This window comes from Rattus rattus, chromosome 5 (genome assembly GCF_011064425.1).
Source record: "Rattus rattus isolate New Zealand chromosome 5, Rrattus_CSIRO_v1, whole genome shotgun sequence".
Lineage (NCBI taxonomy): Eukaryota > Metazoa > Chordata > Mammalia > Rodentia > Muridae > Rattus > Rattus rattus.
Genome location: NC_046158.1, coordinates 157,111,959 through 157,171,118, shown reverse-complemented (window position 1 = coordinate 157,171,118; position 59,160 = coordinate 157,111,959). Strand labels below are relative to the sequence as shown.

The window sequence follows — 59,160 nt, the reverse complement described above, 5'->3', positions numbered from 1 at the left end:
TGAAATTATAAGACATTAGAATAAAGCTTCCCGGAAAAGGACCCCGTGTTCCAGCTGCAGATCAAAACGGAATTGCTTCTGAAAGCTGAGGGCAGGCTTGCTCTTTCTGCAGCCCCACCCAACACAGAGGGACCTGCCTGTGTGCCAGAGCATGGCTAGCCTCACTCTAGGGCAGGGGTCTCCCCAAAAGACGAGCCTCATTTTCATTTTCCTCTCATCGTGCTTCTGAGGATCCCCGGGGCCACACTAAGGCATCAACCTCCCTGGGGAATATTCTGGGACATATGGTCCCTAGCCGTACTACCTGGGGTCACTCTCCATAGGGCAGAGTCTGGAGGAGCAAAGTGGTTCTACCTGGCAAGAGGCTGGTGCTGACTCACAGGCTCAGGTAAGTTGTGAGCTGAGCCTCTGGCCAGGGCAGAGTGGTGGCAGTCTCTGCCTCCAGGGACAGGTCTCTGGCTGTTCTTCCATACATCCTGCTGAGCTGAGCCCACGTATCAGAAACACTGCCAGCATTTAAGGTTCACATTGCCTTTGGTTGACAACCGGCTGGCGCATCCTTGAGGCACAGCCAGAGGCTGCGTGCCTGGTCGGATATTGGGTGCATTCAGTCGTGAAGCTCAAGGCTGCCTTGGTGTTCGGCCCCCACAGAGCTCAGTGTTCTGGGAATAACAGGGAAGGAGCTGGGCCCTCACTGTTCTCAGTCAGCTGGCACTGGAGAACAGAATATGGTCACTGCACCCTGCCTCCCTGACATGCTGGCACAGCAGATAGCTGCACAGAGGCTGCAGCAGATAGCTGCACAGAGGCTGCAGGACTGTGGGCAGACCCAGCCACACAAGGAAACCGAGGGCTACTGGGCCACAAGTCCTGGCCTGTGTGAGAAGCCCAGCCACGGCTCTGCTGCTCAGCTGCATGTGCCCAGGCCGCCTGGCAGCAGTGTTTGCTACTGTCAGCCAGCAGCACTGCCCTCCTCCTAATGAGGTGTTAATTAGCACAAATGAGTCAACTCCAGCAAGCAAACCAGTCGGCAAGGGTGACAGGCACACCAAGCACCAATTCAGGGACAGGTGGCACAGAACACTCTATCAGCCTGGGACAGAGGGCAGGGGGCATTTTGGAGGGTGCCCCAAGTAGGTGGGAAAACAAGACACTGACACACTCATGTATTAGCAAGTACTTAGTCTCTGGAGTTCAAAGCAGCTTGCAGTTTACAAAAAGGTTGCTTTTGCTTCCTGTGACTGCTGGCCCACCCCTGTCCAACACTGGCCCTGGGGCACACAGCCCTGTGCCCACTACCACCTGAGAGGCTGGCGACCCTGCTCCAGCTCGGCCTCTATGTGGGCATCATGCAGCACCTTCAGGTGTAGAAGCAGCTGCTCCAGGTTCTCCCCAGTCAGTGCTGACAGGGCTATGACCTCCTGTCCGAGGCGATCCTGGAGCTGAGGCAGGTGGGCTCTGGCCTGCGGGAGATCAATCTTATTTGCAATGATCACGTGGGATCTCTCTGACAGGCCTTCTTCATACTTCTCTAGTTCATATTTTAAATCGTCAACCTGTGTCCATGGCTCAGGCAAGGAAAGATCTACCACATACAGGAAGAAGCGACAACGCTCGATATGCCTGAGGAAGCTGAGGCCCAGGCCCTTGTTCTGGTGTGCGCCTCGGATGATTCCTGGGATGTCTGCCACTGTAAGAGGTTTAAGAGTTATGTCAGGTCAGAGTCCTGTTCTCGGCCTCCCAGTGCTGGGCTCAACCTTGGCGTCAGGTGACTCCCCTCAGGGAGACCCTTTCTGGCCCAGATCTCATGTTCTACAACTTTCAAGGAACACTGGGAATTGAAGCCACTTATCCGCCCCCAGGTGACTCAGCAGGCCGAGAGACACTGAGGCACCTCAGCTCTCAGGTCTGCAAAGTGCTCTGAAATATTTGGGTGACAGGCATGGTGGATTAATCTAATGAGGAAGATTTAACACATTCCTGTCTCTCAGGCTTCAAAAAAGGGAGATGGCTCCCTGCATTCTATGGCTAATTTGATTATGGATACAAATCACTATCGTGCACTCTGCAGATATAAAGTGCTGTACAAATAACCTTACCAGCAGGCTTGCTATTTTTAATGGGTACATTATCTTCTGGAAAAAAGTTTTCCTCTTAAAATGGTACAGGAAAGGCTTTTTAAACCACATGCTGTCTGCATGACTGATACCGCCCAGTTCCACAGGAGAGAAAGAGGAAGGCAAGAGGCCGTCCTCTCCTCAGGCTCCCAACTCAAGATTACAATTCCCAACTGAAGAGATCAGATTTCTTGGCTGGGAGGGGAGGGGTTGACTTTGACAGAGAACAGACTCATTAAAATTGTTTCAATCAGGGAAAACAATGTCTCATTTTTTAAGTGGGAAGCTAAACGCAGGGGTTACATAATTGCTCTCCTGAATCAAGGGCCATTTAAACCCATCCTCTGGCAGGGTTTTGGAGACTACCTGCTACCTGTTGGTGGCCTTCATAGTGAACAATCCCCACGTGAGGGTTCAAGGTGGTGAACGGGTAGGAAGCTACAGCAGGTTTTGCATTTGAAATGGCTCGAAGGAGAGAGGATTTCCCAGCATTCGGGAAGCCAACCTAGAAACAAAGTAAAAGTGCCCTGTGATCTCATGGAGGACACTGTCAATGCCACCAGCAGCTGGCACAGACGGAGCACAGGGGCAGGGAGAATGAATGAAAGCCACCATTCTCTCCTGGGTGGCAGTGTGCCCGCCCTCAGGGCCCCACTACCTCAAGGTGTGGCACAGACAGGGGCGTACCATCCCAGCGTGAGCCATTGTCTTGAGTTCCAAGTAGAGGACCCGCTCCTGACCCGGTTGTCCAGGGGTGCAAGTTACAGGGGCACGGTTGTCATTGGCCAGAAAGAAACGATTGCCTTTTCCTCCTGCACCTCCGAGAGCTGCCACATACTCGTCTCCCGGGTGGGAGAGGTCAGCCACAATCTCATCTCCTTCTTTCACCAAGGTGCCCACAGGGACCTGAAAAGCACCACCACCACCACCACTGTCATCAAGTTCTGTTCTATAACAGCCAGGAAGAGGAGGGGTGGGGCACTGGTAACTGCTCTCTTCAGCCACCAGAACTAACAAAATGTCTCTGCCCTGAAGAGATTTTATGGCTAGTCAGATGCCCCATACTGTGTTATAGTAAGACTGGCCTTCTAGCACTCAGGCAGCTGAGGCAGGGGGGTTACAAGTTCAAGGACAGCCTGGGTCACACAGTGAGGCCCTGTCACAGTACCAGAGACCCATCTGTGTATGGGGCTTTTCTGAAGTGAAACAACCAAGCAGCAGGGAACCAGCATGGGAGTGTGGAACCCTGGGTGTTGCTGCCCCCACCTAGGCACAGAAGGTGTGTTCTTGGCTCCCTCTTGGGGGCCACTCCTTTAGACTCTCTTGGGTCAGAAGCAACATGGTACCACACCAGTGCAAAGGCATTTGTGTGGGGATGAGACTCCTAAAACACAGCACTGGCTGCTTTTGTTCCCAGCCAGGCGCTTTAGTCACCCATGGACTCTGTGACTAGGACCCAAGGGAACTGAGCCTGCTCCAGCTCCTCAGCTTACCTGGATGTAGAGGGTGGCACCACCGCGTCCAAAGCAGTTTTTACTGCCACCGTCTTCTCCACTGAAACCCTGATACTGGGACAAGACCGAGGACAAGGACTTGACTTGCTGGTCAACTGGAGCGAGAGCAAAATCTCATGTTCCTTTGTGTTAAGACTCAGCCAATGCAGCTGCTGAGCAGAGAACAGTGGCCCTGCATCTGTCACCCTCCCCTTCCCCCTCCCCTGGCTTGGGTGTACGGCTGGCCGCCCACACTCTTCATTATCCTAACTGAAATAGAATATGACCTTTTTTTTCTTCCCGAGACAGAGTTTCTCTGTTTAGCTCTGGCTGTCCTCGAACTCACAGACATCTACTTGCCTCTGCCTGCCTCTCCTGGGTGCTGGGATTAAAGGCATGCTCCACTAACCACCACTATTGCCATGGGCTTTCTTTTTTCTTTCTTTGAGACAAGCTCTCACTATGCAGTCTTGTAGCCCTGGCTGGCTTGATATTTGCTCAAACTTGCAACAGGAAGGCATCAGAATATGAGGTGCATATGACTATTATCAATTAAAAACAAACAAACAGGGCTGGAGAGATGGCTCAGTGGTTAAGAGCACTGACTGCTCTTCCAGAGGTCCTGAGTTCAAATCCCAGCAACCACATGGTGGCTCACAACCATCTGTAATGAGAACTGTTGCTTTCTTTGGTGTATCTGAAAACAGCTACACTGTATACAATAAATAAATCTTTTTTAAAAAAATTAAAAAACAAACAAACAAAAAACCAACCAAACAAACAAAAATCACCTAGGGAGCTAAAGAGATGGGCTACTGGTTAGGAACATGGCTGCTCATGCAGAGGCTGCAGGTTCATTCCCAGCGTCTAATGGCAGCTCACAACTGACTATAATTCTGCTTCCAGGGGATCTGATGGCCTCTGCAGGGCACACATGTGGAACATACAGACACTCAGGCATAGCACTCGTACACATAAAATAAGCAGCTAACTTCATTATGCTGTGAAGATGCTGGCCCCCAGCTCACTGAATGTTCATGTCAAGCATGTGCCCAGTACAGCCGAGGCCCTGCTGCACTTTCTGACCCTGTGACATGGCTGCTGTGAGGTTCCTGATGGGAAACAACCCGTGTCTGCAATCAAGGTCTCTTGCCTTGGTGCACTGGTGCTGAGCATGCACAAAATTCATGAAGATGCTGCGTACACACCATGTCTGAGTGCAAATGCAAAACAACATAAGCCACGGGACCTCCGCCCCTGAAGGTAGGTTGTCCTCCCCAGCTGCTCCCAGGGGACATGCCTCTCAGGATGATGTGTCCACCATTTCCTCCATCCCCACCATCAGGGCCTCCGAACTCCTTGCGGGGCTCACTGTGGAAGCAGCTCATGCCAGAGCCCCCACTTCCTCCACGGAACAGCACTCTCCGGTGATCCACGAAATGCCTTTTCTACAGAGAGTAAAAGGCACCAGAGGATGTTAGCACCCCTGCAACCCTTCCAGGAGACAAACACATGTGCAAGCAAACACTTATACACATTACCACCCACTTGATAGGTACCTCTCTACCGACATTAGAGGCTAACATGCTAATGTGATTGCAGTGCTCTCCAAAAGCCACAGGTAAGACCCACTCTTACAGGTCACCCACACTGAGGGCTGACGCGAACCACTGTACACACAGCGGGCGGCTGGTATGGTGTGCACACTTCAAAAGAGAACTGGGCAATTCTAGAGAGCACAGCTTGTTTAGGAAATGTTCCCTGAACACAGTGTCCTTCTAGCTTCTTTCAGACAGAACTGTCTTGCTAAAACACCAGCTCTGTCTTTACTAGAGGAAAACTGTAGCTGCCAGTGGGAGACGGTGGCCATTGAGGCACGCCGAGCTTAGCTATGCAGAGAGACTACTTTCCATGGCACCACCTGAGGGCTTATGTGTGAAACGCAGGAAGGTAGGCACAGCCCTTCCTTCTCAGGAAGGTTTTCTTTAGGCCATTAATGCAGAACACAGTGAAGAAAAAGAGTTAACCAACTGGGCTAGAAAGATGGTTCAGAGTTAAGAGCCCTTGCTATTGTTGCAGAGGACCTGGGTTCTATTCTGAGCACCCACATGGCTCACAAGCATCTGTAACTCTATCCCAGGACATCTGAATGAAGTCCTCTTCTGACCTCTGTGGACACAGGTACGTGTGTGGCAGAACACTCATACACTGCACGCAGCTCATTCTTCAGCTGGAGCCCCCTCCATCCCTGGCGTTGGACTATAGAATACTTATTTTATGTGTGTGTATACGTACACCTATGTGCCTGAATATGCATATGTTCCACATGTGTGTAAACGTGTGCCAGATCGCCTAGAACTGAATTACAGGTAGTCGTGAGCTACTCTGCAGGCGTTGGGAACCAAACCCAATTCCTCTGCAAGAATAATAAGTCCTCTTAATCACCAAGGCATCACTGCAGTCCCCAGGACTGAATTGTTTTTAAGGGAAAAAAGGTGTCCAGGCTGGGGTAGAGCTCAGCAGTGCAGCATTAAGTCACCACGTGTAAGGTCCTGGATTTGATGCCTCAGACCACAAAAATAAACAAAAAGTCCCCAAAACAAATATCCTAGGGTTTCTTGGCCACACCCTGAGGAAAACCACAAGCTGTTACTTCAAAAAGAATGCAAGTTTGCACTGAACCCACAAAACCAGAATCCACCTTGGAGAAAAAACCAGGTCGGAAACCCTCAGGAAGGATCCCATACAGCATGAACTGCTGGGAGGGGACGCCCACAGGGAGCCTCCATGCTGTGTTCCTCAATCAGGCTCCCAAAGTTCTTTTCTTTAAGAAACATGTTTTTTTTCTCAGCTGCTCAACTGAAGCTCGTCCACCAAGTGAGTCCTAATGTGCAAGTCCTTCAGTCAAGGCTCATCAGGAGACAGCCTGTGGGGTGGCAGTGGCAGCACACACTTTTATTCCCAGCACTCTGGAGGCTGAGGCAGGAGGATTTATTTGAGCTCCAGGATAGTCAAAGCTGTTACACAGAGAAACCCTGTCTTGAAAAGCAAAGCCAAGCCAAACCAAGCCAAGCCAAGCCAAGCCAAGCCAAGCCAAGCCATGAAAGGTTCTTGTAAACAGAAGTAAAACATCCTGTAGCAGCCTCATGGGTTTGGTCCCAGAGCCCATATAAGGAGCCGCTGTGGTGGCCGATGAGAGACTCCATTAAAGGAAGTAGACAGTGCTCCCAAGGATGACAGAGTTTGTCTTCTGGCCTTCACGTACACATTACACAGGCACCTGCATGCACACAGGCGCCTGAATGCATTAAACAAATGAACAAGCTGACATCTTGTTCATTATAGGCCTTAAAGAACTTAAAACTAAAGATATACCCAGTCCCCAGGGTCAAAACAGAACTTGAATATTCAAAACAGCTAAATGCAAATAAGTCAGTAAATGTAGGTAAAAATACTCTTAGGAGAGCTGAACAAGGTGACTAGGTCTGTAATCCTTCCACTAAGGAGGTGGAGACAGGAGGATCAGGAATTAGGATCACCTTCAGCTCCATAGGGAGTTAAAGGCATCTGGATAAGGGCACACGAGTTTCTGCCTCCAAACAGCAGAATGCAGTTTTAAGGCTAGGGTTCAGCTCTTTTTTTTTTTTTTTTTTTGGAGCTGGGGACTGAACCCAGGGCCTTGTGCTTGCTAGGCAAGTGCTCTACCACTGAGCTAAATCCCCAACCCCCTGAAGTACTCTTAAGAGCTGAACCCCAAGGGATTTAGCTCAGTGGTAGAGCGCTTGCCTAGGAAGCGCAAGGCCCTGGGTTCGGTCCCCAGCTCCAGGGGCAAAAAAACAAACAAACAAAACAAACAAACAAACAAAAAACCCCCAAAACAACGACAACAAAAAAAGGAGTACTTCAGCACTCAGGCAAAAGCCCTGGGTTCCATTCCCAATACTCCAAATCAATCAATCAAATCAGGCCTTAGCCTTCCCTGGCCTTGACCCCTCCTGGGCTCTGTAGGCCAGCAAGCCTTTGGCACAGTCACCTCTTCAAGAGCTCCATGCAGCCCTCAGTAGTGCACCATGGCAGGACACAGAATGCAAAAGATGCTACTAGAGACACTGGAGCAGTTAGGAGTTCTTCTGCAATTCTAGGGAACCCAAGTTAGGATCACAGTACCTACTTCAGGTGCCTGTAACTCCAAGGGATCCTACCCTTTACCCTGACTTCCACAAGTAAACACACACACACACACACACACACACACACACACACACACACACACACACACACACACACAGAGGCAATGGCACTTGGGGTGGGGCTGGGGCCTTAAAGGTATCCTCCCTAGGCAGTGACTTACCAGTTTCTTCTCTGACAGTAGCTTCTTCCCAGAAGGCTCCCGGTGCTTAGCGTGGTCTGTGATGCCCACAGAGAGCAATCTGCATGACGCTTGCAGAGGAAGCAGCTGGCTGGGCTTGAGGACAGCACATGTGGATGGAGCCCATTTCAAAACACTGTCAAACACAGTGCAAGTCCTGGCCAAGACAAGTCTGGTAGGTACCATGGCCCTAACAAAACATTCAGAATGATCCAGTAAGGCCCTTGGTTAGACATGAGCTTTAGACTGGAGCGAGAGCGGAGCCTGGCACACGGCAAACTCCAGAACGATGTCAGAGAAAACGAGCTGAACAGAGAAGTGATCTGTTGGACCCCACAGTGCATGGGCTTCTGTATCCGCCTGCCAGTGTGCACTCAGGCCAGGGCCTGGGCACACAGGTCCAGATAATTAAATCTTTGCAATGGTGAGTGAACCTCCCAGGAGAATATGAAGTACCTGCTTGGTGAGATTATTAAAAGGGAATCTAAACCTCAAGTGAGAATTTCTCTAAGTGAAAGCAGCCGTTTGCTAAATTGTTCCTGAAGAGCGAGCTCTTGGGTGGCTGGAAACCATTCAACTGACCAGGGAAACACTGAGTAACGGCACCCACACCAGACACAGCCACCTTTGCAACTGTTGCCTCAGTCTCTTCACCTCAAAGTGGAAAGGCTGGGCAAGGACAGGCCGGCCCACAGGGGTGCACCGTGGCGTCTGTCCTACTGTGAACACAATAAGCAGTGTCTGTGTGGTCTCCGTCCTCTGTTCCTCAGGCAGCTCCCATCCTTCTAATTTCCTGAGAGATGAGAGTGATGGGGGCCTCTGAGCTTCAGTGGCTTGTGCTCTAATGAGGTGACGTGCCCTCCTTCAGCTTCAGGGTGGGGACCTGCCTCACAAAGGCCAGACAGCGTTAAAGCTTGAACATCCACCACACATCCTGCAGCAGGAAAGACAGCTAGGATGTAAGGTATGCGTCCATGACGGTACACACACAAAACCCTGAGGCCAGGGGAGAGCTGAGCTGCTGAGCACACACAGTAGGCTGGGCCACTCTGTACACCACAGGGAGGGACGCTGCTGGGCAAGGCCTCTCTGCCTGCTCTTGCCCTGGATCCTGCTCCTCCACACACCACCAGTTTATTATCCATGTACCCATCTTCCTTGGTCAGTGCACAAGCTCTTGGCAGTGCTGAGTCTGAGCCTCCAATTGTTCTTGCTGTGGCCAGCAGAAGTCCAGCTTGGAGTTTTGAGTCCTCCTGGTTTGTGCCATAGGTCTCAGCACCTTTCCATGCCCCCAGTAGCCCCAGCCCTGCAGACAGCTTTACCTCTAAGAACCATGGGACCCACATCTAGATGCTGTGTGACACCAATGTCCCCAGATGTTCACACACTGTGGTGGTTTGAATGGAAACCGGCCATAGGGAGTTAGCAATATTAGGTGTGGCTGTGTTGGAGGAAGTGTGCCGCTGGGGCTGGGTGGGCTTTGAGGTTTCAGAAGCTTAAGCCAGGCCCAGAGGCCCAGAGGCCCAGAGGCCCTCTTTATGCTGCCTGCTGGTCCAGATGTAGAACTCTCTTCTCCAGCACCATGTCTGTGGGCCGCTATGCTTCCCACCTTGACGATACCGGTTGATGAGCAGCTCCAGTTAAATGCTTCCTTTATAAGTGTTGCCATGGCCATGGTGTCTCTTCACAGCAATAAAACCCTAAGACACACAGACATCCAGTCTGGCAGTCTAGTGCTGCTCACATACGCTGTGTTGGTGGCTTCCTTTCTCCTAAAGGCTTTCTTTATGTGCCCAGTAACCAGCCTAGCCTCATGGCCCCGTGTCACCACTTCATGGTGACACACACTACCCTAAGGCAACGTGATGGCCCTAAGGTTTTTTTGTTTTTTTACATTTTTGAATGCTTTATTACTTTATTTTATGGATATGGGTGTTTTGCCTACGTGTATGTGCAATACATGCACATGTGAACATATCTACCTAGTATCTGTGGATATAGAAGTGGATTATCAGATCCCTTGGAACTGGTGTTACAGACAGTTTGAGCTTCCAGGGGGTCCTGGGAATGGAACCCTAGTGGTTTTTTTTTTTTTTTTTTCCTTTTTTTTTCGGAGCTGGAGACCAAACCCAGGGCCTTGCGCTTGCTAGGCAAGCGCTCTACCACTGAGCTAAATCCCCAACCGAGCAGTCACACTTTTAACCACTGAGCCCTCTCAAAGTTTCTTTGTTGTTGTTGTTTTAATTTCTACCAGTACCTAGAGAGATGGCTCATTGGCTCTGGAGAGATAGCTTGTGGCTAAAAGCACTGGCTGCTCTTCCAGAGGTCCTGAGTTCAAGTCTCAGCAACCACATGGAATCTGATGCACGAAGGTGTACATGCAGATAAAGCGCTCAATACATAAACAATAAAATGCCCTACCACAGAGCTACAACCCCAGCCCTAACTATGAAAGCAATCTTTTTAAAGCAGATTACTTTGGAGTGACTAGACTTACAGAGAAGTGGCAGAGGAATTCCTATACACTCTGCACACATGGGGTACTCTGAGACTCACCCTGCTCTATAGACCAGGCTCCAACTCAATGAAGCCATGCGCTGCTCCTACCTGGCTACCACATGGGCACATCTTCAAAGATTCAAACAAGCACAAGAACAAACAGTCCTACATCTCCTCGAGAAGTCACACTTTCTAGAAAAAACATTCCCAAACTTCAGCCTTGGTAGTTAAGTTCCTGGTAAATGCTATCAAAAAAGAACCTCAAACTTACATGTATTAGATTACTATCCAACCCATTTTATGAGTTCAGTGTCGTGTAGTCCCAAACCAAAGCCTAGCCTTCACACAAAGCAAAGTTAGAGGCTAGTACTCCTCAGAAAAGCGTGCTGCTCTGAGGACCCCAGGCCAGTGCCTAGCAGAGTTTGTTGAGAGAGCACAAGGCCACCTCTGCAGGCAGGTCCTAGCCTGCATGCTAGGGCACATGGCTGGACCTTCTTGACACCCAGTAGGGAAACCAAGGCCTCAGCAAGCAGGATGGGGAAGAAATGTCACCTGGCACAAGGCAAGTGCCAGGCTGAGGCTGATGCCACACTTTATAAGGGAAAGCATGAGTGGCTGCCCCTGAGACCTAGGCAAGGCAGGGATGCCCACGTTCACTCCTGTGAGCCACAGGCTCTCAAATGCTAAGGTGGTTAAAAAGGAAGAAGGAGGCTGTGGGCTAGAGATGGCCCAGTGATTACGATGTGGCCTGTTCTTGCAGATGACCCAAACTCAGTTCCCAGCACCCACATCAGGAAGCTTAACCATTTGTAGGAACTCCAACCCCTGTACTGGGTTCCACAGAACTCTGTTCTTTGTGTATACACCCACAGGCAGACAGACATATCATTTTTAAAAATCTTAGAAAGAGGAGAAGATAAGAAAGACTGAATACATAGAAAACCCCAGGAAAATCATTTATAGTACCATGTATTATTATACTGTCTTAGGGTTTCACTGCTGTGAACAGACACCATGACTAAGGCAACTCTTATAAGGACAGCATTTAATTGGGGCTGGCTTACAGGTTCAGAGGTTCAGTCCCCTTTTTTTAAATATTTATTTTATTATATATGAGTACACTGTAGCTGTCTTCAGACACACCAGAAGAGGGCATCAGATCCATCACAGATGGTTGTGAGCCACCATGTGGTTGCTGGGAATTGAACTCAGGACCTCTGGAAGAGCAGTCGGTGCTCTTAACTGCTGAGCCATCTCTCCAGCCCCCTCAGTCCATTATCAAGGTTCGAGAATGGCAGCTTCCAGGCAGACATGGCATTGGAGGAGCTAAGTTCTACACCTTGATCTGAAGGCCCCCACAGTGACAAACTTCCTCCAACAAGGCCATGCCTATTCCAACAAGGCCAAGCTTATCCAAACCTCCATATATATATATATATATATATCTCAGCAGCAATAAATTAGAAATTAAAGACAGCAACCATTTACCAGGTCTTGTAGTGTACACCTTCAGTCTCAGAACTAAGGAGGCAGAGGCAGATGAGTGTATGTTGGAGGCCAGCCTGGTCTACAGAGTAAGTTCCCTGCCAGCCAGGTTACATAGAGAAAACCTGTCTCAAAAAAACAAAACAAGGGGTTGGGGATTTAGCTCAGTGGTAGAGTGCCTGGGTTCGGTCCCCAGATCCAAAAAAAAAAAAAAAAGAAAGGAAAAAAAAGTTAAAAACAAAACAACAATAAAGAAAGCAATCTTCTCTACCTAATTTTCAAATGTGAAAAGCGCTTGAATGTAAATTAAAAATACACTTTTCTCATTTACTTTATGAGTGTTTTGCCCACACGTATGAATGTACACCACATGAACACCCAGTGCCCGTGGAGCTCAGAAGAGGCATGAGATGCCCTGGAACTGGAGTTATGGATTGCTGTGAACCTCTGCATGTTGGGGAACTGAATCTGGGTCCTCTGTAAGAGTAACATGTGCTTCTAACCACCACGTCACCCCCAGACCATTTTGTAATAAATTAATAACATGAGCCAGATATGGGATCTCTCGTCTGTAACCCTTGCAGTGGAGCTCAGGGGAGCAGGATTCCCTTGACGTTGAGGTCAGTCTAAGCTGTTATGATTTCCAGGCTCTCGGCTACAGAGAGACTTTATATAAACACACAAGGCTGGTATACATATTTTACCTCAGCAAGTTCAGGACCAGCCTCAGCTACACGGTGTGAGGCCAGGCAGAGATAAATGAGACCCTGCCTGAAAAACCGATCAACTGGGGCTCCAGAGATGGTCAAGAGCAGTGACTGCTCTTGTAGAGGTCCTGGGTTCAATTCCAGCAACCACATGGTGGCTCACAACCATCTGTAGTGGGATCTGATGCCCTCTTCTGGTGTTTCTGAAGACAGTGACAGTGTACTCACATACATAAAATAAATAAATCTAAACACAATTAAAAAAGCCCAACCAACAAGCAGCAAATGCTCCAGCCCTGTGTGCTACTTGCAGAATTCTGTCCCTGTTAAAGTGGGTTCCAGTGATTAACCCACTGTGTCCATAAGGGTTCCACAGAGCAAAGTCTTTTACTACTCTCATTTGACAATGGAGACACGGAAGCAAAGAACAGAAACATAACTCACCAAGGACTTGAGCTACTGCATGAAGGGAAGAGTGTCATAGGAGTGTGGTGCGTCAAGGGAAAAGCACTCTTTCTGGCTCTGCTGTGGGCACCTGCCGGCACACCAGCAGCTAGACCTGTAAGGCACAGGCTGACACCATCAGCTGGTTTGGCACTGGTGGAGCCCAACTGAAAGGTTAGGAACAGCTGCAAAGCCACCTGGAGTCTTGACACAGACTCGGGCCTGCTCTGGCATGCTTCCTTCTTTCTGTGCTTCCTGTGGTGCGTTTTCTTTTTTTTTGGGGGGGGGGGCTGGGGCGGTTGGTTTTGGGACAAGGTCTCACCATATAGCCTTGGCAGGCCTGGACTCACAGAGACCTATTTGCCTCTGCCTCTAAGTGCTAAGACCAGAGGTGGACACTGCCGCAGCTCGCTCCTTTCCCCACCTTCAGTTTGTGTGGCCACTCTTTTAGCGGGTGGCACCCTGCCAGGGACTCAATGAAACCTCTTTCCCCTTACTGTTCTATCTCTCACTGCCTTCCTAATGTTGTCTCTGCACTGTCTCATCCAGTGTCTACAGCCAACTGGGATTGGTAAAGTTAAAATTAAATACAATTGGAACGGGGAGATGGCTCGCTGGGCAAGAATGCTTGCTGTGTGAGCACAGGGACTCGAGCTGGGACTCCAGCACTTGAAAAGCTACACATACTACAGGGAGGACGAGACAGGAAGATCCAGACTCAGGGAATGAGAGCGAGAGTCTCCAGGATCAAACCTGGGTCACCAGCTTGAAAGGCAAGCGACTTCACCCAACCCCACCCAACCCCCACAGCCAACCCAATACATTTACTGATATGGGATTGGTTATCATGTAACCCAGGCCACCTGGAAATCCTTTTTCTACCTCGGCTGGCCTTGATCCCCCTGCCTCCACCTCAGGGAGGGCTGAGACTGCAGGTGTGAGCACCACACGCAGTTACAGCTCTGGGAGTTGTTTGTTTTTCTTCTGTTTTATCTGAGGAGCTGGAGAACACAGTCTCTGCTACCACAAATTATGCAGTTAGTTCCACATCTGGGGAGGTTAAGGGGCCGACAATCTGGAGAAACCCCACCCTTAGAAATCCACCTTTTTTGGGGTTGGGGATTTAGCTCAGTGGTAGGCGCTTGCCTAGGAAGCACAAGGCCCTGGGTTGGTCCCCAGCTCCAAAAAAAAAAAAAAAAAAAAAAAAAAATCCACCTTTTCGATCACTAACTCCCCTGCCAGGTTAGTATTTTATCTCATTCTGTAGGACACCTAATATCCTCTTACCCACACATGTGCACGTGTGTGTGTGTGCATCGGCACACTTACAAGAGTAAATGAAGCCTAAGTACCTAGTTCTTCAGTGTGACAGGCCACACAGGACTACACCAGGCAGGACGGATAAGGATAGTGCCGTCACAGAAAGCCCTAGTGGGCAGGGCCCACCGGCATCACACTGCAGAGGGAGCTTAGGAGAGCGTGCTCACTCTCTAATGGTGCTGTTGCTGGGCCAGTGAAGAGTCAGGGCCTGGAGGCTGACATCCCAGACACTTTAGAGCTGTACAGCAAGGCTTTCATGCATAGGGAATTTCAGTGCCACAGCGTGAGGGTCACTGTTGCTATACAGGATGCTGAGCTCCCGGCTACTGTCCACAAGAGGAAATGCCAGGAACCTTTTGCCCTGGTTCCACAGTGTACTGACTGAACTGATTGTGTAGCTGGCGCTAGAAACACGTGCCACCACGCCTTCAATGAGAAAAAAGAAAGCACTGTGGGAGAGGGGTGTAGCTCAGTTGGTAGGATGCTTGCCCTCCCAGCATGCACGAAGCCCTGGGGTGGACCCCCCCGGAAACCACAGGCACTAGGCGTGCCATCACTTACTCACTGTGCTGCACTCAGTGGTTGGAGGTGGGAAGATGGGATTATCAAGGTCATCCTCTACCATACAACAAGTTCAAGGCCAGCCAGGGAGCCAGATGTGTGGAAACTGTCTTAAAAAAGGAGAAGGGGGAAAAACATTCTTGAGGAACGTTTTCATTCCTCCAGTGTTATTCTTTTACAGGCTGGATTCTTTTACACGATGGATTCATAGTATTTACAGTTAGCGAACTGAATTCTAAGCATTTCCTTTTCCTTTTGCTACAGGGTATCAAATCTTGCTGGGGGGGGGCTACTGTTTCTGCTACATACTGTTACATTTCATTACATGTGTTTGTGATCTACTTCCTTCTTCATGTGGAAAATATTTAGAAACCAGAGTATCATTTTGTCACCTGACAATTCACATTACACGGTTTTTACTTAATTACACATCACTCAGAAGAAGAAGAAAAAAAAGTGTTCCTGCTGTGCGTGGTGGGCAGATGCACTCTGGAAGCCAGACAGGCGTCTGACTTCCAGGCGAGCCAGGGAAAGCCTGCTTCAAAAACAAAATAAAGCACGCGTTCAACAACGCTGCGGTCCGGTGTGCCTGCCCTATGGGGCCTTGTGGGACAGACAGACTGGAGGGACAGCTGCTCCCGACCCTGCACTCCAGTTTCCCAGGCTGGTTCACATGCAGGCAGGGAAACCTCCGATAGCTCCAAAATTGTTCTGAGCCTGGTCCTTTAGGCTCCTGAGTAGGAACAAGGCTATTTGCTTTCACCCCAGCCACATCTCTACCGATCCTTAGTGTGCAGAATGTTTCTTTACCTCACCTTTAAAATAATAAAGCCGCGGAGGCAGGGACTCAGGATAAGTCAAATGCCCAGTTGGGCGGCACGCCGAGGAGTGCATCCATAAAGGCTTTCCAAAAGACCTGGGCAAGGGTAACATTCTGCCATCGTTTTCTGTTCATGGTCTCACTATGTGGCCTAGGCGGGCCTCGAACTCCTAGAAATCCACCTGCCTCAGATGAGCTTACAGGCGGGCACCACCAAGCTCAAGCAAGAACGTATCCCTCAGAAACCAACTTTCTGGCGCTCAGGCCGGACGGGCCGTCCCCATCTGAGCCACGACACACAGAAATCCCGCCCAGCCATCCCGCAAGCCACCCGCCACCGCAGAATGCACACCGGGAAACACCGCCCGCACCCACCGGCTCCCTGCAGGCTCCCACCTCCGCTCGCTCGACTGCTTCCGGGGCGGGCTTCTGGCCGCGCATGCGCAGTGCACCAGCAAGCCGGAAGGCGCGGCACCGCCTCTGAGCCCGGGGTCCCTACAGCTCTGAAGCCAAAAGTCTACTATAAGGGCACTGAGGAACCTGAGCAGAAGAATCACCGTGAATTCCAGCCCATCCTGAGACACACAGTGACCCTGTCTCACAAAACCAGGGAAAAGCCAGGTGCGGAGTCTCACGCCTTTAATCTCAGTCTCCGGAAACAGAGGCAGGGGGATCTCTGAGTTCCAGGCGAGACAGCTTTGTACAGGGAGCCTCTGTCTAACCAACCAAACAGAAAAGGGCGAAAACGATAGGGTGTTTTAAAATTGTACTTCGTTCACAAATAACAAGACAGACGTAACCTGTTCAATAAACAGAGATGAGGTAATGGCTAAAAAAGTGTTTTTAATGGAAAGTCGTCCTCTTTTTACAAGTTTGAATGGACACTCATTACTTAAGCCCACGTCTGAAAACTGGTAGGACGGGAGAGGAAGACACCTCCTTCCTGGGCCAGGCCTGTGTCTATCCAGTACCTCTGCGGACATTTCCCATCTCCCACTGTGCTATCTGCTAAGTCTGTTGAGGTGTCCGTACAACCGTGGCCTCTGACGTGCGCAGCTTCTGCTAAGCATTGGGTAGTGGTCAGCACATCTGAAAACCCCAGTCATCAGTGGTCAAGTTCACCAAATGTTGAATGGATGTTGGGAAACAGGAGGAAGGATGAGCAGTGATTTCTAAATCTTTTCTGGCCTTCAGTAGGAGGGGTCACAGAAAACAAAACACAGTCAACCACGCCCGCACAAAGGGTTCATTTCAGCCTAGGACTTTCCAAACATTCATGTAACAGAAGAAAAGCTATAATACAGGCAATGAAAAACACTGGCATCACCTTTCCCCACAAAATTACATAAAAATGAACAAAACATTAAATAAACATTATTATTAATCATTAAATATATTAACACCAAAATCAGGTATAAATTAGGAAATAAATGTATAAACTATTTCACAAAGTGCTTTTAAAAATATATACACAACATTCAAGAAATTCTTAATGTAAGACATTTCAGATTGAACTTTTGGGGTGATAATATTTTTTAAGTGTCCTTTTCTTTCAAAAAATATTAACAAACACTAAATACAGCACTTAACATACACATACACACATACATACACACATACATACACACACTAATACAGCACTTTAACATACACATACACAAACGCGCACACACAGATACACACATACACATATATGCACACGCAGAAGGCATATTCCCAGATTGGCAAGTAATAAAAACCATTTTCACAGTTGCTTAAAATGTTTTGACGTTTTCAATGAGATATTTTAGCCCCCAGCTGAGCTTGCAAGACTGGTTTTATAGAAACTGCCAGAAAGGAAAGGAGCAAAAAAGACTGAGTCCCTAAAATGAAGTTGCTAACACTTCTGACACATATCGATCAGAAACTCATTTCTATGAAGTTAAAACCGTCACATAGCCAGCCTGTGTGTTTTCCTAAACCCTATGCCTAGGAGACATATACACCCATGGCTGTTGATATCAAGTCCCACAGGAGAGGGAGGGCATCCTAGATTAATATGGAAGCTACCACAGACAAGTCTTTTAATGTGGCCCTTGGCTCTTCTGTGAGTAAAACAGAGCTTGCACTGTATTTTCCGGCAAGACCACTAAGATTAGTTCAAGCAAACCCCACAAAAGTGCCTTACCCACTGAGCTACCGATAAGTTTTATATTTTAAAAACAATCAACTGGAAACACTCAGGCGTGGTAGTACACGCCTATGGTCTCAGTACTTGGGAGTGGAGGCAGGAGGATGGTTAAGTTCGGCCTCAGTTATGTAGTGAGTTTGAGGCCAGTCTGGGCTATATATAAGACACAGATAAAGGGAAAGCATCCCGGCTGACAGGCCTGATGGCACCCCGCATCCTCAGGGATGGTTTTGTATGTTCTTGGTTGTTCTTAGCACTTATCTTGAAGGTTTTTTCCTTCTTCTTCTTCTTCTTCTTCTCATAGTCACATCATTATTATCCAAAAGGATGCTGAGAAATACGCATGCTACACTATATGGTGTTTTCCTCTGACAGAACCTTTTCAAAGAGGCTGCCTCTCCTGTTTGCACAGAATTAAAATGAGATTAAACACCCTAGAGACGTAAAAAAAAAAAAAAAAAAAAAGGTCACTCAATTTTCGCTGTATGAAACTTGTCCTTTTCATTTGAGTGGACGTAATCAAGTTATTTGGAGTCATTAAAAATGCAGTGTGGGTTTCAGACCTCCCTAAAGGCAAAGGAACATCTGCTTGGCAATCTGAACACAGAGGTCCGGGAAAAGTAAAATAAACACTTGCCAACTGCTCATAAAATTAAACACGAGTACTTAAAATTGTCTTTAAATTTAGGTTCCGGCAACACTCAAATCCTACAGATGACACCAAATAAACAAGGGCCAAAGCCACACTAGGCACAAGCAGCCGGGAGACAGCGAGACTTGCTCTTCAGACATCGCCCTCCTCAGGGAAGGCTCCCCTCCCGATGCCATCACCCATCACAGTGGCAGTTATCTGGAATACAGTCACTGATCCCTCTTCACTCTCTACCACAAAGACGTACTCAGGGATCAGGGAACCTGGAGAGACACAGGCGACTGCCAAGTCCTGGAAAGGACAGCTCATGGTCTTTGCACACGAAGCACATTTTCCTTGTTACAGTGACATGACCCAAGACACAGAAGGTGTCCCCAGGCCCTACTTAGGCACAGAGGAGATGGCCACCCAGCGTCGTACGTACGTCAAGCTATGAGCCGCCAGTTGAAGAAACATCTTAAAACGGTCCGCTTACAACAATGGTATGAGAGGGGGCAGACTGGGTCTATTCATGGTAGCGTGGGCCACGATGTCTCTCAGATACTGTCTCATCACTGGGCATAGAACACGCGATGACTCTGTGACCCCCCGAAGCTAGCTAAGAACATCAGGGAGGCGGACGGGGGACACAAACAGGACAACCTCCCCATCGTACCCATATACAATACTTTACACAGCACCAAACATGTCACGCCATTTCAGCCAGTGGTGCGCACAGCATCACACCCAGCACGAAACGAGCCTGCCTCTCATGCAGACACGGCACTGGGCAAAGAGGGTGACCAACGTGTCATTACTCATCGGAACTGCCACTGGTTCATCCAGAACATACTACTATGAAGGGTCCAAAGCCAACGCTTGTCCTTTATTGCTGGTAATTTCCATACTGGCCCTAAAAGAGAACAAGACATAGATTACACCTCTCTAGTCCTGAGTGACAGGGTCTGCTTCCTCCCACAGCCAGAAGTCTGGAGAGTCTACCGAAATCCACAAAGTGAGAGGTGACACTCCTCCAATCCAGAGGTAACGTCCTCTAGCCAACCTCACACAACTGTTTTCTTGACTGGTTTAATTTTGATCAACTTTCCTCACAGGCAATGCGCCCTCACTGGGCTCTCTGAAGGTAGGGCCCTGGCCACATGCCTAACCAGATCATGGTGGCCCTCTGGGAAAGGAGTCCCCTGCACCCTGAGCTCCTCCGAATAACTCAAGGGGCAGCAGAGCCGCTGCCAACACTGGTGACCTGCTAACAGGACCAGTCTACACAAAATCTCAAGAAGAAATGGGAGTTTGAATCCAGGCTGAGTGCAGGGTTGGAAACCAACAGAGCCCTGCACAGAGAGGGAGTCTCCTGGAGGATGGCTGTCCTTACGGACACAGGCACTCAACCCCAGCTTCTTCTCCCCCACAGCTAGCTAAGGAGGGCTCCTGGGAGCGTCCCCGTGAAGAGCCTCTGCAGAGCAGTCTGTCAGGTCTCTGGTGTCCATACCCAGGTGGGTGAAGAGAGGACAGAGCAGGCCCTGAGTATAATCCTCAGGGCAGGCAGACTCAGCACAGTTAAGTCTGAGCCAGCGCCTCTCGAGCCAGCTATTCCATCCTGCAGGGGACACAGGACAGAGCCGGGAGTCCACTTCTGACCCTCAGAACTGGGAAGTAGGGTGGGAGAGTGACTTGCGTCTTTGGGTGGAGGCTAGGGACAGTAGAAGACATGTAACAGTGTACATGACACCTTGCCTGCGCTTGACTAGGTCATGGGCCAACTGACTTGGTTGTGGACCTTGAGGTACACAGCTAGAACTCCTACAGGCTGGATGGAGAAGCTTGTCCCTGAGATATCACTCATGTATCTCCTCTAGGGGCAAATGTAGCCATCACCTCCAGTTCAGTCTACCACTAAGTTAGCATGCCTCCCTTGCCGATCCGCAAATTCAAGAGATGCTCTCTCCCAGCCTCTGGGAAAGGAGGTATCCGTGTCATTAAGACCATCAGAGCAACTCGAGCCCCACAGTGGCTGCACACTCCAGCTTTACTGGAGGCCAACCAGTCCCACCTGTCGTTCCTCAGGACAGTAAGAGAAACCCTTGCCAGGCCTCGCTTGACACTCGGCAGAGCACCCACAAAGCTTGCCTGCTCATAGCCGTAAGGCCGCTGCTGCTGGGCAGAAGGTCCTGTCTGCGACGCTCTGTAGCTTCCATACTGCTGACCTTGTCCTTGCTGGTAGCCTGAGTACTGTGAGGGGGCTCCCTGGGCAGGGCCTGTGAAGACAGCAGAGGCCATGAGACCAACCATGACCAGCTCTCCGTGCCCGTGAACATCCGGGCACCAGGTAGCTGTCCTTTGGCAGGTAAAGCCTGTACTACAGTAGTGCCACAACCCAGCCATCCATGATAGTCCCATGAGGACTTGGGACTGTGCCCGCATGGATATGGAGCACCAAGGGCCTCAACCCAGTACAACAGGCCTGCCACCTTGCAAACGTGGGTGAAGGGCTGCTCCAGAACCAGCTGAGGTCAGTTATAGTGGACCCAGTAAAGCAGAACCTGGGGAACAGGGAAATTCTCAGGTAGAGGAGAAATGCCAGGCTTCCTGTGAAGACTAAGTTGAAGGTGCAGGAGAGGATTGCTCAAGTGCCCATAGCTATTTAGTTGTTATTTTATTTGTGTGTGTGCGGGCGTGCATGCATGCGTGTGTGTATGTGTGTACGTGTGTATGTAAAACAGATCTCCATGGATCTGCCACAAAGTCATAGTCCAGCCCCCTGGTGAAACCCAGGCAGAGCAGTCTTTCAATGCCACAGGGCTGTGGCCTGAAATCTACTGCCTGACTTTTTTTTTCTTTCTACACACATATCCGCACGTCACTCACATCAAGCAGGGGCCAGAAGAGGGAGTCAGATCTCTCCTGGGACTGGAGTTACAGTCAGCTGGGATCTACTGCCTGGATGCTGAGAACCGAACCCAGGTCCTCCGCAAGAGAATTAAGTGTTGTTAACAGTGGAGCCATCTCTCCAGGCCCCAATGTTGGGTTTCCGATTGTGACCGCTGTACAGGGAAAACTGATGACCTCAGACGCTGCGAGGCAGGTACCGAGTGCACAGGAGTCCTCCACACAACCTCCAACCTCCTCAAGCCACGAGATCAGCAGCCACGCCAAAGTAAGTCTCCTCAACATCTGCCTGGACGGTACCACCACACTGTATGCAGCCCATGGCAGACACCAGAGGGCATCCCTCTTACCGTAGCCCTGCTGCTGCCCAGGGTAGCTCTGCTGGTTGGGATACTGCTGCTGGGAGTAGGTCTGCTGCTGCGCTGTGCCCTGCTGGTACCCGGCCTGCTGCTGACTGTACTGGGAGTTTCCTGCAGAAAGGAGCACAGTCTCACTTCAGGGCAGTGCAGGAGGTTCCCTGTCACCCACAGGACAAGCGAGTAGCCAAGGAATCCTTTTACCACATCTCCAGAGGCAGTGTGTGGGCGGTGGCTCAAGTGTCATATGGTATTTTTTTGTCTTACTATTTTATAAAATACAAAGGAAAAGCCAGATGATACAGAACAGCTGATGCAGCGGCTCAGACAAAGGCCAATGACCATCCTGGGCACTGAACGGTCAGGTTCCACTCCACACAGCTGATCACCAGTTGTCAAGGTCACTGGATTCACAACCACACAACCCAGTCTGTCGGTGTTTCCTGAAAGGCCTAACCATATGTAGGTGGCACCAAGTCATGGTCTGGGATCCCCGAATGAACAAAGAGGAGAAAGGAGCTGAGGCCAGCATCTGTTCCTCTCTGCCTCCCGCCTGCAGACACAATGGCGTCTGAGGCTCCTGCCACCACGGACTGTACTTGAAGCTGTAAACCAAAGTAAACCCTTCCCTAAGTTTCTTCTGTCGGGTGTTCTGTCCCAGCAACAAGAAAAGTAAAACACAGTCCCCAAAGTTATCTTTACTTCCTAGGACACGAACGGGACCTTAATCAGAAACAAGATCTTCAGTGGATGCCAAGAATGAGGGTCTGTGCGAAGCCAGGGGAATCTGAGCAGGTACACAGAGGCCACAAGACAGTGCAGGTAGAGTCTGGAACATGTCTCTCCAAGCCGAGAGCGAGCCAGACTGATGGCAGCCAGCAGATGCCGGAGAGGCCTGGAGCAGACCTGCCTTGAGCCGGCAGAAGGTAGCTCTGTAGACACCTTGACCTCAGACCTCAGGCCTCAGGGCTAGGAGCGGGTGAAGGCCTGATGTTCCAAGCTGCCCAACTGGTATTCTATCACTGCAGCCCCAACGGGCGGAACATCAAATGAACAGGCTACTGCAGAGGCTTAAGAGAAGTGCTCCACCTACTATGTGTTTGGCTTTGAGGGAATAAAACACAAACGAATGCAGCTGATGAATATCAAGTCTGAAGGGCTCAGTGAGACCATGCAGGCAGAGTAGTCTGTGGGCTGAATCAGTACCGGACAGTGTCACATACACAGACACTCACCTCTCTGTGGAGTTATAGGAGAGACTACAGGTCAGTTATTAAGAAACATTTCACGGGGCAGTGGTGGCACATGCCTTTAATCCCAGGACTCGGGAGGCACAGGCAGGCAGATCTCTGAGTTCAAGGCCATCCTGGTCTACAGAGTGAGTTCTAGGACAGTCAAGGCTACCCAGAGAAACCCTGTCTGGAAAAAAAAACACAAAACAGAAAACAAAAACCCAGGAGAGATGGCTCAGAGGCTAAAATGGAGTGGCTACTCTCCCAAAAGACTCAAAATAGGTTCCCAGAGTCCATTGGATAGTTCACAACCACCTATAACTCCAACTCCAGGGGATCCAACACCCTCTTCTGGTCTCTAAGGATGGCCCTGGTGAGGGTGCACAAGTGTACACGCCTATACACACTCATTTAAAAAACTATATATGTACTATGCATATAGTATATGTTTGCATGTATGTATGCATGCATGTGCGTATACATGCATGCTAAGTCCTACTGAGCCCACGACTCTCAACTTGCACCAGGACTGTGTATCTCCTCTCACTTCCACATTCCGTGGCGTCCATCGGTGACGCCTATCAGCCAGGAAGGACACATCTACACCACAGAGATGAGCAAATGCTATCTATGAAGCAAGACTTTCTGCTCAGAGCCTCACAGCCACGACATACAGCCATCCCTCTTCCCCATTCCCACACACCAGCAAGGTCTCCATGCTAGGGCTGCAAGCTCCTTGCAAAAGCAGCACTCCTACTAGCTCACGGGCTGTCAGGCTGCAAGAATGACCACGGTTGTCTCCCGGCAGCAAAATCCCCAACATGGTCAAACTCTGCCCTGTAAACCCAACCTCACAGACCTACGTCAACGTCTTGGCTGAGGCTCGCTGGAGGCCAGCACGGCTAGCTCTAGGAGTCGTAGTGTCTGAACCACTGTGCCCGTGGTGCGCCCACACACTGGGGCATGGCACACACCCTACCGTGTTCCTTACCCCCCTCATAGTAGTGCTGTGTGGGGTCCTCAAATGAACGGTCGTAGCTCTGCTCTGTGTAGGACGACTGCTGATAGGCGTAGTCACTGTGGCCTGTAAGGAAACAGGTGGCCTACTGTCAATGGAGGTGTCTCCATGCCTTTGTCCTGGGGGACAACAGGGCTCTGCAACAGTGAGCTCGGGCCAGGAGACGAAGCAGAACTGGCTGAGTCTGCCTCTCCAAGCTCCTGTGTTCATTCATTCCCCTCCCCCCCTTCTCTAAAATGCCAACGCTGCTGCAAACTGTAGAGCAAATCAGGCCTTCTTGACAGCACCAGCTGTTTTCTCCTGCCCTTCTACAGCTCCTGGGGGATTCTGGGTAGCAGTGCTGTGCCCACAAAAAGGCCTTTGGAGCGTGCCACCACTTCACACCGGGAATCATGGCTTGGCACAAGACTTGTCTCTGCCACCTACCCTGCTCTTATCCCCAGTCCCAGACACACAGCCTACCTCATGCTATGGCTGGCATCAGGGCCCTGGCCAGAGCTCCCCAGAGACCTCTGTCTTTATCTCTCAAAAATCTGTATTATTAACAGATATTTATTGAGACAGGGTCTCCTAATGTAGCCCAGGCTGGCTTCGAATTCTTAACCTTCCTGCTTTATCTACCTGAGACCTGGGATTCCAGGCCTGGGCTACCAGACCCAGTCCTAACATCGCTTTAAATGTCACTTCCACAAATCCGCTTAAAGGTAACTGAAGGTGACAATCTGCAGAAGCGAGGGCAAGAGGCTAGAAGTTGGGACCCACCATGTTATATACAACTGTCTGCGATGGCTGGCTTCACCCAGCTCAGACTGCTACTGCCTTCCAGGAAAGGGAGGCAGAGAAAACCCAAGGAGGTGGGTGCAGTCCCATGATGACACTCTTCTTCTCTGCAGGGACCAGCCTCAGTCTGTGCCCCAGTGTGCTCAAGCGGAGGGGACAGGACACGGAGCCCTGGCTGTGAGGAGCAGATCAACAAGGAGCTGCCAGCAGCGTGCCTTACCGTCCGGGTAGTACTGTTGACTCATGGGCTCTGCAGAACCCTGGCTGTGGCTGTACTGTTCACTGTAGTACTCCTCCTGGCCCAGGTACTGCTGGGAAGAGCCTGCAGGGACGTGACCAGACACTCAGGACCAGCACACAGCATGCACAGGTGAGACACGCTCACACCTGGTCCGGCAGCAAAGCCACGCCAAGAATCCTTCCCCACGGGAGGATCATACCCAGGACCATTCAACCACCAATCCTCCTCCTCCTCTTAAACCCAAATACTCTGTAACTGGGACAACCACCACCTGTGTCCCCAGACACAAGTATGTGCTCCTCGGGCTAGCTGATGCTCACTCTGTCCCCACGGCACCGGTAGGTCCGGTATCCTTGCTCACGCCATGTCACTCCCACATGGAGAGACAGTACTGACCCCTCTCTGAGGGCTGAAGCAGGCCTCGGCCTTACCTTGCTGAGAGGGTCGGTAGGGCGCCATGGGCCGCTGCCCCATCATGCTGCCTCCTTGGCCACCCTGGCCCATCATGGCAATGGGCGCCTGGCCCTGGTAATGCTGGCTTCCACCCTGCGCTGAGTTGTAGTGGGACGTGGCTGCCTGCTGGTGCATCATGGAGACTGTGTAAAAGGACAGAGACCCCAGAATGAACCCACGAAAGCTCTAGCATCGAGCTCCTTCCCCTGCGAACCTGACTCCCTCCGATAACCGGTACCTTTGATTCCAAGTTGCACCTCTAACAGTGTGAGCTGCATACACAAGAATGCAGCTCATGGTACAAGGCCAGAACCCAGCTGATAGGACTAACATTCGGCTCCTTAAAAGAGCCAATGGGCAAGACGAGTCGAGCCCTCAGGCCCATACACAACTGCTGGCCACAGAAACGAAAACCCTGTCCTTCCTTGTCCCCAGGGCTTGTCCTGAAGGCATCACAGTGTGCCACTTCTTAAGCGGCAGCCCTACAGCACTGCTCAGAAGTCACTGGAACAGCACCGCCCAACAGAGCCCAAATAAGAGCCATTCGTTTTAAAGTCTGTACAAAGCCAGGTGGAGTACGCCTGTCACTTTACTCAAAAAATGGCGGAGAGAGGATCCCAAGTTCAAGGCTACCATGGACCACGGAGTATGCTCAAGCCTTGGTCATTTAGTGAGGGAGTGTAGCTCACTAGTAGAGCCCTTGCCTGCATGTATGAGGCCCTGTGTTTAGTCCCTAGCACTGGAGAGAGAGAGAGAGAGAGAGAGAGAGAGAGAGAGAGAGAGAGAGAGAGAGAGAGAGAGAATAAAACCAGGTGGAACAGTCTCCAAGGAAACCCTGTACCACTGTACTTGCGAAATGTACCTGTAATGTTATGACTGCAAGAAACGTTAAGGAAACACTCCATCTTATTTTGCAACCTTCCTCTGATGCTAAGGCAACATCTGGATAGGGGCCTGCCATGTCCCAGGAACTCTATGACACTCTGCATGGCTATGTCTGTGCTCAGCATCCACTGTAAACCCGGAGCCCCTGCTCTGCAGAAAGGCCTGGACCTCCATGTTAGGACCTTTATCTTAGCGCCTGTGACCTCCACATCTGTGACCTCCATCTTAGCACCTGTGACCTCCATATCTGTGACCTCCATCTTAGCACCTGTGACCTCCATACCTGTGACCTCCATATCTGTGACCTCCACATCTGTGACCTCCATCTTAGCACCTGTGACCTCCATATCTGTGACCTCCATCTTAGCACCTGTGACCTCCATACCTGTGACCTCCATATCTGTGACCTCCACATCTGTGACCTCCATCTTAGCATCTGTGACCTCCATATCTGTGACCTCCACATCTGTGACCTCCATCTCTGTGACCTGTGACCTCCATATCTGTGACCTCCATCTTAGCACCTGTGACCTCCATATCTGTGACCTCCATCTTAGCACCTGTGACCTCCATACCTGTGACCTCCACATCTGTGACCTCCATATCTGTGATCTCCATCTTAGCACCTGTGACCTCCATATCTGTGACCTCCACATCTGTGACCTCCATCTTAGCACCTGTGACCTCCATATCTGTGACCTCCATCTTAGCACCTGTGACCTCCATATCTGTGACCTCTATCTTAGCACCCCAAGTGACCTCCATATCTGTGACCTCCATCTTAGCACCTGTGACCTCCATGTTTGTACCTATCCTCCATCTTAGCACCTGTGACCTCCATATCTGTGACCTCCATCTTAGCACCTGTGACCTCCATATCTGTGACCTCCATCTTAGCACCTGTGACCTCCATGTTTGACCTATGACCTCCATCTTAGCACCTGTGACCTCCATATCTGTGACCTCCATCTTAGCACCTGTGACCTCCATATCTGTGACCTCCATCTTAGCACCCATGACCTCCATATCTGTGACCTCCATCTTAGCACCTGTGACCTCCATCTTAGCACCCGTGACCTTCATCTTAGTATCCGTGACCTCCATCTTAGCACCCGTGACCTCCATCTTAGTACCTGTGACCCTTAGCCTTAGTATCTGTGACCTCCATATCTGTGACCTCTATCTTAGCACCTGTGACCTCCATGTTAATATCTGTGACCTCTATCTTAGCACCTGTGACCTCCATATCTGTGACCTCCATCTTAGCACCTGTGACCTCCATATCTGTGACCTCCATATCTGTGACCTCCACATCTGTGACCTCCACATCTGTGACCTCCATCTTAGCACCTGTGACCTCCATATCTGTGACCTCCATCTTAGCACCTGTGACCTCCATCTTAGCACCTGTGACCTCCATATCTGTGACCTCCATCTTAGCACTTGTGACCTCCATATCTGTGACCTCTATCTTAGCACCTGTGACCTCCATTTACCTTTTCTCTTTCCAGCCTTTGACAGAGGTCCCTCTCCTGAAACCAGTGTTCCTCTTCCAAGTCCCACAGCCAATGGTTCCCTTTACTTGGAATTGCCGAGGCCTCTGAGCAACCACTCAGGGCTGAGTCACTGTTTTTCCACCGACCCAACCCGGTGGACATGCCCAGGGAGGAGCCACAGCACCCGCCAGGAAGGCTGCCCTGAGGGGCCACACAGACAAGTTGCCTGTGTTTGCCAGGGTTGGGAGCTGGCCACGGGTACGGGCCAGGGGCAGGGACAGACAACAGTACCTGGGTTGGACTGCATGTTGATGTTGGTCCGAGACACATAGTTGCTGATGGCACCTTGGCCTTGCATGGGGACACTCTGCGATGTAGGTCCCGAGTGGCTGTACCCAGGCCCAGTACCATGGCCACTGCCTGACATACTCATGGAGGTTGTAGGCAGCGTGCTCTGAGCCGTCTGCTGCATGGACACGTGGTTTGGACCTGCCAGGAAGGGTAGGAGAGGGAGCATCAGGCACCGGAGGCCAGGTTTCCACTTCAAGGTAAAGACGTCCGAGTTCCCTTCAGATGACTTTGAGGAGGAAGGCTCACCCCAGGTCAGTAATACTTAGGAATTGGGCGAGTGATTAATGAACACACACACACACACACACACACACACACACACACACACACACACACCCCCGTGTTCCTGAGAGCCCCCAGTTGGTATTAGGAGTTCTTATTTTGCAGCACGAGCAGAGGCACCATCACACCTTCGTTCTTAAAGGACGCACGCAGAAGCACACGACCGTACATTAAGCGCCACAGGACAGAGTCAAACGGACCCGGGCACTTGGAGTCAGCCTCGTGTTCTCTGCATGGTTAGTCAACCACCGCATACACTTAGGCTTAGAGGAATACCTGCAGCCAGGACAGTGGGAGAGATGTGGGTGCACGACAGGAGGGAAGGCACTGTGCCCAGCCCTGATGGGTAAGGCTGCCACTAAACCCACCATCTACAGCTACCTTGGTGACATCGCTGCCGCAAACCTGCTCACCGTTACCAATCTGGCCCTGCATGAGGGAGGCAGGGGGCAGGCCTGTGCTGACGGTGTCACTGAGGCTGCCCTGGGGGTGCAGGCCCTGGCTGGAACCGCTCTGACTCAGTGCTCCGGGGCCGAGGTTCATGTTCTGTGTTGGAGGCTGTAGACAACAGAGAGGTTGGAGTGAGAGAGAGTTACCTCAGAGAGTAAGCACCAAGAGCCATCCCAGGGACTCAAGTGACCCACGAGAACTGCACAGCCACCGGCCAGCATGGTGCTGAGCTGAGCTGAGACATTCATGACATTCAGACACAAATCAGCTGGCTGTTGGGTCTTAGTGCCCACATCTTATCAATGAACCAGTCAGTGCACAAGCTGGCTTCCGCTCCTTTCACTTGCTCTCCCTTCTCATCCTCCATCCATCCCCTCGCCAAACACATGGTGAAGAAGAGGTGGGTCTTCTCCTCACCAAACAGTGGCTGCAAAGGTTTGCACACACACGCTATCTAGACCTGGCCGAGAAAAGGAGCTCCCAGCCAGGCCTGGGGCTGCAGGCCTACAGTCTCAGCAGAGAAGCGGAGGCAGGAGGATGACAAGTTCAAGGCTTGCCTGGGCTACAGAGTTCAAGTTCAGTATGGGCAAAACAGTTAGACCTGGAGACTTAAAACTTATTTCTAAGAGGTAAAAAGAGACCCAGGGACATAGCCTCACACGCATATAGCTCCAGGTCAGCCCTAGTAGTGAAAAGAAATGAGATGGGGGGTCTCCAGCAGGAGCCACACCACAGCTGACCAAGGTAATGCCACTTGTAGCACCTCCACTTTCCAAGGGAGCCACGTACTAAGGGGCAAGTCTTTTCCTGGTCTGCCCTGGCACCTGCCGTCAGCTTTGGTCATCACAGGGTAGCTCCTTCTCTTGGCCACATAACCTCACTTGGCCACGGACACACGATCCGACATCACAGTTAAAGTTTAATTTGGGGAAAATGCATTTACAGAAAATCAAACAGACAATAAAATATTTATAGCGGTATCTGGACCGTGACCGCACTGGAGATTTCCCACATTAACTTCCTTTTTCTTTTTAATTTAAAAGACAGGATTCATGGGGTGTAGCCTCAGCTAGTTTGGTACTTGATATACAGCCCAGTCTGGCTTCACACTGACAGCAATCCTCCCACCTCAGCTTCCCAAGTGCTAGGATTGAAGGAGTACACCTAGCAAGACATGTATTTTTCTATCCCAGCAGTACACCCATATGCATTGGGACTGTGCACGCCATTTGGAAAGGCTTACAATGTATGAGGCTCTGCATTTAGGCCTCAGCACCACAGAAACAAAGAGGAAAAGGATTTACAACAAAGGCAAAAAGACCTCTCCCATTGGTCATGACACTCACCGTTAACACTCCCCAGGGTTGGTTCTGGGGCCACTTCCCTAAACTAAGCAGCCTATGTTTCAATTCTTCCCGTCTAACGCAGCCATTCACGACCTTTCCCTGTGGGACAGGGGTTTTCCCAGAACCCCCAATTTCTGATGCCTCATAGCTCTGGGCTGCCGTGGGTCACCTGTCTACTTGAGGTGACACACACATAAACTGGTTGAAACTGGCTGCGGCACCTACCGCGGGAAGCAGAGACTGCATGTTCTGGTTGGAATCCGCTATGGTGGCCAGGTAGACCAGGTTCCGGTGCAGGATCTGCTGGTACCTGCGGAGGGAGAAGCATTCAGGTAAAGCAGGACAAGCTGCCACACCCAAGGTAGAGGCAAAGTCTAACCGAGTCAGCCCCGACCTCCAGCCTGGCAGGACAGCGAACAGTGACGCTAGGCTGGGAACCGGCAGCTGGCTGCTTTCCACAGTCCAGCAAGGGATAGGCAGGGAACAGGTCCAGCCAAGACCTAAGCAGGCTCCTGTTCCATGACCGAACCCTGGGAAGACCCTGAGGCGTGAGTCAGGAGGAAGGTGCTATTGGATCAGTGGGAGAATAGGTGATCTTGGCAGGACAACAGGGAACAGAGCCCTGCTCCACAGAGCCAGATGTGAGGCTGACCCCATAGAGCAGACATCCTGAAGAGCCCTGGAACAAAACAGGAAGGGTCCAGAGGACTGAGGCTCCTCACCCACACATCGCACCGGGCAAAGTCTCACTTCTCTCTGACCAGATGCACGAGGTGAGGACCCAGGAGGCCCCTCGTGAAAGTGTGAGAGAGGTCTGAGGTACTCTGCCCACCCAGAGGCACAAGCTGTCTTCTGGTTGGGTCTACTGCTGGCCCCGTTGATGGAGGCTGTACAAACACCTCTCCATGTTCCCCTTTGCCTCTTTTTCCCCCAGTCCCCGATGAGAAGGTTTCCCACCCCACTTGCTCTCTTGCAACCACACCTGACCTCCCTCTGCTCTGCACCAAGGAAGTTTCCCAGCACGTGGAAAAGGCAGTCACAGAGACCAGCGGTGGGCTGGGTCCCTGGCTGGCCTGGTTACTCACTGGGTGCACTCGGCTGTCTTGCCCTTGCTCTGGTAGTCCAGGATGCACTGGATCAGGTGGTGGTTCTCATCCAGCATCTGGGGGGAGAGGTAAGCAGGGTGCATGCAAAGTCACACAGCAGTCACATCTAGGATGCCAGGACCCTTGGGGAGTGCGGTAGGGGCACCCACTCCAGGTCCTGGCACCTACCTAGACAGCTCCACAGACCCTCAAACCTCAACTCCACAAGAGGGCAGGGGCAGCTTACGTCCATCCCCGCGGGCTATGCTCAGCCTGGGCCAGTGAGAGAAGCCCAGGAGATGAATGTATGGAAGGAGGCACTGTAGGCGCACAAGAGCAGGCAAAACAACAAGAGGACTACAATCTGCAACCTCGTCCCTTTGGATCTCCCTGAGACCCGAGGACATGAGAGGAAGGGTGGCAGAAGCCCGGGCTACACTCTGCAGAGGCCGGCACTGTTTTGAGACTGCCTTACACATCATATGGGACCTGGATCAGAAAACAGCTTCATGGAGGTGATGTGTGAACAGTCAGGTACAGACATGGAGGAGATGGACTGTGGGCTCCCAGAAATGCGGCGTGAACCAGAGACTGTTCCAGGGAGAAGGAAGTTGATCCTCACTCCAGCAAGCATAGCCCACACTCGTTGGCTGTAGCACTGTAGGGAACCGGTCAGAAACATAGACCCCCAAGCTTAGACCTGCCAAGGTGGCTGGTACACATGGCGGTGCTGGAAGGTTGAGCTCCCAAGGTGTCCAGGATGTGCAGACACCCTTCCCAAACTCAGTCATGTGAGGTCTGACCTCCACAGACCCCAGGGCTGTCCTGGCATGTACTGGTTCCAGTGACTGGTAACAGACTGGAGATCAGGACCACTGGGCAGTGCAAATGCTTGTGAGAGAAGTGGGCCAAGCCTGTGGACAGGCACAGCACACAGGGCCTGCTGCCACCCCATGGTCCTTGAGGGGCATCTGAGAAAGGCAGAGGGAGAGATGGGAGGGGAGAGTAGAAGTGTAGCAAGCCAGTGGGCAGAGGACAGCCAGCAGGCACAGCGCTGAGCCATGTTCTACCTGGAGTGACCAGGGTCCCTTGGGTAGGAACCCTGGAACACCAGCTCTAGGGTCTATACTCGAGTGCTCATGACAGGCAGGCAGGCCCTTCCTCCACCTTCACAAAACACATCTGCCCTGTTCCTTGGGGCTGCCTGATGCCCTTCCCTCTACTTTGCATTTCGGGTTCCTGGACCTGCCTTTTTCCCAACTTCACACCTCAGCTTATAGAGCCTTAAGTGTAGTCTCTCCTGTCCCACTCTTTTGTAGGTTAAAGCGCCCCCTCTCCGAACTGTTTTCCTTCCCCTGGTGAGATGACAACACATCCTGCACTGAGTGCCCACCAGGGGGCGCTGCTGCAAGGAGCTGGTAGTGATCCCTAAGAGTGATCTAAAGGCCAGGGAAGGACTTTCTCCAGGGTCACTCACTCCAACCCCCTACCTCCACCCCTGCCCCCCACAGGCAAGGCTCCCAGCATCCTCTTCTTCAACCCCACACTCTCAAGGCTCTAAGGACACAAAGTAAACCCCCTACAACATGTCCAGGTTGTCGTGTAAACTCTAGCCACCAACAGCTAAAGGGAAGATGCAGAGAGGCCGGTGACGGGATAGCCACACAGAGGGACAGTGCCGATTTGCACAGGGCCTAGCATTTGTGAGCATAAGGAAATACTGAACTGGTGCCACTTTTTAGGATTTGCTCCTTTAACTACGTGTGTATGACTATGTGTATATGTGTTTACTTGTGTGCTGGTATGTGCATGATGTGTGTAGGCACCCACAGAAGCCAGAAGAGGAGGGTCAGATCCCCTACAGCAGGAGTCACAGGTCGTTGAGAGCTGTTCAGTGAGGGTGCTAGGAACTCAACCTGGAAACTCAGCAAGGGCAGTGCATGCTCTTGACTTCTGAGCAGCACCTCCAGCCCATGCTTTCTTAAGACAGCGGATGGGGGTGCTGGCTTGCTTAGTCTGAAAACTCGCAGGAAAGACAGGACACATGCCGAGAGCGTCAGACTCTCACAGAAGCGCCTGTGGGAACCAGAAACTTACAAGGACCACAAGAACAGGACAAGTGCTAGCAGTTGTGGATCTTAGAAAAGCAAATGGGACAGGACTGTCCCCTGCCTGCACTCTGCTATCAGGGATGGGGGAAGGGAGCTCCAGGAATGTCTGCAAGGAAACACCATGCACCTGGAAGGCAGAGAGCATCTCAAGTAGAGGACTACACATCTGTCTGCCACACAGGGAAGTCAGTCTCTACAGGGCTGATCCATGACAGTGAGCATCAGCCCACAGAGGAGGCCTGTCCTCTGGGTCAGACACTAAACCCAAAGGCTAGGTGTACAGTCAGAACTCCGATCTGATCCCTCAGATTGGATCTCAACAGCCAACACTTGGGAGCAACCAAGATCATGGAGAAAACAACAACTCTATATTCAAAACACAATAATAAAGACAAGATACTATATAACTGAAAGATAACCCTGTGTTTAAAATTAACACGGGGTTCTGGGCAGTATAGGCACATGCTTTTAATCCCAGCACTTGAACACAGAGGAAGGCAGATTTCTGTGAGTATAAGGCTATCCGGGTCTACAGAGTGAGTTCCAGGACAGCCAGGGCTACACAGAGAAACCTTGTATCAAACAAACAAACAAACAAAAACAAAACAGGGCTGGAGAGATGGCTCAATGGTTGAGAGCGCTGACTGCTCTTCCAGAGGTCCTGAGTTCAAATCCCAGCAACCACATGGTGGCTCACAACCCTCTGTAATGAGATCTGATGCCCTCTTCTGGTGTGTATGAAGACAGCTACAGTGTATCCACTCACATACATGAAATGAATAAATAAACCTTAAAAACAAAAACAAACCCAAAAACAAAACACAACCAACAAAGACAACACAGACCTCCAAAACACCATGACAGTCATGCACAGGCATACTAATGTATGGAATAAAACCACAGGGAGCCCCCCCCAAAAAAAAAAACAAAAAAAACACCAAACCCTCTTGGAAGTTAAAAATCTGTTAGTGAAAACAAAAGCCAGATAAGGCACTGTGTGCCAGCAATACCACTACGGGCAGAAATAGCATCAAAAGTTGAAAGCTAACCTGGTCTACAAAGTGGGTTCTGGGCCAGTCAGAACTACACAGTGAGACCTTGTCAAAAATCAAAACAACAGGGATGGAGAGATGGCTCAGTGGTTAAGAGGAGTGCTGATCTCGCAGAGGACCAAAGTTCAATTCCTAGCACCCACTGGGAAACCTCACAAGTGCCTGTAACTGAAGGAATTACCTAGATTAGACTGGGGTGAGAAGACCTATGGTCTTGGTTCCAGTCCATGGGCTGAGGTCCTGAGCACCAATGCCCATCTCATCTCCCTGTTTCCTGTTCACTTCCATCCTAGAGAAAAAAACTCTCTAAAGACCAGGTTGTGAAAGGGGAGGTGAGACAGCGTGGTATTTTAGGACACGATTTTCTGAGAGGTCAAACACTCCATTCTGCAGGGATGCTCAAGACAGGAAGTAAACAACTCAAATGGCTTCAGGAAGTCCCTGAAACTGACCACATTCACTAGGCCTCAAGAGTATATAAAAAGTAAGGATTGCTGAGAAGACTCCTAGACACATCTACACACCTGGAAGAAGCTCTTCAACCTGCTGAGCTGTCTGCAGCCTGTGCACTGTGCTGCAGGTTCCCAGCTTTGTGAGCTGTCACCCTTGCTAGAGAAGCCCTTTGGTGACTCAGCTGTCTTTGAGTCATTTCTAGGAGATGGGTGCCTGACCTGTGCACACTTCCAGGAGAGTGCTGCAGACCTACTGAACATTCACCCACTGTGCAAGGTGTGAATCTGCTGTGCGAGCTTCAAAGCAGACCCCAAATCAACACAGGCCGTGCACGTGGGAGATAATACAACCTCGTAGTCTCACCACCACGCTTAACACAGAGTCCAGTTTTCAAAGACTACACACACAGTAACATACATGACCACAGACACAGCTTGTTTCCAACTTCCTGAGACAGCACGGGTCTCGTTTCTGCTCCTGTGCATCTCTGAATACTTAGAAGACTGAGTCAGCTCAGCACAGCACAGCACCCTGCCTCCATGAGAATCTCTGGGCTGAAGAAAGACACACAGACGGCAGATGACATTAAAACTCTGCCATCTACATGAATCCAAACCGCATGCCACAAACCACCTCTTTACAAGATTCTGGACTGACCACAGTTTTCTACTATTTTCTACAGTCCTCAGCACTCTTGCAAAAATGGCACTGAGATGGTCTGGCCCATCCGTACTTCTCGAGTGGCTTTAACTCAACATCATCTTCACTCTAAAACAGGAAACTGAGGCCCAGAAAGCACGTGCCAAGTAGAACCGATGGAAGAGAATTTGAGCCCAAGAAGCCGGAGCAGCCATCTTTGCTCTCACATCATCCAGAGTGTAAATGCCATTTTTATTTCCTCAGATGATGGGATGATAACTCTACTCTAAGCAGATACGCTGCTTGGGCTGAGCCCAGAGCATTTCTCTCTGTGTTCTAACTATATTTATGCCTAGGCCTGGAAGCTTTTAGCCTCCGTACAAGCTCATCTTCCAAGCTGACTGATTCAATCCGCCTTTTCCTGGCTTTTGATTGAACTGTTCTGCTTGGCCTCATACGCATACTACGGCCTCCTAGAACATAGGTGATATGTTCTAATCTTCTGGCTCCTCATTCTCCGGCTCGTTCTAGCTTCACCTGGCTTCTCTCTGCAACCTGGGTGCAATCTGTCTCTGTAAAACTGTCTATAAAACTGCCACACACACACACACACACACACACACCCCTCTTTTTCTTTTTTTTTAAAGATTTATTTATTTAATATGAGTACACCATTGCCGTCTTCAGACACACCAGACAAGGGCATCGGATCCCATTACAGATGATCGTGAGCCACCATGGGGTTGGTGGGAATTGAACTCAGGACCTCTGGAAGAGCAGTTAGTGCTCTTAACCACCGAGTCGCCTCTCTTCCCTGTGCTGTCTTTTGTGTGACTTGGATGTATCCTATCCTCGACTCACTCTGTCAAATCTTTCTCTGATTTGTCACTTTGTCTGCCCCTCAACTAAACGGTAGCTTTCGAAGATGGCTGCATCCTTCTATAAGTTAACTATAAGACAACTTTTCATTGTCAGGGATTGAAGGTGCGTCCTAAGAGAGTGTCTGCATTCCAGCCAGATATACAGACTAGGTGTTTGGATGTGATCCCTTGCTAGTGCAACCATGGATCAAAATTCCTCTACACAGAGGACCCTGTACGTACATGCTTACAACGAGACACAATCTGAAAAGTAGCACAATTGGATCCTGTCCATCGCCTGTTCTACAGCATCCCTAATCCCCCACACCCCGCTGCCCACTCCTACAGGCTTGTCTCTCTCACACGCCACAAACTAGGCTCTAAAGCCTGACTGCTTCTCCCCCGCTTCAGTTCCATGCCCTGTTTGCTAGGGCTCATGTCTACCCCTCACTGCACCTGCTGGTCACAGTGCTTTTATCGCCTGTAGCTTGGGGACTTCCTGGAAATGGCCCTGGGCTCCAAGCACAGAGATAGTGGTAGGCAAGTCCACTGGCCCAGAAATCTAGGAACACGCCTCAGGCGGAACACTGCGTACTGAACAGTAGAGGTGCTCTCTCCAAAGGCACACAAAGGTTGGGGTGTAAGGAGGTGGCGGACACTGAATCCCCTTCCAAGTGACTCTCCCTTTTAGACTGGGGAACAGATCTGGCCTTTGGCCAGAGATGCCTTCTCAGGAGTGTTTCCAACCAGGCCTCACTGAGCAGAGGGCACAGGCCTGTGCGTCTCTTTCCAAAGAACACCTGTCCCTGCTTCTCTCCATCCGAGGAATGCAAGGCCCAGGCTGAGAACCATGCAGCGTGCTCCTTTGCCTGACAGACAGCAAAGAGGCCTGAGGGCTGTTACCTCCCCGTTTGGACTCCAGATTGAGGAATAAAGGGATATCATTCCTTCTCCGTTCCAGGGATGGAAAGAGAGATCCTGTGCTCCCCTGGGGAGGACTGTTGCTCAAGAACAGCTACCCAAGAGCCATTACCTTTCCACTCTAACGGCAGACTCAGACTCAGCTCCACTCGCCATCCACCATTATGGGGATAGCTCTAACGTTCCAAGCAGCCACTTGGCCTTTCTAACTGGGTTGGCTTTAGAAGACTGGAGACTGGAAACCCGGGTCAAAGGATAAGAAGCTAATCCTCTGACCTCCGCCTGTACACCGTGTCACATGTATCCATGCATGTACTTAAGAATAGAAAGAAAAAAAAAAAGCCAATACAGTCAGCAACAGAGACACATGACTTTCACTGTGTAATTGTTGTATGAAACAGCAGGGGGCGTCGGGTGGGCCTTCTTATAGGCAGGAGCATAGTGCTGGACATTGGTATACTATGGCCCTTAGCTAGTACAGAGGAAGACAGACCTGGTCTTTGGTCAGTGGTGTCTCTGCCAGCTGCAGACATCTCAGGATCCCAGGCACCCACACTGTCCACACAAAAGCACAGTTCTGACTCCATCCCTCTCCGGTGCCAGTGCTGTCACCGCAAGCTCACTTGCTCCAGGTCAGGCCAGCTCTCCAGACTTCCACTCTGGGTCCCCACTCCCTGCAGGCCACATGTAGAACTACCCATTGCCTGCTCAAACCCCCTGACTTCACACCCTTGCTTCTGCAGAAAGCCCCTCAACTTGGAAAGAAGGCTATTTGCAAATATCATTATCCTTATAAGAAGAGGTAGAAAAACAGGCCAGGAGATCCCAGAAGAGGAAAACAGAGATCTCATTGCAGACCGAAGGACACCAAAGGCTGTGGCAGCCACCAGAAGTTGAGAAGGTATGAGATAGCCTCCTCTGGAACTTCAGGAGGGAAGGAAGAGAGCCACTGCTCACACCTCAGCAGAGTGAGTGAATGAAGACGGCTGTCTAATATCACCTGGGTTGTGGCGAGTCAGGGAGTTAAGGGGCACGGATATATCTGCTTAGGCAGAACCTGTGCTATAGATTCTATAGTATACAGGGTGTACCATGCAAGACTAGGGACCAGCAAAGGCTACCTCAGTACATGCTAACTCACTTGTATGCCACCGACAATGCCTCAAAGTCCTACAATGGCCTTGTGTCTCTCAAGAGAAGATTAAGGAGAGGTTGTTCTGCGGGGCTGTGAGGATTGAGCAGGATCTGTCCTCTAAAAACAAGCTGTTACTTTGTTTGCTTTGACCACTGACCAGCCTTCTCCGGAATCCCTGGCTCTCCCCAGTGGTCTTAGCAGGGGCTGGTTGGCGTGTGTGCCTGTGTGCGTGCATGCGTGTAGTTTAGGGTTTTGCATGCTAGACAAGAGTTTTACTAAGATACATACCTAGCCCTGTGTGTGGGGTGTGTGTGTGTGTGTGTGTGTGTGTGTGTGTGTGTGTGTGTGTTTAGTGTTTTGTGTGCTAGACAAGAGTTTTACTACTAAGACACATCCCTAGCCCTGTGTCTGTGTGTGTGTGTGTGTGTGTGTGTGTGTGTGTGTGTGTGTAGTTTAACGCTCTGTGTGCTAAACAAGAGTCTTACTACTGGGGTTGGGGATTTAGCTCAGTGGTAGAGCGCTTGCCTAGCAAACGCAAGGCCCTGGGTTCAATCCCCAGCTCCAAGAAAAAAAGAGTCTTACTACTAAGACACATCCCTAGCCCTTGACTTCCATGCAGGGTCTTGCTATGCAGCTTCAGCTGCCCTTGGACTTGTCATGTAGCTCAGGTTGTCCCTAAACTTTCCATCTTGTAGCACTTGCTTCAGAATATGATTACATCACCAAGACAGGTCAGAGTACACATCCCCTCGAGCCCTCTCAGTAAAGGATTCACAGAGACAGGAAGTGGATCGCACAGCCCTACCGGGTCAAGGACCTTGAACTGAAGACCCACTTCCAAAGGAACAGTCACTGTTAAGATCCAGCAGTCAGGGTGCCTGGATACTGTCCAGACCGCCAATGTGTGGAGTACTTTACCCTCCACCAACCAACCCTCCTAGTCCATGGCCACAGCGACAGCAGCCTGTGGAGTCACACGGAAGGGCTACTATTAGCTCTCCCACGTAGCCTGTGCAGTCTCAGCCTCCTTCACTAAGTCACTTCTGCAAAAAGTTAAATGTGGCAAGAGGTACAAAACCTGTATTTCTGCTCTGCTCCAATAATCTCCCCTGACTAGGGCTTGCCAACTGTGATAACCACTATATTCCTAAGGAGACAACAAGGGTGACCTGGGAAACAGGCGACAAGTCAAGGAAATCCCCACAAGCCTCTCGGGTCATGAGGGAGTAGAAAGGCCAATGCCCTTGGGGACCTAACTGGCTCAAGGGAATTCAGGAATTCTGTAGAAGGAACCAGAATTAAGAAAAGCCGGCGCGTAAGAAGCTCAGAACCGCGAAGGCAAACAGTAAAAAGCTAAAGTGTCTATGTCAAAACTTGAAACTTCCTTTTGTTAAAGACGTCCCACAAACCCAGGCAAACGCCTTCTATGGGAAACTGGCCCAAACTAAAGGATGAGAGAGACTGCAGGACAAACCTGCGGTGTCTGAAGCCAGGGTGCAGGAGGCGAGGCTCACTGATGCCCAGCGGCCCAAGCGTGGGCGGGGCTGCGCTGGCCTCAGGTCCGCCGCGTGCAGCAAGCTTCGGACAGCGGTGCAGGCCCTGGGGATGGCACGCACACTTTGGATGCATCCCTTTGTGCAGGGCACAGCAGTACCTCACGAGAGCCGCCAGCTCGCCGCAGCGGCGTGCCTCCAGGCTGCCTGCGCCCCCTTCTCCACTCGCCAAGCTGCGCGCAAAGGCGCGCGACCGTCGTTACCAGGACTGTCAGCGGAGCGCGACGAGCCCCCGCCCCGGCTGGAGGGGCCGCGGGCCCCGGCGTCTCGCACTGCGGCGTCTGCTGCCTGGGGCGCTCTCGGAGGACACCGCGCGACGCGCTCCAGGGTCCCCACCCCCTGCGGCCGCCTGGCCACCGCTGCCAGTGCCTCCGGCAAAGTTGGCGCAGGCTTTCCAGGGGGCGCGCGGAGCCGCCGTCAGGGCTCCGTGCAGCGGGCTGTGCCCCGGCTTTGTTCCTGCCCCGCGCCCACCCGCACTCTGTACCCCCTCGGCCTTGCCCACCTTCTGGATGGTCTGCTGAGTGACCTCCCCTTTGCCTCTCGGCCGGGCCGACGCGAAGGCCACGGACATGGTGGTGGCGCGGACTCAGCCCGTGATCATTGGGGTTTATTCTCCGGCTGCGCCCCGCGGCCCGAGGTGCCCATTCTCCGCAGCGCGGGGGCGGGGGTGCGGGGGGCGCGGTGCCGTGGGCTCGCCCGCCTGCCTATCGCCAATGCGCGCTCGAGGCCCCCGCGTCCCCGCGCCTTATTCGATTGCCTCCCGGGACCGGATCCCGTGCGGAGCCCCCCTACACCCGGCCTCCGCTCTGCCTCCAGCAGGTTGCCGCTACGCCGCCCCCTGTGCTGGGTTTCGGTGGTTCCGCCCGCCCTGCCCCGCCCCGCCGCGCCGCGCCGCACGTCCCCCTGACGCCGGACGCCGCAGACGCCAGCAGCGTGGCCCGGGCGGGCGGGGCGCTGAAGGTGAGTGTGCGCTTTTGAGCGGCGGCGGCCTGAGCTCGCGCGTCCGCAGTGATGAGCTACGACCGCGCCATCACCGTCTTCTCGCCCGACGGTCACCTCTTCCAAGTGGAGTACGCGCAGGAGGCGGTCAAGAAGGGCTCCACCGCGGTGAGCCGGCCGGGGGCCTGCGTGGCGGGGTGCAAAAGGAAGCGGGGCACGGAGACCTGGGCCCGGAGGCCGTGCTATCTGCTGGCGGAGGGTGGACGGGAGGTGACGGGAGCTGAACGGTGACGACGTAGGAAGGGCGTCGTGCCGCGGGGGCTGCGCCGTGCTCCCTGGAGAGCCGAGCGACTTTGCCTGTCTTTCCCACTGCGGAGCGTCTAGGCGAGCGCATCCCCGGGGCTGGGCCGGGGCCATCTTGGTGCTGTGTGCGCGGCGCGGACGGCGGAGGCCGCAGGTGCGCGCGGGCGGCGGGAGGCTGGCTGTATCCGGCGCCGGCAGGGACTTTTGGATTTGCGAGCTAGGCCCAGGTGGGCGTTATGGATGAACAAAGGGCGGTTCATCGTCCCTGCGATGGTGACAGGCTGCTTCCGGGTCCGCCTGCGCCACCGACGCTGCGTTCTGGTTCCGGTGAGCCCCTTTCACCGCGCCCCCGGTTTTGTTCAGAGACCTTATCGCTATTTGGAAAGGGGCTGCCTCACACCTACAAGAGTCAGCAGTGAGACAGTTTTGGTTTTGGTTTTGGTTTTTCCGGAGTCACCGGATCTTCGGGAACACACGTGGTTCCGAGTCTTGAAGCGCTTGCAAGAACCCAAGAACTCTGGAATGACCAGGCTTGGAAGTGCAGGGCTATATACTCGTGGCATTTAGAAGGTTGAGGAGGCTCGAAAATCTTACAAGTACAAAACCAACTTGGGCTTCTAAAATTAAAGACCCTCTTTGTGGTTGTGTGTATGTGTGCATTATTAACGTGTTTTTTTAAAAGTTATTTTTATGTGCATTTGGCATTTTGTCTACATATATGTCTGTGTGAGGGCGTCAGATTCCCTGGAACTGGAGTCGCCATGTGGGTACTGGGAATTGAACCTGAGGTCTTCTGGAAGAGCAGCCAGTACTCTTAACCGCTGAGCCATCTCTCCAACCTTAAGAGATATGGCTAATGAGAAACCTTCTTTCAAAAACAAAACAAAAACCTGTGAGGCCGGTAAGATAGAGAAATCGGTGAAATGCTTGCTCTGAGGACCCCAGAATCCATTTTTGTTTTTTAAAGACAACTGCACCCAGGGACAGACATACTTGGAATCCCAGCATCCCAGCGCCTTGGAGGCAGAGGCAGGAAGATACATTGAGCTTGCTGATCAGTTAGTGTAGCAGAATCTGTGAGCTTCATTCAGGTTTAGTGTGAGGCTGTCTCAAAAACAAACAAGCAAAAAAACATTGGCAGGCTGGACAGATGATGCAGTAGTTAGAGAGTGCAGGTCTGCTCTTAAAGAGTCCTGGGTTTAGTTTACAGCACCCAGGTTGTAAGGATCAAAACTGCCACGCTCCAAGGGTCCCAGCACCTTTGGCCTCCCTGGGCAGCTACACTCAGGTGTATAGACACAACATACTTAAAACTGCTTTTGAAGTTGGGGAAGGGATTGAGGAAGACACTAGGGGTCTCCATGTGCTCAGTAGGAATCGTCTGGAATCTAGGGTGTCTGTCTCCTGAGCTCCCACCTGGCAGCTGCTTGCTGCACCCAGCTGGCTTCTCTGGATCCAGAAGGAACTTGTGAAATCACTCTGGGCCCTTGGTAGGCCCTGTAGAAGGTTCCCGGTATCTGGAGGACTGGCCCCAATGATCCTGTCCCAAGTCAGAGGGAGCTGCCACCGAGATGTGCTCTCTGCCCAACCGCCCTTTCAGGGATTGCTACATTTGTTTCTATTCCTCTCTTGATTGAAGGGTTAAGTGTCAGTGAAGTTTCCTGGGTTTATTGTGGGGTTTTGTTTTAACAAAACCTCACTCATTCGATTTTACCGGTGAAGATTCAGGAACCCTATGACTACTGGCTCAGAGGCCAAGAAAGAACCCAGCTGACCTTCTCAGTCAATATCCCACCACCACCCCTCTTTAAAAAAAAAAAAAAAAAAAAAAAAAAAAAGGTTGGGGGGGTTTAGCTCAGTGGGAGGGCACTTAAAAGAAAACATGAAAAAAATATTTATCCCAAGTTCCAAAAAAAAAAAAAAAAGGAAAAAAAACAAAAAAAACCCTTCCAACTAAATGTCCCTTCTTTCTGCTTCCTGTTTGTCTCTATCCATCCTCTTGATTTCCGTTTACTCTATCTTCTTTTTTCCTTAATGTTCTCGGTAGGCCACATATGGGTAGGCATAATTTTCCTGTGGAGCTATGGCCAACTATGCCTCTTGACCTAAGATTGGCTTTATTTAATCCTGTTTACAATATTCAAGCAGAAAGTCCTTAGACTAAAGGTGTGTGCTAAGGCTGAGCTATACCGCAACAAACAAAACAAGAAAGCTGTTTTGTTTTTTTAAGTAAATAATGCCATCTTGGAGTTCATCGTATGATCAGATATCCTGCAACATTCGTTGGGTTTGATTTTGGTTCTGGAGGTGCTTAGGTGAGCACATCTCACACCCCCAGCCCGTTTTCCCTCGTCTAAGCAGTGGGTAGTGCTCCGCTTTGTAGCACACAGAGTCCTGCCAGTGCTAGGTGCCATGCGAACAGGCAGGGCTGTGGCCTGGGGTTTAGTCAGTTCAGGCTCCCACTCTGGGTCTCAGGACTGACTAGTCAGCTAGGATACAGGTGTGAGCACCTCAGTGTTTTGAGGACACGACATTGGCATTCTGGTCCTGATAACTTCTCCTAGTCCACAGGAGTGGATCTGGGTCCTCAATTCGCGGTACAGTGTATCGAGCGGTAGGCTAGATATGAGTGGGCATACTTTCCTGTGGGGCTCCTGCACCAAGCCCTGTGGATGTGCCTAACCCCGCTCCACTCTGCTGTGTCAGAAATTAGCAGCTGTCCTCATACAATTCTTAAAGGTGACTTTGTGTTTTCATTTAAGGTTGGTGTTCGAGGAAGGGACATTGTTGTTCTTGGTGTGGAAAAGAAGTCGGTGGCCAAGCTACAAGATGAAAGAACAGTCCGGAAAATCTGTGCTCTGGACGATAATGTCTGCATGGCCTTTGCAGGTATGAGTTGGACCGCGGTGGCGAGTGGAGCGTTGGTGACCGGTTGGAGGGGATGGGCGGTTGTGACGCATGTAAACTGGGTAAATGGAGAACCATTAAAAGAAGTGGCTATGAATCTCTGAGTTCTGGGCTAGCCTGGCCTACAGAGCAAGAAAAGCAGCTGTAGCTTGGGGTCTCTCCTGGGGATTCTTGGACCTGGCTGCTGCTGTTTGTCATATCCGTACCGGCAACTGTCACTGACTCCGGTCGGAGAGCACCTGTGGCTGGAGGGATCACGGGAGCCTTCTTGCCCTCACTCTCACCACAGAGATGGCAGTTGCTGTCTTCAGCAGATCCAGCCTAGGAAGTCTCAGTTCCCCTAAACAAAACTGAGTGCCAGCATGACTGGATTCGAGGCTGTTGGTGAACTTGCTCCTCGGGACAGCTTGCGGAAGGAAGCTGGTGTGATGATCACACGCTGTGTGGCTTGTTGTCCTTTTACTCAGTTGTAGCCTCTGTCTCAGGTCTCACTGCTGATGCAAGGATAGTCATCAACAGAGCCAGGGTAGAGTGCCAGAGCCACCGGCTGACCGTGGAGGACCCAGTGACTGTGGAGTACATCACCCGCTACATTGCTAGTCTGAAGCAGGTAGGTGCTTGTGGCTTGTGCCATGTGACTTCATCTTGCCCCTACAGCACCGTTCTGGTGCATCTTCTGGCTTGGAGCTGTCCCCGCTCTGTTCTCTGGAGGGGAATACAAATGTTTGTCTTGCTACTTTAATAGAGAGGGGGCTGAAAGGCACCCCCAACTCTGTGGTAAGATGCTTGTGGACTTTAGAGGCAGCTTATAGCTGGAGCATGTCTGCCTGTGTTGTGGTGACTTCCACTAGTCTCAGTTAAGATGGGTGATGCATGGGCTGGAGAGATGATGGCTTAGCAGTTAAGAGCATTAGCTGCTCCAAGGACCTAGGTTCAATTCCCAGCACTCACAAAATAGTTCACAGGCAGTCTAACTCCATTTGCAGGATCTCTAACCCCTCCTCCTGACACCAGACACAAATATGGTGCACATTCATGTAGGCAGACACACACATAAACCTCTAAAGAGGGCAGGCACACGACAGTTGCCAGTCCTGGGTTGTCTAAGAGGAAAGGGATGTATTGAAGACTGTTCTCCAGTTTCATTGTCTGAATTGCAGGTTGCTTGTGGGAAGCTTAGTGTTTTTTCTCTTTACTAACCACTTGTCCACCTGGCATGAATATTGTGGTTGACCGTGTTTGCTGCTTTTCCTTCCAGCGTTACACACAGAGCAATGGGCGCAGGCCATTTGGTATCTCTGCCCTAATTGTGGGTTTCGACTTTGATGGCACCCCCAGACTCTACCAGACTGACCCCTCAGGCACATACCATGCTTGGAAGGTAAGACTGTTTCAGGACAGGAGAACTTTGGGCTGTTGGGAGGTACAGAGCTGACATCAGCAAACGCATAACCTCTGAGCTCAGTTCTGTACGCACTGCCTTCTTGTTCCATCGTGTGTATGAAATCGGAACATTCTACATTCCCGCTTGGCGTTGCATCAGGAGAATGGGTTATAATAGGATTTATAATAGAAGAACTTTCATTGTTGGCAAAGAGCAATAGCAGGTGATGATAGTGTGCACCTCCTGTCTTCCCCCCACCCCCTCCAATAAAAAAAAAAAAAAAAAGGTAGGGCCTGGGTCTGTGCCATCACCTCCCACTTCTGGAGAGCTAACTGCAGTCCATGGGAGGAAGAGGCAGCCACTAGCCAGCCACTCAGACCGGCTCTACTAACACACATTTTAGGCCAATGCCATAGGCCGGGGTGCCAAGTCGGTGCGTGAATTTCTGGAGAAGAACTACACAGATGATGCCATCGAAACAGACGATCTGACCATCAAACTGGTGATCAAGGCGCTGCTGGAAGTGAGTGCACTCGGGACAACCCCCACCCCCACCCTGACAGGGCGGGCCTGCTGGGTGGCAGTGTGTTCTTTATACATGTGAACAGGCTTGCCTAAGGGCAGAACATGAGAAGCAGTCTGAGCTTGCTCTGGTGACTGTCTTTCCTGAGGTGTGTTGCTAAATTGTGGAAATAGGATGCAAGTAGGTTAAGCCAGAGTGAGTAGCTGGAAATACAGGCCTTGAGTCCCAGTGGCTATTGCTGCCTATTGAAGAGTTGTTGTAGACTGGAGGTTACACAGCCATCTTGCTTGAGTAGGCCTGACCCAGCAGCATTTGGGACAATAGATGTCCCATTTCTATGGTAGGTTTAGCCATGAGCCAAAATTTAGGTCCGTGTGAGGCCAGACACACTTCCACTCTTTGCCTTCAAGGTGGTCCAGTCAGGTGGCAAAAACATTGAACTTGCTGTCATGAGGCGGGATCAGCCCCTCAAGGTAAGCCTACTGTTGGGTGGGTGGAGAGGGCTCCTTACCTCCTATACCCAGTGTCAGTTACACATCTGCACGGACATTGATTTTTGCTTTATTGATGTCATTTTCTTAGCCTGCAGGGCTGAAATGCCTTGGAAAACCCCCTCCCCAGGCTGTGATGTTTGCCTCTGAAGTTTATTTGCTCACAGGCTATTTCTTATGCATTAGCTTCTGGCCCTTGTCTAAGAACATTCCTGCTCCTGTCTGACACCCCCTGCTGGTTCCTAGGTCATGCCTTGTGCCTAGCTAGTGAGACTCCACAGGGCTCTTTAGCCTCCCTCCCCGTGGTGCTGCACTTGTGTAGAGATTGACCATGGGTGTGCTTCTTGTGGGGTGGGTAGATTCTAAGTCCTGAAGAAATTGAGAAGTATGTTGCTGAAATCGAGAAGGAGAAAGAAGAAAATGAAAAGAAGAAGCAGAAGAAAGCAGCATCTTGAGGGCAGCGGTCAGAGCAGCTTTGAGCCTCCATCCGGGCAAACGGGTGCTGTGGGCCTTGTGGCCATTTGTCCGAGTCCAATAAACTACTACGTTTTTTAACTCTGTGATGAGAACCTGTCATTTGGGTGCAGTTGTGGTTAAGATGGGATCACTTCAACCCACTCTCAGGGCCCATGGCGAAGGCAGGCCCTGGGTTCTAAATACATTTCCTTTCAGACGTTTGAGAAAGTCTTTACAGGTACAAATGAAATAACGAAAGCCTTCAGGGCTGGGGCTTTGTTCTAGCACTAGTTTGAGTCCTTGCACTGTGGTGTAAGTAACTCAGGCCTAGCCTGTGAGGCCTGGAGATAGCACAGCTAACACTTAGTGGTGCTTTTCCAAAGACTTACGTCAGATGACTTACAACTGTCTCCAGTTCACAACATCAAGTTTCCTACATTAACCATGAAGCTACCTTTTTCCTTGGCCAGAAATGCACTTCCTCTTGGCGTCTAGACCAGTTTATCTTTCTACCATCTACTTTAGCTTATGACTTCCCCTACCCTGCCCCTGAGTTTTTTAACCAGTTTTTATAATTTAAAAAAAAAAAAAAAAAAAAGAGGACTTGGATCAGACTTATGCCTAGCACACATCTGTGTGACTTAATGCTGTTATCTTTGCAGAAAGAAACCCTGTTCAGTTTACTGGTTTAGGATGCTACTGGCATGTATACCACCTAACACATACATTCTTATCAGTGGTCCCAAGACTGACAGGCTCCTCCACCAGCCTGATGACCATGTGTCTGCTCTACTAGACTGGAGTGTTCATCCCAGCAACATAGCCTGGCGAGAGCCACCCAACTCGACTACTTGTCTGGCCCACCACGTTGTTCCCTGTAAGCACCTGACTCCTAGCCTGCATGTGCTCCAGGCCTGACGAGTGCCTGTTTCTGACAGGCATGACACAGTGAGGGAGGCAGCCCTTGAAGAGTTGAATGTTTATTTAGTTTGCATTACCCCAACAGTAGCCCCAATGCTATGTTCTACTCTCAGCTATGAAGTCCTACAAAAATAAAGCCAGGCTTTTACGACGTGACTTCATCAATACAGAACTAAAGCTTTGTTGCTATTTTGAAGGGGTTTTGGTTATCAAGGTGCTTATTTTCAACAAAATGCCCTGTCAGTCAGAGGATGCATGCTTATACAGAAAACCTGACACTCTCATGCAACAAATTTATGTCCCCACCCTCCCTCCACCACCTTTAAAATAAACACGTAACTATTTACAATTGAGGAAAAAGGCCAGTGACCTTGAAAAGGGAAAAAAAAAAAAAAAAAAAAGACTGGCTCATTTCAAAGTGAATGAGAACACTTAAGTGCAGCCAGAGGCTGACAAGGACAGGAAGGTCGGGCACACCACAAGAGCTTGCCTTGGGTTTGAACACTATGCCTCAGTGCCTGTGGAAGGAAGGCAAGCTCTACATGACACTCAGGCCCTTCCCACTACACTTCACTCATCCCCTTAGCCCCCAGCATGAACATCACTGGTTCATTACACAACATGATCCATGAAACACCCCCCCACCCCGTCCCTGCCCGGGCCCTCCCACCCCATATGACTGGCTCACCCTGTGCTGGCCCTGCCTGGCTCCTGAGACTTCCCACTTTTAGCAGTTGGGGTACCAGACCAGCAGCACCAGGGGCCAGATGGGTTGCAGAGACATTTGGACACCGCATGTGCCAAATAAAATTTGGTTCCATTTTAAGAGTCAAAGCTGTCATTAAAAAAAAAAAGTTACAAAGTGAGGATTGAGCCTTTGCCTATAGAAACCTTTTTGCAAAATACCAAAACCTTACTATTAGGCTGTGTGCAACCAAGAAGGAAATGTAGGTCAAGACACCTTCAGGGGTCACCTACAAGTACTTCCCAAAAACCAAGTGGTTCGAACTCTCAGACCAAGTCCAAGTTAGGTTAAGTCCAAAACTAAGTAGCAGTATGAGGGTTCCAGACTGGTAAACAAGGTCCACTTCTGCAGACTGTAGCCTTTCCTTCTGTCCTTATCTTCTGGGCAGCACCACTGCTGCTTCAGGACCCTGTGAGGACGGGAAGTGAGTGTGGCCAAGAGGTACCTACTATGCAGCTGTCTATTCCCCCACCCCCTGGTGACCAGAGGGAATAGAGGTAGAAGTCCTGGTCCCTCCATATCCCACATGGCCCTGCACAGGGATGGTCCAGCCATCTGTTCCACAATACTGAGTTAACAACAGCTCCTGACTCAGTGGCTGCTGGACTTCCATTCTCACTTAGAGACCACACTGCAGAAGTCCTCAGCTCACCAATGACCAAGCCATAGCCCTGGCCCTCCCATTCAGACAAAGCAGGGGCCTGGTTATGGTGCTCCCTGCTCTTAGGATCCACCTGTGGTATTAAGGGTCATGATCCATGCTATGGTGCAGCTGTGAGCAGACAGGCTTGCTCCCCGGCTTCTAAGCAGCGTCTAGGGATGCTCGCCCACCACCTCCCACCCGAGGATCCAGAGGTTCCCCACTCACTTGTACTGCAGCCTTATACCCGGCCAGTCCCAGCTCGGTGGGAAGTGGGGTTGCGCCGTGTTGTCCCATTTCCTCTGCCTCCTCGGAATCCACCACGTGAACTGCGGCCACGAAGGAACCTCCCTGACACTCCAAAAGTCTCGGTGTTCAGCTTCCTCTCCTCAGCCCATGTCGTCCGCCTCGAACTAACCAAGAGATGTGTTAAGATCTGACTGCAGTGGGCAACAACTAAAGTTTTTGTCCTTCGATAATTCAGAGGAAGAATGGCCTCTGTCACATTGTTAGAGTCAGGGCTACTGCCTGAGAACGTGAACCCTCATCAGAGGATCAGGTCTCCTGCAGTCACAAGGTCACCACTCCCCGTCTAAGCCTCCACCTGAGCCATCTAGCTGTCTCATACTAGCCTGGCTTCAACCACTGTCACCAAGATACTGTGCAAATCAGCAACTTCTCCTGACTGGCTGAGCCCTCACTTAGCTTATAGCCAAGCCATCACCCTGCAGGCTATTCTGATGCACAGCCACATGCATGTCTTGGCTTCACCTACGAAGTCCCTTCCTCCACTTCTGCAGCTGCTGAGCACTGACCACACCTCTTGTACCTGGTAATGACACAGCGGGGTCTAAGTCCTTTCCTTTGCTTGTTTCTTGCTTCAGTTGCTCCCCTGGTAAAGCGTGTGCATGGCTCAGGCTACCCAGCTCACTTCCTGCTCTTCAGTGGCTGGGTTGGCTGCATGCCCAGTACTCAACCAACAAGACTCCCAGGTCTGTTTGTACACTAGTCTTCTGTGAAGACCACCATAACAGTCTGGGGTGCTCATATGGCTGACACAAACCACACCACAGAACTTGTGAGTAAGGGATGCTCAACCAATTGCCTAATCAGCAAGGTGCTCAAGGCTGGTGGGCAGATCAGCCAGAGAACACGAGCATGGGAGGAAGGCTTGGAGGAAAGCAGAGAGCAAAGACCTGACCTCACAAGTCCTGCTCAAGCTCAGATACCAGAAGCTTCTGCTAGCAAGTCTAGCAGACAGAGGCAGACCCGGCTGGGCCTTCTGCTTATCATGTAGAATGTAAGATCCTAGAACACGCACTCCGAATAGAAGCTCCAGGCTTGACTCGGTGCCAGTGCATCTTGTCACCCGCTTCCAGGACCTAGAAACAGTCACCTCTTCCAAGTGCACCTGGGCCCTTACCTTGTTTTGAGTTCAGAAGATATGTTGTCAAAGAAGGACTTGGATTTGTCATAGTAACAGTTGGGCCCCAGAAGATCCTCCTCAGGAGGAGTCTCTTCACTCTGGGCCATCACAGCTGGGTCCTTCTCGTCCCCCTTTTCAGCTTTGTCGTCTATAAAGACAAATGGAGCACAAAGGTCCAGAAACAAACACTACCCAGTGGTCTCCTCCTGGGGGCCACTCTGCAGCCTTCTCAGGCTGAGGACAATGGGCCTGACCAGAATATTTCATACCAAATATTCCTTTTCCTCTTACTGCAAGTTACAAGTTTCACAAACCCACCCAACACATCTAATTTATTTCTCAGTTTATTCCAATTTCCACATTGGTCAGGACCCCAACTCCCAAGTGACACGAGTCCTTCTGTCTTAACATGTTCTAAGGATTCTCTTTGGGGAGAACTTTCAAGTGAATCAGACCTTTAAAATTCAGTTTCTTCTTAAACTCTTTATCAAGCTCCTCTCGGTTGAACTGGGCATTCGCACTCTCAAAATCAAAGTCACCTTCAAACTTGATTGTGTTTTCCTTAACATTAGTTGGGCGGTTTTGCCCTCTGGAACGATTTCTTGTTCTCCGATTGCCTACGTGGAGAAAAACAGCATGGCTGAAGTCACCAATTTATTTCCAGCTTGATCAAAAGCAGCTCACGCACAGCTCACTGAAGCATCACCTTAGTCCCAAGTCCCCAGCACAGGCAAGCAAAGCACAGACTACTGCTCATGGCTATGGACTCAAGTGGCCATGGGCGTTACCTGACCGCCTCCGTGGAGGTCTTCTGTTCTCATCATTCACCTGCCCTTGAGCGTGCACAGGTGCCGGCTGGACTACATCTAAGGTGCAAAGGGAGAAGTGAGGGAAAGCTCCTGCAGAAGAAGCCAGAACCCAGCCACCAAGCAGACCACCGCCGCCGCCACTGCCACCACATGCAGCCCACGGGAAGGACTGAGGCTGCCCACAGGCCTGCCTGCAAAAGCATCTGGTTTGGGCTAGAATAAGGCTTTAAAACACAACTCAGTGAAAACTTCACTAGGAACACAGAGCAAACTACAGGGAAATCAGTGTTCAAGTACCGCTGGCAGGCTTGCTGCTTGGCTGAGCCTGGCGACCATTGAGCTGTGTCGCCGAGGTGACCTTGCTGGGCAACAGCTTCTTAGCATTCAAGTTATCAACAGAACTAGTCTGGACAGCCTGCTCCACCATGGGGCTCTTGCCGACTGGGGTAGACGGGAACCCAGCTCCTGAGAGGAAGAGAGGAGGAGAGTTTAGAGCAGCTGAGTGGAGAGAGCTTAACCACCTCAGCCAGTTCTCTGGCTGCACCTTGGGGTAGGACAGAGGTAACATACTGTCTAGAAAATCTGAACCTAGGGTTTACTCTCCCAGGCTGGCCCATTCCCTTTGAAGCTGGTCCAAAGTGACAAAAGAAACCAAGTCACAGTGTGGCACCAAAGCCAATTCTCTAGGAGCACAACTCCAAGTTAACTACAAGGAGAGGAAAGTCACTGTGCTACCAATGGGAACTCCCCTAGGTTTACCAATAGGTTTTCTAGGCCAGCTCTGACCAACCCTGAAGGGGTCAACAGTCCTGAAACAAATTCAGAATTCAAGAAACGCTGGAGAACCACCAACCCAGCCTGGGATCATCTAGAAAGTACAGTAGTTAAACCTGAAGTTAAATTCTTCAACAGCTTTCTGAAAACCAGAATGAAGTGAGTTAGGACTACAATGAAGGTTCTCAACCAAGTTTCTCAAAGAACAAGCCCTTCATAAGCAAGGTCAGGCTGCCAGCTGCCCACTACAGGAGACTATACCCCACTCCCCACAAAACAATCCTCTGACACTGGCAAAACATGAAGGGCCTCCAGTACTCTCTGCTGCCCCTTGACTGCTCCCCCACCCCCAGTCCTATAACCCATGGGGAACATTACATTCTTCAGGGCTGTGTGGAACTGGACTGAGACATGAAGCAGAAATTTTGATTAAGGCAAAACAAAATGAAAACACTGATGTGGAGAAACTCCAGGGACAGGGTCAGAGACACCAGCAAGGCAGGTATCCACAAGGTCCTCCTGACACAAACTGAGCTGCACCCATTTCTCAGGCCTGTCATCTCACTGAGCAAGAATGACCTCAAGAAACAAACCGGAAACAGTCTCACAGAAGTAGCTCATATGTGTGATTTTTAAAAATACTTATGTATACACATACTCACAGCCAACCTCTGGCTGAGTCAGGGATCCCTATGAAGAGTGGTGAAAAGGATTGAAGGAGCTGAAGGGGATGGTAATCCCATAGGAAGAACAACAGTATCAACTAACTGGGACCCCTGGGAACTCCCAGAGAACATGGAGGTTAGTTAGTGGCAAGCCACCCACCAAAGAGCATACACATGGCTGGGCCAGGCCGGGCCTTCCCCCTCCTCCCCCTTTCCCTACCCACCACATATGTAGCAGAAGACTGCCTTGTCTGGCCACAGTAGGGGAGGAATTGTCTAATTCTGTAGAGACTTGATGCCTCAGGGAAGAGGGATGCTTGGGAGAGGAGGGTGTTGGAGGGGCGGGGGAGGTACCCTGTCAGAAGCAAAAGGGAAGGTGGATAGGGTGAAGAACTCTGTCTAGAAGCGGGAACCAGGAAGGAGGAACATTTGGAATGTAAATAAAATTTAAACATTTATCTGTCTGTGTGTGTGTGTCTGCTTATATGTGTATGAGTATTCTGTCTGCGTGCGTGCGTGCGTGCGTGTGTGCGTGCGTGCATGGGTGCATGGTATCTGTGTATCACATGCATGCCCAGTATCCTCGGAGGACAGAAGATCAGAGAACCTAGGACTGGAGTTATAGATGGTTGAGAATGACCATGTGAGTGCTGGGAATCAATCAAACCCAAGTCATCTCAAAAAGCATCCAATGCTCTTAACCATTCAACCATCTCTCTAGCTCCTTGTGTGCTTTTTAAGAAGCAATTTTGCCATATGAGTAGATTTATGTGACCAGTCCTAAGAACAATAGAAATATTTCTGGTCATAGCTCTTAATCAGAAAGGACACTGTATGTCCTAATTCAGATACAAAAGCCCTCAGGACTTAGGAGCCCACATATACAGACTGATGGTTTGCTACGCCCCAACCCCTGGGGGCTCCTGAACTGAGGTGTGCAATGAGGAAGACTTGAGCTGGCACCACACATAAAACAGATCTGAGGCCACGAACACGAGGAAGGTGAAGACGCCCTTCAGTGCTGTTGCCTCAGCAGAGACAGCTGAGTGCACGCACAGCAGCACTAACTGGCTGGCTCTCAAGATGGCACTGTTCATGCAGCCAGACACCTGGGGCTGCCATGCAAGCTCCCCACTGGAATGTCCTGAAGAGACAACTATATGTCTCATCTGAGTTGTTGGGAAACATCCACAGCGGCAATTCAGAACACATTTAAGACCTAGAAAACCCCAACAAAAACCTTTATGTCCTCCCGTGCAACAGCCATGAACAGGTCAAACCCTAAACCCAGGCAGAGTGAATTGAGTGCTCTGCTGACTCTACTACCCAAGCACAAGCAGTACCCTGGGTCCCTGGGCCTAACGGATGCTCTGTCCCAGCCCCTGCCATCCTGGCTGTTCACCCCTGGCTCTCACAGTCTAAAGACAGCATGCACTTAGTTCTCCAAACTGCTGTTACCCTTGCAAGTGAGCTGAGGTGGCTCTGAGGACATGTCAAGCTCTGAAACAGGCTGTGGAGATGGAGAAGAACTAGGGCTGGAAGCAGCGGCTGAGGCTGGAGGGCTTACCAACTTCTCTGAAGAAGAGAGAGAGAGAAGAGCAAAGAGAAAGCACACAAATAAGTCAGGACATACTTGTCTTATCCTAGCAAGCCTGGAAAGAGCCAAGTGACCTCTCAAATGATGTATTTAGAGCCAGGCTGGGAAGTCACCTGCCACATCAGAACAGCAATCGCAACAGGTGGTCCATAGCATTGGTCTGGAGCTTAATTAACATCCCCTACCTCAGCTACCTGGAGTCTGAGAAAGGGGGGATGGACAAGATGTAAACTCTGTTCTTAGGGATGGGGAAAGCATGTATGTATACACATATGTGCACATTCGTGTAGAGGCCATAGGTCAACCTTGGGTGTTGCTTCCTTGGGCGTCATCCACCTTTTTAAAGACAGGATCTCTCAGTTGGCCCAGAACTCACTGATTAGGCTCAATTTGTAGGCTAGCCAGTCTCAGGGGTCTTGCCTATCTCTGACTCCCAGCACTGACAGTGCCCAACTCTCAATGTTTTGAACACAGCTTCAAGGTCAAAGACAGGGCTGATCTCTGGGAGTAGTAAAACCTGTCAGTAGAAATGTTTGAGCTGGGCTCTTGCAACATACCAATCTAGGCTACAATAGGACACAGGGTGTTAATAGGCTCTCAGACAGATCTCCTCTGTAAAACTACAGCTACACCAGAACTTGTTTCAGGTGCACTCTGATCTAGGTCATCTGGTGCAAAACTCAACATGCTGCCTCTCAGTCTTGGAAACAGTTACTCAACACTATGAGCTCAAGCTGCACTGACGTAATTTATCAGGAGCAGTTAGCATACAAGAGTCCAGCAGCTGTAGGATATGAAGGCTGCCTGGCTCTCAGGGTGCATGACTCCACTGTACGGTGATCATGGTAAGAGTAGTCGCGCACACAAAACGGTCACTCACCTAGACCTAAGGAAGCAGCATACTGCTGGCTGAGCAGGGAGCTGGCTGCCAGCTGGCCATACGGTGGCATCCCTCTGAAGGGGCTGTAAGGCACATGCGGCTGGAAGGGCGAGGCGGAGGCAGAGCCCAGGGAGGACTGAACAATGAGACACACAAGTAAGAGTGCTGCAACATCCTGTTACCCTCAAGTCTCCATATACAGCATTTTCTCAGACAGGGAAAGGGTGCCAGGTCTGTCAGTCTGCACTCCTGGTATGGCAAGTAGTTCTGGGCAGTTTCCATTGTTGCCAAACATGCCTTTCCCCCAAACATTTCACTACAGCTGCATGAACTTCTCCACAGATTTAAAAGCCTTATACCTCCCCCTCTGCCAACAGCAATCTGACTTTTTTACATGACGAAATGCCACTTTTAGGTGGAGAAAGGCTCCCTTGAAGAGGAACAGCTGTGAGGCTAGAACTATTTACACATCACCAGTGTGTCCTTCCTCTCTCTGCCCACAAACCTGCCTCCAAGATGAGTGCTCAGGAGGGCTGCCTGTCCACACCCTCCTGACTCCTTGCAGCCCCTCTAGTCTGGTTGTTACTTTCTGAGTTTTGAGACCTTGAATACCTATCCACCAAAGCTTTTCAGAAATCTGACTTGGGTTCTCCCAAATGCCAACGCTGCACCCTGCCTGCTCCTACCTTTCTAAATATAGCTTCGTTGGGGATTTAGCTCAGTGGTAGAGCGCTTGCCTAGGAAGCGCAAGGCCCTGGGTTCGATCCCCAGCTCCGAAAGAAAAAAAAAAAAAAGAACCAAAAAATAAATATAGCTTCATCTTGGGAACCGGGGCAGTCTGAACTGGAGAGGCCAACAAAGGTCTAAACTTACAAAAGATAATAATTTAGCTGCCCTTCCCCCTTGTAATCCTGGGGTATAACCTACCAGGCAGTCAGGCTTAGTTTAAGACTTTCAAATTTAGTGTCCTACAGTAATACAGTACCACAGCAGAAAACTATTAGTGAGCCAACCCCATTACCCCCGAAGACACCCGATGCCATTCAAAGCTGCACTGCTAAGCTGCAGGCACACCAGGACTAGGCAAGACCACCAGCAGCAACATCTGTACATCAGGCACAGCAAGCTGCAGGTCTCTTTCCCCAGTGGCCTGGCCATGCTGAACATATTACCTTGTCAAGTGTACGCTGCTGCATGAATTAACCCCTTTAGGAACAGAAACTGTCTAGAGGAAAAGCAGGCCACTGTTCACTGGAGGGCAATTCCTCAAGCTGAAGGCTCCAGACAAACAGCTGACACGGCCTTTCACGTGGAAGCCTGCCTCTCCCGTGAAGGCACACCCACTCAGAAGCCAACACTCACTCACCTGAACAATAGCAGGGTCCTGAGGGAGAGCATGCTGAGCTTTTGGAGGTTCGCACACAGTGATATCTTTGATATCACTTCCCCGGAAAATGATGTACTCATAAATTTCCTCTCTTGGGGGAGCAGGCCTGTCTGTGGGACGGTCTTCAGTACCAAAGGACCTCACTTAGGGTTGAGAAAAAGACAGGTAAGTTGTTGTCCTGTGCCAAGTCCATTTGCTCGAGCTTCTGACCACAGCACCCTGACACAGCACTCTCAACAATTAGCAGCTACTTAATCTCTCAATTTCCAGCTGACAACACCTATAAAGCACCACGTGGCAAAGATCACAAGGGACAGTAGTTCAGGAAGATGACATGAGAATTTCAGTAGAATTCCAAGCCTCACAAGGCTCCCTGATAATCTGCAAAAACCCGTGGACGGACAGAGCTCTTTGCAGACGAGGACGGCGCTGCAGAACCTTTTTTCTCAAATCTGAATTTACAGATGGAACCCTGGGCCCTCATCACAAGCCGCAGCTGAGGAGACTTTGAGGCAAACACGAAAAGTCTCCCTAGCCCTGGTACAAACAACAGGCCATGGTTATTGCAGAAACAAAGGGAACAGGTCCCCAAACTCAGACCTCCAACATTAGCTTCTATGTCCATAAGGAAATCCTGGACCCAAAGGACCCTCTACAGGATGGATCTAGCTAGGAAGGCTAGCACCGCTCTCTTTGGCAACACTCCTGGGCTGAGCTGAATCTGGTAGCAGGCTTTAAGCAGAAACTCGGATTGTGGACAGGGGCCTACTCTGGGTCTGTTTCTCCAACTGGGGAATCTCTCGTCAAGTGCAGCATGAAGAGTTCAAGGGAACAACCCCCCTCCCCCCAACCCTGAGCTCTTCCCTGCAGCACCGCAGTCTGGGTCGGGGCGGCACGCTTCAAATAGAAGGTATGGCTAGGGTTTGGGAGAATGGCTTAGGACTGCAGCACGCTGGCTTCAGATTGGCCTCGACCCTTCTTCCATCCGCACCCTCGTGGGTCTGACACACCCCGGGAGGGATGTGGCGCTCAAGCTTCTGGAAAGCCGAAGGAAATGAGCGCCCCATTTAACGCGGAGAAAGAAGACAAAGAAGCTCTGGGCCCTCACGCTGCTGCGACTAGCGCACCGACTCTGGACTTCTCTCATCAAGCCAACCCCTCAAGTGGAAAGGGTCGGGAGAGTTCAAGTTCAGAGCAGGGCAGAAGCAGCTCAACCGACGCCCTAGCTCGGCTGGAGGCTGCACCGGGACTCGACGGGCGGTGGCTACCAAAGGGTTCCAAGGAGAGCGCGCAGGACCCCGGCCCCCCGCCTCGGCGCGCGTCTCGCCCCGCGGGGGCGTCTCTCAGGTGGGGAGGTCTACGGCTTCGAAGCCGCCCCACCCCCCGACACCGGCAGGACCCTGGTCCGCTCCTTCTACGGCCCCCGCCGAAGCGGGGAACACCATTGTGCGGGCAGGCGCGGGGCGGCGAGCTGTTGGGGCGGCAGTTGGGCGCGCGGCGGCGACTGGCCGCTACCTTTAGCGAGCGCCACGGTGGAGTTGTCGGTGTCGATGGTGTAGAGGATGCCCTCGTAGCGGATCTGCGCCTTGGAGATGAGGCTGATCTTGCTGCCCAGATACGGGGTGCCGGACGAGCCGCTCATGGCGGCGGCCCGGGCGCGCAGGGCGCGGGGACCAGCGCCGGGCCCCGCCCGCTCCGCCGCCGCGCGGTGGCCTGGCCGCCCACTCCTGCGCAGCTCCGCGCCGCCGCCGCCGAGGCGCCTTCTGCCGCGCCTAGGGGCCTGCGGGCCACGAGCGAGCGGGAGAGGGAGCGGAACGAGGCGCTTAGCCTGAGTCTGAGGGGAGCGGGGGAGGAGCGCCGCCGCAGCCACATCCGGGGCCTCCCGCCACCGCGCGCCGCCCCCGTACGCTCGTAGCCCATTGGCTCCTCGCAGCCGGCTCCCTTTAAATATGGCCGCGCCGCCGGCGGTGGGCGGGCCCGCGGCTGCGCAGCTAGGAGCTGCCAGCCAGGACCTGCCTCTGTGGGTCTTCCCAGCCGGTTCCCGGCGGGCTCCGCGCACGGCCTAGGGGCGTGAGACTAAGCGGGCGGGGC

At 51.1% G+C, this 59,160-nt stretch overlaps 4 protein-coding genes and 1 pseudogene across 10 annotated transcripts; 1 reads left to right on the top strand and 4 right to left on the bottom strand.

The window, feature by feature from the left end:
* Nucleotides 1-1,165: 1,165 nt before the first annotated feature.
* Mtg2 (mitochondrial ribosome associated GTPase 2) lies at nucleotides 1,166-15,125 on the bottom strand. 4 transcript variants are annotated; one of them, XM_032904925.1, is made up of 8 exons: nucleotides 14,996-15,124; nucleotides 13,115-13,229; nucleotides 7,962-8,169; nucleotides 4,911-5,058; nucleotides 3,611-3,726; nucleotides 2,805-3,023; nucleotides 2,484-2,622; nucleotides 1,166-1,690 (listed from the first exon to the last, which is right to left on the bottom strand). In XM_032904925.1, exons 1-8 carry the CDS (start codon nucleotides 15,057-15,059, stop codon nucleotides 1,296-1,298), a joined length of 1,404 nt encoding a protein of 467 aa, XP_032760816.1. In that variant the 5' UTR covers nucleotides 15,060-15,124; the 3' UTR covers nucleotides 1,166-1,295. The 4 variants fall into 4 exon arrangements, with proteins under 4 accessions (XP_032760816.1, XP_032760819.1, XP_032760817.1 ...); XM_032904928.1 differs by lacking the exon at nucleotides 2,805-3,023 and having other exon boundaries at nucleotides 14,996-15,125; XM_032904926.1 differs by lacking the exon at nucleotides 13,115-13,229 and having other exon boundaries at nucleotides 15,000-15,121.
* On the bottom strand, nucleotides 14,110-14,364 carry LOC116902613 (annotated as a pseudogene).
* A 3,507-nt stretch (nucleotides 15,126-18,632) lies between the features above and the next one.
* On the bottom strand, nucleotides 18,633-41,092 carry Ss18l1 (SS18L1 subunit of BAF chromatin remodeling complex). Its single transcript, XM_032904922.1, has 11 exons — nucleotides 40,725-41,092; nucleotides 31,499-31,575; nucleotides 30,639-30,723; nucleotides 29,031-29,175; nucleotides 28,276-28,473; nucleotides 25,582-25,746; nucleotides 25,130-25,231; nucleotides 24,103-24,195; nucleotides 21,874-21,993; nucleotides 20,765-20,892; nucleotides 18,633-19,529 (listed from the first exon to the last, which is right to left on the bottom strand). Exons 1-11 carry the CDS (start codon nucleotides 40,791-40,793, stop codon nucleotides 19,503-19,505), a joined length of 1,209 nt encoding a protein of 402 aa, XP_032760813.1. The 5' UTR covers nucleotides 40,794-41,092; the 3' UTR covers nucleotides 18,633-19,502.
* Nucleotides 41,093-41,152: 60 nt separating this feature from the next.
* On the top strand, nucleotides 41,153-48,547 carry Psma7 (proteasome 20S subunit alpha 7). Its single transcript, XM_032904924.1, has 7 exons — nucleotides 41,153-41,329; nucleotides 44,227-44,353; nucleotides 44,857-44,981; nucleotides 45,630-45,752; nucleotides 46,159-46,278; nucleotides 46,689-46,751; nucleotides 47,129-48,547. The coding sequence occupies exons 1-7, from the start codon at nucleotides 41,234-41,236 to the stop codon at nucleotides 47,222-47,224; spliced, it is 750 nt and encodes a 249-aa protein (XP_032760815.1). The 5' UTR covers nucleotides 41,153-41,233; the 3' UTR covers nucleotides 47,225-48,547.
* Nucleotides 48,190-58,933, bottom strand: Lsm14b (LSM family member 14B). Of its 4 annotated transcripts, XM_032904919.1 has the most exons (10): nucleotides 58,585-58,902; nucleotides 57,049-57,212; nucleotides 55,683-55,818; nucleotides 54,664-54,780; nucleotides 52,064-52,231; nucleotides 51,746-51,823; nucleotides 51,413-51,574; nucleotides 50,955-51,105; nucleotides 49,760-49,944; nucleotides 48,190-49,300 (listed from the first exon to the last, which is right to left on the bottom strand). In XM_032904919.1, the coding sequence occupies exons 1-9, from the start codon at nucleotides 58,709-58,711 to the stop codon at nucleotides 49,773-49,775; spliced, it is 1,275 nt and encodes a 424-aa protein (XP_032760810.1). In that variant the 5' UTR covers nucleotides 58,712-58,902; the 3' UTR covers nucleotides 48,190-49,300; nucleotides 49,760-49,772. The 4 variants fall into 4 exon arrangements, with proteins under 4 accessions (XP_032760810.1, XP_032760809.1, XP_032760811.1 ...); XM_032904918.1 differs by lacking the exon at nucleotides 54,664-54,780 and having other exon boundaries at nucleotides 58,585-58,933; XM_032904920.1 differs by lacking the exon at nucleotides 51,746-51,823.
* Nucleotides 58,934-59,160: the final 227 nt, after the last annotated feature.

Bases quoted from the DNA above. Each gene is read 5' to 3' on its own strand.
- Mtg2 (XM_032904925.1), bottom strand. From the start codon at position 15,059: ATGGTAGAGGATGACCTTGATAATCCCATCTTCCCACCTCCAACCACT. The intron at 3,727-4,910 runs GCATGTCCCCTG...CTCTCGCTCCAG, and splicing joins TGGACACATCATCCTGAGAG to TTGACCAGCAAGTCAAGTCC. The intron at 3,024-3,610 runs GTAAGCTGAGGA...GGTGCTTTTCAG, and splicing joins GTGCCACCCTCTACATCCAG to GTCCCTGTGGGCACCTTGGT.
- Ss18l1 (XM_032904922.1), bottom strand. From the start codon at position 40,793: ATGTCCGTGGCCTTCGCGTCGGCCCGGCCGAGAGGCAAAGGGGAGGTC. The intron at 21,994-24,102 runs GTAAGGAACACG...TCCTTTCTGCAG, and splicing joins ACAGCACTACTATGAGGGGG to GAAACTCCCAGTACAGTCAG. The intron at 19,530-20,764 runs GCAAGCTTTGTG...GTTCTCTTTTAG, and splicing joins GGCCTTACGGCTATGAGCAG to GGCCAGTATGGAAATTACCA.
- Psma7 (XM_032904924.1), top strand. From the start codon at position 41,234: ATGAGCTACGACCGCGCCATCACCGTCTTCTCGCCCGACGGTCACCTC. The intron at 41,330-44,226 runs GTGAGCCGGCCG...TTTTCATTTAAG, and splicing joins TCAAGAAGGGCTCCACCGCG to GTTGGTGTTCGAGGAAGGGA. The intron at 44,354-44,856 runs GTATGAGTTGGA...CCTCTGTCTCAG, and splicing joins TGTCTGCATGGCCTTTGCAG to GTCTCACTGCTGATGCAAGG.
- Lsm14b (XM_032904919.1), bottom strand. From the start codon at position 58,711: ATGAGCGGCTCGTCCGGCACCCCGTATCTGGGCAGCAAGATCAGCCTC. The intron at 51,824-52,063 runs GTACTTGAACAC...TTTGCACCTTAG, and splicing joins AAGCAGCAAGCCTGCCAGCG to ATGTAGTCCAGCCGGCACCT. The intron at 51,575-51,745 runs GTAACGCCCATG...TTCTCCACGTAG, and splicing joins ACCTCCACGGAGGCGGTCAG to GCAATCGGAGAACAAGAAAT.